This window comes from Zeus faber (genome assembly GCF_960531495.2).
Source record: "Zeus faber genome assembly, chromosome: 8".
Taxonomy (NCBI): Eukaryota; Metazoa; Chordata; class Actinopteri; order Zeiformes; family Zeidae; genus Zeus; species Zeus faber.
The window spans coordinates 9,197,931-9,270,019 of NC_137195.1; the positions used below are offsets into that span (position 1 = coordinate 9,197,931).

At 47.3% G+C, this 72,089-nt stretch overlaps 2 protein-coding genes across 2 annotated transcripts; both read right to left on the reverse strand.

Moving 5' to 3' along the window:
* Positions 1-14,765: 14,765 nt before the first annotated feature.
* Positions 14,766-29,576, reverse strand: hivep3b (HIVEP zinc finger 3b; the record flags this gene model as incomplete). The annotated part of the gene is made up of 8 exons (XM_080005932.1): positions 14,766-16,220; positions 17,676-18,340; positions 19,050-19,151; positions 19,974-20,149; positions 23,580-23,737; positions 23,946-26,009; positions 26,173-26,486; positions 27,596-29,576. 8 exons carry the CDS (start codon positions 29,574-29,576, stop codon positions 15,549-15,551), a joined length of 6,132 nt encoding a protein of 2,043 aa, XP_079862058.1. The 3' UTR covers positions 14,766-15,548.
* Positions 29,577-61,168: 31,592 nt separating this feature from the next.
* Positions 61,169-67,129, reverse strand: serinc2l (serine incorporator 2, like). The gene is made up of 10 exons (XM_080005933.1): positions 67,003-67,129; positions 65,865-66,026; positions 65,564-65,751; positions 65,236-65,315; positions 64,929-65,066; positions 64,665-64,834; positions 64,327-64,417; positions 63,396-63,546; positions 63,080-63,289; positions 61,169-62,759 (listed from the first exon to the last, which is right to left on the reverse strand). The coding sequence occupies exons 1-10, from the start codon at positions 67,039-67,041 to the stop codon at positions 62,621-62,623; spliced, it is 1,368 nt and encodes a 455-aa protein (XP_079862059.1). The 5' UTR covers positions 67,042-67,129; the 3' UTR covers positions 61,169-62,620.
* Between the last annotated feature and the right edge of the window lie 4,960 nt (positions 67,130-72,089).

A 72,089-nucleotide genomic window follows, 5' to 3' on the forward strand; every position in this document is an offset into this window, starting at 1 on the left:
GTGAAACATAATTTCTTCCTGATTTCTTGATATAGTTAGTAACTCCACTATTACTGTACAACCGTTGTCAAAAACAAATAACCACCTTGCTATTTATGAAGAGAAAACTAGTTTTGATGAGCAAAGATGTTTGCATAGCATTGGGTTATATGTTATTTAACTCTAGTAACAAACTAGTAACACCCGTTCAGTAAGTTAAGCCTTGCTTAGTTAGTCCACCATATCGGCTGTGACACCAGTTAAATGGTTGGTTGTGGCATTTTTGCTGTTTCCAGCACCATGGACAGAGATATATTCCATTTAAAACTTGAGTTAATTTTTTTTGGTTTATTATCAACTGCACGTGCCTACGCAAAACTTTTCGACAGAAACACGAGATGAAACTACACAGACATGTTTTTGTAAAGAGTGCAATCAATTTAAATGCGTTTTATATGAGCCTCTGTTGTACCAGACCTAGGGCTGCTGTCAGATTTATTTAATTTCACTGCATATACTGTATGTATGGAAGTATGTATATGCATGTGACAAATCCGCTGTGTGCCTGGATCCTGGACTTCCTCACAGCCCGGCCCCAGGTGGTCAAGGTGGGGAAGTACATGTCCAGCTCCCTCACCCTGAATACAGGATCCCCCCAGGGCTGCATCCTCAGCCCCCTACTGTACTCCTTGTACACACATGACTGTCTGGCCAGGTCCAGCTCCAACACCATCATCAAGTTTGCTGACGACACCGTGGTCGTGGGCCTGATCACCGACTGCGATGAGAAGGCCTACCGCGAGGAGGTGGCTGACCTGTCACTCTGGTGCCAGGACAACAGCCTCCACCTGAACGTCAGCAAAACCAAGGAGCTGATTGTGGACTTTAGGCGTGGATCACAATCGAGGACGCACGCGCCCTTGTGGATTAATGGGACTTCTGTCGATAGGGTGAGCAGCTTCAGATATCTGGGAGTCCACATCACAGAGGACTTAACATGGACTGTTCACACAGACACTCTGGTGAGAAAGGCGAGGCAGCGTCTCTACCACCTCAGGCAGCTGAGGAAATTCCGGGTCTCGGTGAGGATCCTCAAGTCCTTCTACTCTGGAGCAGTGGAGAGCATCCTGACAGGCAACATCACTGCCTGGTTTGGGAACTGTACTGCCCAGGACAGGCGGGCCCTGCAGAGGGTGGTGCGTTCAGCTGAACGTACCACTGGAACTACCCTCCCCCCCTTGCAGGAGTTATACACCAGGAGGTGTAGTAACAGAGCCCGTAGGATCATGAAGGATCCTCATCACCCCAACAACGGACTGTTTCAGCTGCTGCGGTCAGGCAAGCGCCTCCACAGTCACGCAGCGAGAACAGAGAGACTGAGACGGAGTTTCTTCCCTCAAGCCATCAGAACTGTCAACGCTGACCTCACCAGGGGTCCTAACTGAGCCATGCACTAGGCTCCACTACCTACTGTACTGTATGTAGCATACTGTACCGCATACTGTGTCACTGTTCAGGGTTGTTCGTGATGCCGTATTGCTGCGCCGTGCTGTTGTATACTGTGCTGTATTATCCCAAACACTACCTCACACTATTCACATTCACATGCCACTTTAATTCACATGCCACTTTAAATGCACATATCTGTATATACATAGGCATATTCCTTCAACCTATTCCATTTTATTTCAATTTATTTTTTATTGTATTTTATTCTATATATTTTTTATCTTATTCTATAAGTATTCCACTTACTGTATTACGTTTTAGGAGTCAGTTAGTCGGTCTATTAGAAAGGAATTTTCTACTTTTTATTTTATTTTATTTTTGTACTTTTTCCTAGGACTTATTGTGTGCTATCACCGGGTGCGTTGCATTACATTTCACTGCATATATGTATGGAAGTATGTATATGTATGTGACAAATTAAAATCTTGAATCTTGAATCTTGAATCTTGAAATAAACCTCTTGAATCTTGGATTTACTTATTGATCAAGACAAACAACAAACATACATGTAATACGTAGAAGTAATGCAATACAGTACAAACAATGTCCCAATGACCAATTTCAGCAGTTCCAGTTGTTGCCCACGTTTCTATTATATTCAAAGTAATTTATGGTAGAAAAAAACCCCATTTTTTAATTTACTTTTTTAACCGGATCACTGCAAGACTTGGTTTATCTTAAAGTGTCTGCAGAGTTGGAGATCATAGGTCACACTGTGAGACAGCCTCAACGAGATCAACATGTTGTTAATGTCATTTTTCAATAAGGAATAAGCATAAATCACAAAGATTTCTCTTTTTCCAAACAATAGCTGAGGAAAGCATTGGCGGTATTTCCGACATAAAACTAAATATCAAACTGTCTGTAAAAAAGTATTTCAATCACCGTTGTTTTCAATATTCCTGGCCTCTAGGACAACATTGACACAACGATAGGTTGATAAGTAAGAAGAAAAACCTGTGGTGCAGTTCCAGCGTCTCATTGATCGCTGGAGTTATCTTCTAATTATCTCTTGTTAAATATTAAGGAATACAGCCTGCTGACTATCCAGGTTATCGTTTTTCCGACAAAGTTAGTCACCATGATTTACGGCGTAATAATGTTTGTATTTGTTGCGTGTATTACTTTGGGAGCCGGCATTAAAATATCTTCAGATTGACGTTGACTAATTACCTCATTATTGAGCGGACACCGCCCTCACATCGGCCGTGGCCTCGTGTCATTTCCACAGAACCCCTGCCGTCGCTGGCCGAGCAGGAGTGAGGGGACCGTATTTTATGTGTCTCTGTGTTACACCGTTGACCATTAGAGCCCAGAAGGATCGATATCAGTGAAATAAGTTTGAAGAGAAGAGTGAGCTGTGTCTGGTCGCATCGCACGGGGTGCATGGACAGCGTGGTCCTGCGATCCAAAAGGGAAAAACAAAAAGTAGAATTGTACGAGGTACGAAGGAAATTTGTACCTTGGCAGGACCGCGGGACTCCCCACATCATTCCACGTCCGCAAACACCGCATTCCTTCCCGTGCACCAAAGAGAATCAATCACCGTTGCTTTTCAATAGCGGCTAAATGCATCATTCATATTAGCGCTCGAATTCCTGAGCAATCTGTCTCCCTCGGGCCTGTGCTTGAACCCAGAGGAGTGTTTGCTTTAGGTGAAAAGATAGCTCTTCTAGGTATGTATCAACAACAAGTCGAAAGCTACAGAAGGAATCCCAAAAGCAGCGACAAACATCAAGTCTACTATTATGATCCGAGCGGGATGTTCAGGTCAATGCGTCGATAATTTACTTATTTACTTGGCATACAGCACAGGGTATTTGTATGCTATTGCATCAAGGACAGAGTTAGTCTGCAAGTGGAGTTCAACTTCTCAACCTGCAATGCAACTCTTTATTCATTCTTAAATCATCAAGAACTGCTGCAATAACTGTGTCCCTGTGGACGACCTGTAGGATGACAAGAGCACAGTTTTTGGTTACACAGAACCACCACCAATCCCCCCTTTGGAGAACTATTTATCATGTTTGGGTCTATAAACAACTGATCACTACTCCAAGAGGGGGAGAATCACCATGGGTGAAACAATTAAACATAGAACCAAACAGACGAAAACATAAACATCGGACAACAACATGTATTGAAAAACAATTAATTAGGTCCAGGAAAACTGGAACAGCAACGTGGCCTCTTCCTGTCATAGTTATGACAGTCACTGAGGGAGGAAAGGAGAGGAATGTAACCAGGAGGGTTCTGGGGTGCACTCGAAGCAGGTGTGATGGTGTGTGCGCGCGCGTGTGTGTGTGTGTGTGTGTGTGTGTGTGTGTGTGTGTGTGTGTGTGTGTGTGTTTTTCCATCGGTAAGTGTACAGGACTTTTTCCAATTGGTTCTGGTGTATAAGGTCGGTATTATGTCGTGGGGCCGCCAAGCAGCGGAAAGGGCCCCGAAGCTCTGCAGCTGCATTGACACCCTATGGCTGTAGGAAAGCCCCGAGCACCCCGCCCCGCAGTCACAGAAGCCCCCAGAGAAGCCCGCGGAGCAACCCCCACGCCCGGCCCTGCGGAGCATAACCCAGTCCCAGGGAGCAAGAGGAGAGCCCGCACCCCAGGGACGCACACATACATCCCACCCCCAGGTGCAGGCACAAGATGCAGCCGCAGGCACAGCACCCGGGCCACGGACCGCAGGCCCGGAGCCAGGACCCGCAGCTATAGACCGACACCCCGCCCGAACGGGCGGGACCCCCATGCTTACCCACGGCTCGCACAAGGGCGAGGCCCGCCCCACCGCAGCCAACCAGACGCCCCACCTGGCCGCGAGCCCCGAGCGATTATCCACGTAGCAGAGTGCGCTCAGCGTGGGGCACCAGGATGTAGATATATGGGCATGGCATGGTATGTTAATATTCAACCTGGGTCCCTACATTAGCACGCATTACACACACACACACACACACACACACACACACACACACACACAGGCTCTCCAAACCACGCACAGCGGGACATAGATATTCTAAAGAAGAAGGAGAAGAAGTGAGAATCATTCTGCACGTTCCCCCTATAATAGCCTAATAACATGCTTGGATAAGTGTTTGGATACATGTACATACACATGGATACATACACAGTGCCTGATAACTTCGAATGCCCTTGTCACAATACATCACAACGGCAATCACTCGACATTTCAAATGTTTATTAGTTAAACACATTTCAATTCCACACTCTTCACACGATAAAACTTGTATTTGAAATATTCACATATTTTTATCCATTACAATTTATTTTTACTATTACTCATAGCATTTAGCTCTAACCCCAAAACCAAAAGCCCCACAAGTTTATATAATAACATTTGTGTTCTAAAATAAAATACACAACCATATATACTGCAGGCTCTTCGGCTCTTTAAAATAAATAGAAATGTCCAGTAATTGGAAAGGAATGAGTAAAACTCCGTCGTGCTACCTCTGTTGAACCCTTGAGGTGTGGCCCTTGAGCTCGTCCTCAGTCCTTTATTCCACCGGTGGTCGTGTTCACGTGCCACGCCGCTCTTCCAAGCGGTCCCGTGGCCAATCCAGGACGTGCTGTTTTTCCAAGGGCGCTTTCCTACCCAAACGCCGTGGCCTATCCCAGGCCGTGTCTACGTGCACGAACGTGCGCGCGCGGCACTGCGGCCTCCTTTCGCAGGATGTACATTTCAGCGGCCCTTTGTTTTCTTTCTCTCTGGCAAAGGGAGTGTCATTTGTTCAGGTGCTCGCAATCCTCTCCCTCGCGCTCTCTCTCTATCTCTCTCTCTCTCTCTCTCGTTAAATCTGCACTCTCAGGTGTGGGTTGTTCCCCCGGGCGTTGAAAGCCTTCTCAGATTTGCTTCTCGGGACTCTGTCGGGAGAAAAAAACAAACAAAAAAAAAACATGCTCAGAAGTGAGGTGAAAATGATGCACTGCGACCTGAGCAGCTTGGTTTGGGGCCCTTTTCACAGCGCTCTTTGAATTTTGAAGCCACTGATGCAAACCACTTTGGAACAAACGACCCTTTGCAAATGAGCTTAGAACATTTAGCTTAATCACCACTGCACCCGAGAAGATTGTGTCACAGAAATCATTGTGGTTTTGTTTTAATCTAAATTGGCATTGTCGTATCTCAACGTGAACGCTTGGCATTCCACCGTATCGCTGTGATTAAAAACATTTTGTTGTGCAGAAAAACTTTTTTTTATTGTATTTATTATTTATTTTTTTACCTTTCGTGTTTAAACAGGGGTGTCTATGGAGTGATGTAATTTGTTTCCGTGTCATCTCGATGAACCATTAATCCCTGACTTGGCCCCTTTGGTGCTTTTCAACTCCTACACACTTCATTCCTCCGTCTCCTCGGCCAATCAAAGCCACCATCTCTGAACTTTGGGCACCAATACGGGATCACGTACTCCCTCAGGGCTGCAGCTGGTGATTATGGCTCCCGGCAATAACAACGCATTCGGCTAATATTACATTTGCAGAGAAATTAGCTCTTTGTTCAGCCTCAACCCAGTCAAGCCTAAACTCATCCCTTCAAGTTTTTCCATACGCACCGGACCTCCAAAAACTCACCTGTAGAAGCAGAAGAGGGAACAGCTGTGATCTTGAGGACTGGCACAGGTACAGCGACCGATGGATCTGCGGCGCCGGGCCAGAGGATTGCCCAGGCCATAAATCGTTGTTTTGCTGCAGAGGGAGAGATAGAGGGGAGCGCCAGATCAGTGTCCACCACCTAAAAGATAGGCAACATATGTCTATCACCAAAGTTGCCCTTATCGCTCCACATCATAACTGGCAATCATTACAATCTTCGGATAATTAACCGTCCGAGGGAGCGGCGGTTCTGGTGTGTGTGTGTGTGTGTATGTGTGTGTATGTGTGTGTGTGTGTGTGTGTGTGTGTGTGTGTGTGTGTGCGTGTGTGTGTGTGTGTGTGTGTGTGTGTGTGTTTTGCCTACTGTTGATTCCCCGGCCATGTGCTCTCCTTTGTTTGGTTTTACAAGTCTACATCGATGCCAATGCACCAGAGGTTAACATGTGTGTTTTTGAGTTTGCATATTTAGTGTGTTAAAGTGTTCAGCCTCGACAGCACAAGACCAGTGTTCTCGTATTCAGATCAGTATGCCCCCATGTTTCTTTTTTATTATCTTTTCACTTATGTGTTGGAGTTTGAGTGACCTTACAGTTACCGCCAATGCCACGAGGAAAAATGAAACCTGTTGTCTGGAGCCACTGCCTCATGCCTCCTCCGTCCTGATAGACAGCCCCATGCATGCAGGAACGCCCCGACCAGCATCCTTCCTGGTATTACATCCTTTTTTTGTGTGTTTTTGTTTGTGTGTCCATGCAGGACCCACCTCGGCGAGTTAACCCAGATGATGTCCAGGTGGCAGAAGTAGTGGCACTCCGTGTCCAGCTGGTTGCTGCAGGAACATCGCTTGGTCCTCAACCTCTGAGGTTCGTCCACGTCCTGAGTCTCCGTTTCCAGCTGGTTTATCAAAGATAGACTTAGACCTGCGGATGGACCAAGCATCACTCAGCTGCAACACTTTTTAATGTTGGTTTGCTATGTTGGTTCTCAAGACCTCACTTTACTACTGAGAAACGTACCACTCTGCTGCATTTTCTCACTGTGTTAAAATGCAGCCAAATGGGGAAGGTGTAAGTAGGTAAACTCAATGTAGTCAAATTGTCTTGGTGTATGTTTTCATGTTTTCTGTTAACAGAAATGTCACTTTTTTTTTTTACTAGTTTTTGCAACTGCCATAGTGCATCCAAGCATATTGACTACAGCACATACAGAAGGTTGCCAGAAGAACTATCTCTTTCCAGTCTCTTAGGTTAGTGCAAGTGAACTGATTTGCGGGAAAAACAAAAGAGTCAATACAACTCTAAAAAACAAGAAAATGAACGGTTTGTAACATATAAATACTTTATGTGAGCTTCCCGTTTTCAAAAGGGAGATTTAATATGTTCTTTTAATTGAAAATGTTGCCCCACTGGGCTGCAATTTAGCATAGTGTAGAGCATAGAAGTTGCAGCAGAGTGGTGAGTTTCTCAATAGTAACATGTTCAGCGAGGTTATGAACAGCTATACATTGTGAGAACAAACCCTTTTCACGATTGGAAAAAAAGAGAAATTGAGAAATGTAAAATATATATCATAAGAAACAAAAAAAATGATGAGGTCAATATTATTCATGACATTTATCTGTTGGGACAAAACTATGAGGCAACAAGCAATGAATATCACGCAAATCGTGATTACTTTAAACACTCCGTAATGCAGAATCACAGATTGAATGGATTTAATTTATTTTCATTAACTCACCATCATGCATGGAGACCCACATAGTGAGGATGAGGAGGAGGCTGGTGTGAGACGACATATCAGAAGCCAGCTTGATGGTTTTTATCGGAGAGTTATGGGAGAGGATTTTCCACACCGCTCTGGAGGGTACGACAGGTAATGTGCAGCTGGTGTGTTTGACTGCAGGTGTCTGAGTAGAGCTGTACTGTACATCCCTGCTCCCACAGCCGTGATGTCACACCCGAAGGGCCGCCCCCGGCCGCTCGCAATGGAGTTACACAACAACATAACAGGGGATTTAAAGCCCAAAAACATTCAAGGAAACTCTGCTGCTTCATAGTATCTCCAACAACCGCCCTCCACTTCTGCCACTTTCCCTGTCTATAGCGTCTGTTTGGACAAAGTTGAAGCTCTGTTGTCTGCCCCAAACCCCTGGGCATTTCATGTCCGTCTGGGATATATTCAAACTTTTTGTATGCGGTCCTATCCTCTCTCCCATATGAAGTGAAGACAGGGAAGTCCACCTGTCTCAAATGTCCTCAAACATCCTGCATACATTCCTGCCTGAAATACAGTTTGATCTATCAAATGATTTTTTTTGGGGGGATGTGAGGGCTGCAGCTTGGAGGGCAGCCGTCAGGATGGAGGGGGGCACACAGAGTTTTGGTGGCTGACCCCCATAACGAAAGGGAGGATACATGGGCTGTCAAATACTGGATTTATGTGGTGTGCTGCTGCAAACCGATTCACAATGAAGGGTAATGAGACATGCTGGTACGGTCCAAAATATTAACACAGCAAATAATGAAAATATTTCAATAGAACACTGTTACAATCAATGGTTCATCAAAACTGCATTTCTCAATTCACAATGTATTGGATGTACCTTAGTGGAATGATTTTTAAATTCAAGCCACGGCTGCCTTGGTGGAAAAGGGTCGAGAAATGTAGTAGAAAATTGGTTGTAGAAATGTGAGTAGAAAAATGGAAAAACAAATTCCTTCACTTATCTCCATATCACCCAGATGACCTCCCTGTATAACAATAGCTTGGTCATCATGGCTGGCACCGCTATAAAAGCGGAAATACTGAAAAGCGCTTTGAATAATGTCAACAGTGCCGTTGGGATTTACCCCATTGCGGTTCTTAGTGATGTGTGATCAATTCTTGGTGATAACCAAATAATCTCACTTACTTATGTAAATTCGATGACAAATTTATCTCCCTCAATATTATCTATATCAGTGTGGGTGGTATTGCCCTCGTAAAGTGGACTGCCTTCCTTGTCATTCAGTCAAAGTTTACAGGTGAATTAACTGATAGGGAATTTGGCAAATCATCACGGAAATGCAGAGGAGGTCAGGCTGAAACTATTTTTTTGAACATCTTGGATGATTTGTGTTGTGGGAGACAGATGCCGTGGGATATTGTGTGTTTGTAGAAATGTTAATTACTTATAATTAATAATTATAATTACACTTGGCTACGGTGCAACTTGGGAGTCATTAGAGGATCCAAAGTACTATTTTTTAAGTCTGTCTGTAAATTGTCTATAATGAATAGATATATCAAATATATGATGTTCAATACTTTTAATAGTATGCAATAGCTATAAATATTCTTATTTTAATTGTATGCTGCAAGGACATCGGAGCCAACCTGTGATTATCTGGCCATTTGTGCGCCTGCTGCCTTCCTGGGATGTGGTAGCCATTTCTCAGGCTCGCTCTCCGGAAACAAACTGCGATTCCCCGTTACCCAGGGTCACCATGGTTGGCACAAGGGGTACCATTGAAAGTTGATAGGGCAGCAGTGTTTCTCAAACGGAGCATTCGTACCACTAGGGATACTGCAGGGTGTACTCAGAAAAAAAAAATATATATATATTTTTTAATATTGGTTATATAGTATAAAAAAATAAAACACATACAATGCACATACAGTACATCATTTATGTTTGTTTTCTTTTTTTCCCACCTAATGCTGGTGAAGGGGGTACTCAGCTGATAAAAGATCTTAGAGGGGGGTACACTATCCCTAGTTTCCCCTGGTTTCTCTTTGCGCACATGGGGATGTGTGGAATGCCTGCCTTGGTGGTGGGGCTGCCACGCCACGGCACAGTAGCGCGGATCCCTCGGAACATTCCTGCACCTGAGGTCACGCCACGCCTTCACCAGGGGCAGCAGCCGGGCCTCCCCATAGCAGGATCCCGGCAGGCGGGTCAGGCACGGAGGAGGGGACGGCAAGGGAAGGGGGCAGCTCAGTGTCTAGGGCCGGCCTCCATCACGCTGCTCCGTCCTCGAGGTGACGGTGGGTGTTTGTTTTTAATCATGGCGACGCTGCCTCCCCCGTGGGCCGTCGCCGCTCTTCAAACACGCTCTTTCTTCCTTTCTATTCCGGTGCCACTCTCCTTGTCAGCAAACAGGGCTGGGGGTGGAGCAGGGTCGTGCACTTCAGACCATTTGAGTTTTGTGATGTTTGCTGAATGTCAAGTCGCAGCGAGGACCCTTTTCTAGAGCCTCCCGTTGCTCCTTGTCAACAGAGCGTGCTTTACATAATCAGGACCCTGCTGCGTCTTCCCCCAGTCGAGAGGAAGCCAGTTCCAATGTTAAAGGACCAGTGTGTAAGATATGGTGGCAACTAGCGGGACGGATTTGGCAGAAATGGAACGTAATTTTCACAAATATGTTATAATTATGTTTTAATAAGTGCATAATCTCGTGAAAATGAGAATCCTTGTGTTTTTCTGTTGCCTTAGAACCGGGGTCGGGAACCTTTTTGGCTGGGAGAGCCTTAATAGCCAAATATTTCGAAATGTATTTCCTTGCGAGCCATATAATATAATTAATAAAATAAAATTGAATGCAACTTAATGCGTGCATTTTTTAAGGCATACATTTTTTACATATAACACATCTCTGAGTACTTAAAAAAGCGCTATTGTAATAAATGTCTATTTATTCTTCTTAATAATATTGTTGTTGTACTGTAGCTGACCAATAATAAATGAAATACTTTTTACCATTAATGCGACTTGTGGTACTGCATGGTTTTGCTGATGGCCATGTAGTCTGCTTCATACGTAGTGAGGTTAAGCTTCATGCAGGCGTTGAGGCTTCCACCAGTTCAACGTGAGTGTAGGTTGCTCTTAATGTTTCTCAGATGCCAGAAAGACTGCTCACATGCGTATGCAAAGCTTAACTTGGTCAATACGGCAATACTCACACGCTGCATTGTGTGCTATGTGACGTGAAGCTCCTTCCAAGTGTTAAGAATCAGCTGGTCTTCAGGTTTAAATTCAAGTTCAAGTTCAAGAGATTATTTGTCACATACATATTGAAGTTTCTTCCATTTCTGTCCACTTGTGTTCAGCTGATCGGTCCAACTTGGGACAGGGAGTTTTGTTAATGTTTGTCTGTCTTACAGAGGGGATCGGCGCATGGGCTCGTAAGCAGCCCAGCAGTGGAACGCCATTCCTGTATATATATATATATAGATATAGATATATATATATATATATATATATATATAATTAAATAAAATAAAATAAAATTAAATGGAATAGATAAAGGGAATAGGCTTACATATATGTATATTGGATAGGCAATTATGTAAATACACATATGTGCATTAAAGTGGCATGTGAATAAAGTGAGGTAGTGTTTGTGGGATAATACAGCACAGTAAACAACAGTACGGCGCAGCAATACGGTAACACCGAACAACCCAGAACAGTGACACAGTATGCGATACAGTGTGCTACATACAGTACAGTAAGGAAGTGGAGCCTATGTGTGTGGCTCAGTGAGGACCCCTGGTGAGGTCAGCACTGACAGTTTTTATGGCTTGCGGGAAAAAACTCTGTCTAAGTCTCTCTGTTCTCGCTGTGTGACTGCGGAGGCGCTTTCCTGACCGCAGCAGCTGGAACAGTCCGTTGTTGGGGTGATGAGGATCCTTCATGATCCTGCAGGCTCTGCTACTACCTCCTGGTGTATAAGTCCTGCAGGGAGGGGAGGGTAGTTCCAGCGGTACGTTCAGCTGAACGCACCACCCTCTGCAGGGCCCGCCTGTCCTGAGCAGTACAGCTCCCAAAGCAGGCAGTGATGTTGCCTGTCAGGATGCTCTCCACCGCTCCACAGTAGAACGACTTGAGGAAATTACTTAAGTGTCTTACTTTAGTGTCTACTTTAGTGTCTAATTACATATGTGTCTACTTAAGTGTAAGTCACCAGAGTGACAGGTCAGCCACCTCCTCGCAGTAGGCCTTCTCGTCACCATCAGTGATCAGGCCCACAACAACGGTGTTGTCAGCAAACTTGATGGTGGTGTTGAAGCTGGACCTGGGTGAAAGTCATGTGTGTGCAGGGAGTTCAGTAGGGGGGTGAGGACGCAACCCTGGGGGGATCCTGTATTCGGGGTGAGGGAGCTGGACATGTGCTTCCCCACCCTAACCACCTGGGGCCGGGCTGTGAGGAAGTCCAGGATCCAGGCACACAGCGGAGTATTCAGTCCGAGCTCCTTCAGCTTGGCAGGCAGTCTGGTGGGGACTATGGTGTTGAAAGCTGAACTGTTATCGATGAACAGCATTCTCACATAGGCCCCCTTCCGGCGTGGGGTGCAGTACCTGCCAGTACGCAAACTGCAATGGGGAGGGAGGTGCAGATATAATCCTTAATCAGCCTCTCGAAACACTTCATGACCACCGAAGTGAGGGCCACCGGACGGTTGTCATTCAGGCAGGCAGGAGAGGCGATCTTCGGGGCAGGAACGACGGTGGACCTCTTGAAGCAGGATGGGACCACTGATTCAGCCAGGGAGATGTTGAAAATTGTAGTGAACACCGGAGCTAACTGGTTGGCACAGGTTTTCAGTACTCGCCCAGATATGCCGTCTGGGCCCGCAGCTTTCCTGGTGTTCACCCGCCTCAAAGCGTTCCTGACGTCATGCACGTCCACTGAAAGTGTGTGCTTATTCCCAGCGGTGTAACGCTGGGGATGAGCACGCACTCAGTGTCCGTAATTGTGGAGTATCATATAATTGTGGCCTGCGTGCCACATATTGAAATGAACAATAAAACTCTGGCCATGTCGGTGCACCACGGCCAGAAAGACTCCGTCTCCCTCCCTCAACCCTTACCTGTGGCAGAGACTCCCACAAGTTGCACCAGAGCAGAGACCTGGGAGGGGCAGGGCCCCAAGTGAAAGATGCACCGGAGTCTTTCTGTGGTCCGCAGCCGGTGCTTGACTACGCCCCTCTGACCTGTTTTACTTTAAAATGACACAGAATAATTATTTATTACTTGTTAATTGTGATGAAAATGTCTAGCTCAAGTTAGTCTGTGAGCCATATACTGTCATCGAAAGAGCCATAATTGGCTCTCGAGCCATAGGTTCCCGACCCCTGCCTTAGAATGAACAGTTTTTATCTCCATAGGGAGCGGGTACGCTCCCATGGGGGCTTTCACCGCCATGTTTCTACAGCAGCCTAGAACAGAATAACCAACCACTGGCTCTTCCTCTTCCTCCCCCTCTAACCTCCATAAGGTTGCAGGGTGTCTATCCACTCCTTGACTGCAAACGGATAATAAATTATGTATCCTGCTAATGCTGTACGCCTAGAATACAATAGCTTTTTAGATTAGAGGCACACACACACGCTTCAATGGTGGCCAGCGAAACTTATTCTCTGCTTTTAACCCATCCTGGCTTGCCCTTCCTCCAGGGGGGCAGCATACAGCAATGCCCGGGGACCAATTTCAAATGTCCATGTCTGGTCATATGGTGTTCCACATCTTTTTGGTGGGGGGTCCTTACATGGAGGAAACCCCATGTGAGCACAGGGAAAACATGCAAACTCCACACAAAAGGCCCCTTATCGGGAACCATCCCGCCGGAGTGCGGTGCCAACAGGTCCTGCTTGCTGTGACGCAGCAGTGCAATGCACTGGCCACCGTAGTTTTGCCTACATTGTTGGAAAGGGTGCGGTGGGTTAGGGTTAGGACTGAATTCTACACACCACTCCTTTAAGATGTGATGACAGCTTCATGTACGTAAATATGGTTTTATGCCCAGGTTTAGTGCTATGGACACTATGATATTGTTAATGTTTACAGAATATAAAATCTCTTGAAAGGAGCTGATGCATGTTTGTATAATAAAAGTGGGTGTTGGTGGAATCAAGGTGAGGATAGAGGAGCAGGACGCTTGACCCACATAGATGAGCGGAGCAATCAGAATTTATTGTTGTGTTGTTGAAGAGCATAGTCATAGTGAAAAGATGGAACCAAGCGATAGAAGCTAGAGAGTAGCTCAGAGCTGTTCTGAGAATATATATATGTACAGTATATATATATATATATATATTCTATACTATACAGTATGCATATTTTGTGATTGTATAGACCATAGAATCATAAAATATATATATTGTTATATATATTTGTTATAATATTAATGATTTAAAAAAAATTAATATTGTTATAAATTGTATATTCATTGCAAAAATTCAGATAAGCTCTTAAGCTAATGTAAAAATTATCCTAAAGGAAAAAACCTCTAAGTTACCGTGAAAGGAAAATGTAATCCGAGTATTTCCTGTGAAATGCACACAGTATTTTACTTTCACAACTTCCAGGGTCTCTTCACTCGGGCCTTTCACTTATATATTCCAACTTACTACTCTAAAACTAAAACTATTCCTATTTATATGAATAGGCAACGATGCTTGTAAATGATCATACGATCAATATTATGATAATATTATAATATATGAAGCAGCTTTTAAACAACACATTCACACAAAAAAGGCACAGGCTCAAGGGAGTCTAGCATACATTTTATTCGTCCAAGGACTAGAAAATTTGCTGTGTGTGAAATCTGCAGGGCACTTCATCTTACTGTACCAGAAAAGCTCCCTCTCTCCTCCCCGCCACCAATTCAAGTCACATTAACATTGTGAAAAAGACACACAAACAGAACTGAAGAACAGAGGCATGGTCTTTCTATTTTTCCAATAATAAAAAGATAAAAAAAAAAAAAACAACAACCTTAAAGCAATTATCAATGTCATCAAACATCATCAAATAATAAATAAGGAGCACTCTTCTCTGTACAGAGATATGTTCTAAGCTAAAACTTTTGTCATAAAAATATATAACTTCAGTGCATTTTCTTTGATTGGTTCATTGCTGCTCCTTTCGATCCTCCTCGCCACACTCCCAGTAACCCTGGCATTAAAGCATTGGCCTTTAGAAATAGAAATAACATGAACACCAAATATCAATCCCCTCCGTCAACACAACAGAACAATAAAGTTTCACAGCCTTCTGCTTGTGTACCTGCGCTGTACATAACCAAACCTGGACAGAAAAGGCACAAGTAACTACAGTTTGAGTAATACTGGACAAAGGGACGAACAGAAGTTAGTTTTTCCTTTAAGATTTTGGTCATTTACAAATTTATTCATAGTCCTTTTACATATATTTAAACAGATATTAAGATAGCAATATCAATAGAGATACAGATGGAATATTTATATAGATTTACAGAAACATCTTCACAAAGAAAAAAAGTGCATTTCATAACAAACCTGAATATTGCCAAAGTACAGACAGTTAAGTTAACAATGGTATTGAAAACTGTATAAAAAACAAAGCAATAAAAAACAAAAAACAAAGTGTAGCAAACAATAAAGCGTAAATGAGACGCGTAAAGCATCGAGACGTGGAGACTAGTAAGTGCTCTGGTCTGTTCTGGCTGGGTCTCCCTTAGCTCCTTGCGCCAGCAGGTCATGGCCACCAGGGGACGCCTGCCCCTCTGAGAGCTGTCCAACAGTGTGCGAGGCCGAGGGAACTGCTTGACCGTGAGGCGGTCTCGGGCGACCGCCTCCCGTGCAAAGGTCTGCGGTCTCCGCAGCAGACCCCTGCGTGCGGGTGGAGCTAGGCGAGCTGCCGTATTGCTTTGAGCCTGTGGTCTCTGTGGTCTGCGACTCCGTTGTGGAACAATCTAACGCTGCACGGACGCCGGGTAGGCCCGACTGGCTGGTTCCCGCCTCCTGGTTCTCTGACCAACGGCCCCCAGGAGTTCTAAGCCCTTGGGTTCTGGGGGTCCCGCCCCAGCACTCAAACCTAGCCAGTGATGGACGGTCAGTGGGGGGAGAGGTTGGGGAGGACTGGGTGGTCGTAGGGTGGGAACAATGCCTGGCCTGCACCATTTGGATCCCTCCAATAGGGATCATCATGTAGGGGACCTTGGCCTGCTGGGAGTGAAGGGGAAGATGGCTTAAGACGTGGTCCGCCGCCTGGCTGCTCGGATAGGCCTCACCAAAGGACAGTCGGAAAGCTGGGGGGAACAGGGTTGCCTCTGGTGACATGAGGCCTTCGCCTGACGTACCACTTTTCTCCTGCAGGGGGAGGAAGGACATCATAAATACAATCACTGAAAAACTTAGTCCAGCTCTTGGTTGTTTTGCTGGGATGATCACGTCATAAACACCGGTTTTGTATCAGTTTAATGGCCAAGACATGGCTCAGCGTTAACTACGCCTGTATTCCCTCTGCGGTGTCTGCGGCGGTGGTGAGCTCTTGATAGTTCTGTGCATGACTGCAGATGCCGCCCGCTATTATTACTATTGCACATCTTATTACAATCATTGCACTTATTGTTTTACCCCAATTGCGCTGTGCTACTCATCCCAGTTCTCTAGCACGTGTGTAATATTTATATTACACACGTAATATATTATTACTGAAGGTGTGAAAATGACCTCCGCAAAGTATATATAGTTTCTGACTGAGCACTTTCTTCCGTGGTACAAAAAGAAGAACCGTGCCTTCCGTAGCAAAATCATCTTCATGCATGACAATGCACCATCTCATGCTGCAAAGAATGGCCATAGCAGCCATTGTCATTGGCTGCTATGGGCATAAAAGGAGAGAAACTCAAGGTGAGGCCCCCATCCTCCCCTGACCTCAACCCTATTGAGAACCTTTGAAGCATCCTCAAGCAAAAGATCTATGAGGGTGGAGGCAGCTGGTATCAAAACAGCAGCTCTGGGACGCTGTTCTGACGTCCTGCAAAGAAATTCAAGCAGAAACTCTCCAAAAACTCACAAGTTCATTGGATGCAAGAATTGTGAAGGTGATATCAAAGAAGGGGTCCTATGTTAACATGTTACTTGGCCTGTTGAGATGTTTTTGATTAAAATAGCTTTTGATTTCAGTAAATATGACCTCCTAATGCTGCAAATTCAACAAATGACCATTTTCAGTTCTTAACAACCTATAAAATGTTTTGAAACTCTGTTGTGCATAATAATTTGGAACAGTGCATTTTGAGTTTTTTATTTTTGAAAAAAATACTGTTATCATTGGGAGGTTTGTTCAATAACATTCGCATTATACCCTTCACGGTTGATGACTTGAAAATTATACTGACTCTCATTTGCATCGACTATTTAGGAAAATCAGAGAAAAATATCATTTGCATAATAATTTGGAACACGGTGTAAATCACATTCTGTGATGTCCAACCCAATGTTCCGCGATATTTCCCACCATGAGTTCTCCATCTTGGTATTTTTAATTCTAATGTAAAATATGTTATATTGTTTACATTGCTTGGTATTTTTGCGACCAAGTCGAATGTACGGGGCCCAAAGCGAGCGGGCCAAACACAGCGCTTGCGATGCTGCGTCGCCCTACGCGTAGTTCGATTTGGAAAGGGCAAACGATAGCTCGGGCGGTGGTCTCTACGTCCTGCGCCACGACCGGAAGTAGCTCCTGCGTAGCTCCGGCGGTGTTTTGACGTGCAACCACAAATCCTCCTTTAGCATCAGTTGATCAATAAAGCAACCTACCAGTTTGGCGTTGCTACCCTTTGGAGCAGGGTTCTCCCAGGGCAGGTACGCAGGGGGCCTGCATTGCAGTCCCAGCGGCGAGGACGGTGCCCGGCCTTGTGTTGTCCGGTAGCAGCTGGACGAGAGAGGACGGCGAGGGGAAAGGGCTCGGACGGGGGACAGTCCTCTGTCCGGGGAAGGGGAGAAGTGCTGGGCGGGCGAGGGCAGTTCTGTCCTCGGGGAGAGGCAGCGGACTGGGGGGGACGGGTCCAGTCGAGGCGAGAGGCTACGGCTGGGGGAGCAGCTCTCGCTTCTCGGGGAGAAGGCCCTGGGCGAGGCGTTCCAACCCCGACGGGAGAACAGCGCTCTGCGGCCTCCGGGGGAGGAGGCTCTGCCGCCGCCGGGCCACAGCCTCCTGGGGGAGGGCTCCTGGCTGGGGTTGGGACTGCTGCCCATGGGCTCCGGGTCAGGAGTGCCCTGCTGGGACGGCCGACTGCAGCTGGAACGCGGCCCCGTGGACGGACGGGTTTCGGAAGAACATGAGGACGGCGGGTCGTCATGGGAGGAGGACTCATCTTCCTCGTCGTCGTCATCGGAGTCGTCGTCATCCTCCTCGGACTCTTCCACGTCGGAGAAGCGATGTTCCTCCTGCTCCTCTGAACCGTAGGGTCGCTCTTCGCTCCCTCCTGTTGATGCATGATGCACGGACAAACATTTAATATTTCAAAACCGAAAAACTGCTGCAATTATTTATCCTCATTCTTTCACTGTCGCAAACAGCCATAACATATAGATGGCCTATTCATAAAAGCGCTATTATCACAAAACCCATTTTGGGAACAAGCTCAAAGCATAGGAAAGCTAGACGTCATCCGCCGACCCCCGATAAAAAACAATCTCAAAAATAGCTTGAGGATGGAGCGACAAAACAGATGAGTGAATAGCGTCCTGTCTCTTTTGACAAACTCTCCTCGCGGCACCTGAATGGAGAGTCAGTCTGAACAGCCCGACCTCGGCTGCGATGACAGGAGAGAGGGCGAGGCTGCACGCGTTAGGGAAGGCATCACGACACGGGGCGGTGTGAACGGGTGGATGGCGGTGCGTGGGAGGTTCGGACCCGAGCGTTCAGGACAACTCGCCTGGAAGGGGGGGGGGCGGTGCAGCGGCTCCACCGGGACCCGATGGGCCGGGCCCCGCGTCCTTTATTTATTTATCCCATACTTTTTTTTTTTCCCCCCACGTTTCTGTCGCGAGGCCAAAGCGAGCGGAATAGAACATGGGGTTGGGTAAGCTGTCACCGCCGAGCAGCTCAAACTCCTCACGAGGCTCAACCCCGTCCAGCCGTGCACCTAGACGGATTCTTCCGGGTGCGGCCGGGGAGGCTTTCCGAAATACCTGCTTCCTCGCTCTCCGGCTCGTCCAGGGACGACTCGGACACTCCCATCGCCTGGCACTTCTTCCCATGAGCCTTGGATTTCATGTGTTTAGTAAGGTTCCCTGCGAGGCAGACGGGAGCCAAACTTCAACAATGTGGGTGGAGCTGGTTGTGAACAGGTTACACACTGCACATCCAGCAGTGATGTCAGCTGTTACAACTGCAGATGTGGTAACTTCCGGTAATAACCCTAATCATGTGAGCAACAGCTATCGAAACAATTACGTAATTATTATGTTAATGGAGAAGTATTACATTAACAGCAGGTTTACATTTTAATTTACAAATAATGTTATAACTTATTGATAACGTAATAATAATCAGTTGAGTCAGTGCTGAGGTGAATATCCACAGAAAATTGGTTGTTGGTGCTGATTTTGAATAATAGTTCATGCACCAAATGTGTAAATGGCTGACATTTATGAATTTAATTTAGATTTGGTTACATTTATTATATTATATTTATTATGATATAATAAAAAAAAAAAAAAAAAAAATATATATATATATATATATATATATATATATATATATTCACACACACACATTCAGTTAGATATTACATTATTGGTAAATTAAGCCAATGCAACAATTTCTCACTTACGTATTTAATGATATCATTAACAGGAAAATATACTTATTTTCTTTTATTATATTACTGGGAAATGTATTGGCAGGATTATTACAACATGAGAAATAAATGATCAACGGTTTATTAATATTATGGTTTAATGCGTTAACGGTAAATGATTACGTCAGCAGTTGTTAACAGTATGCTCTTCAAAAGTGATGAGGCAAAAAAATATTTAAAAAAATAAAATAAAAATAAAAAAGGCCAGACAAATACATCGCACATTGGACTGGCCCAAAGCGTGTCCACTCACCTTTGGTTTTGAAGGCAAAATTGCAGTGTTTGCAGACATACGGACGGACGTCTGTGTGCGAGCGGATGTGCTTCCTCAGCATGCTCGGCTTCTTACATCGGATGCCGCACTCGCCACAGACATACTTTCCCCTGCCGCGACCCCGCACATAAACATACTCCTCGTTGGATTTATACCTGGTCCGGGGGAGATGGAGAGAGAGACACAGAAACAGAGATGGAAGAGGGCGAGAGAAAATAAGGGCCGGACACAAAGGCAGACTGTGGCAGGGTACGCCAGGGGCCCCACGTCCATAAAAAAAAAAAGACGAAACACTCCGGTCTAAGTACAGGAGCCGAGCAAACATAGCACCTTCACTGCGCGTAGGGTCATTTTGATTCAATTAACTCAAACTAGCAATTAACTTCATTAACCAAAAATAAACTACATTTAACTGCATATATTTAAACACACAGCCGAGCAACAATGACACAGGCCTTTTTAACATTCTCAATACAGAGTCCTCTTTATTGCATTGAAGGTGGTGGCAGCAAGTCCCCTGGCAACTCCGTTGATTTGCACTCCACCGCAGAGTGCCGAGAGAATGCCTGCCTATCTGTTACGGTGGGCAACCCTGCCAACAACAACAACAGCGAAAGAGAGGGAAGGGAAGCCTGGCTACAGAGAACAGCCCAAAATAGACAGGATAGACCGGACACACACACACACACACACACACACACACACACACACACACACACACACACACACACACACACACACACACACACACACACACACACACACACACACATATATATATACATTTAAATGAATCAACACATTTAAACCAAGTCTATAAAAACGTTTATGCACAATCTCTGTGTTTACCAAAAAGCTATTTGTAGTGACTCAGTGGAACCACAGGCCTTTCACATCCCAAAACGAACCGCCCCGTCGGCCCGCATGTCTGCCTCACGCCGCCCGCGTTGAACTGCAGGCGACACAGCGCATAAATATGAGCGCACGGCGGGGACGTCGCGGACGCTCAGCGTTGTATAACAAAACCGGGGAACGGCGAGTCAAAGCAAAGCTGTTACACAACTGTGAAACGGCCTCAAGAGTGACGTTCTGCTGCGTCTGTTCGGCAGCCGGCTACCGCTCCCCCGGCACATATTTCCCGTCCCGGCTATGAATACCCGCTCGCCGTCCGAAGCTGCACGCCACGCGTCAACCCCTCCGTTCCATCACGCTGTCAGAGTGCAAAGTATACAAAACTGAATATAAAAAAATAAAAAATAAACTCCCCGATACCACGGCCATGTGACGGAGAAGCCAGACAGGTGCAGAGAACGCCGCCCCTGCCACCGTGAAAATATCATCCTGGGAGTCCCCCCGGAGCGGCGGGAGATTAAAGTCCAAAGATTACGCCATGTGACTCGGCGGTGGTTTCCATCCCAGGGGAGGAGGGGGGGTAGGAATGTGTTGGAGGGGATACTGCTGATCCCTTTAAGGACGTTCCGCAGACTGTGAGGACATGGGAAGTTGCCTCCGTCCGTCGCGTTCCGAGCTCTCAAGACCACGCAAATCGATCCGCGAGCCGACGCTTTGACCCCGGCGCCCGCCAAGAAGGATTGGGCTCCCTGATTGCAGAGGCGAGCGCCGTGAGGCGGGAGCGACGCTGAGGCCGTTTGGACACCTTGGCCCTTCCTTCCCTCCTTCTCTCCTTCCTTCCCTCCTTCCTTCCTTCCCTCCACCTAGAGAGACGTCTGTATTTGGAACGGAATGAAAGCCCATGGACGGGACGCAAACGAGAGGGCGCGAGTGTGCTTCCGGTCCTCGCGACGAACTGAGCGGCGCACACGGTCGCACTGTGAGAGGGAGCGTCGATGAGAGGGCGAGAGGGATAATGAGTGTGAACGGAAAAGGAAAAAAAAGAAAAGGAAAAAAGGAAAACACTGAGTGGAAAACATCCTGCCAGATTTAAGAGAGCGCCTCGCAGTGTGCATGTCTGGTTAAAAGAAAAAAAATTTAAATTAAAAAAGCTTCGGCGCAGCAGCACATCAAGGGATGCGGGGGGAGAGAGAGAGAGAGAGAGAGAGAGAGAGAGAGAGAGAGAGAGAGAGAGAGAGAGAGAGAGAGAGAGAGAGAGAGGAAGCAGAGGAAGTTAAAAGATATCAGAGAGGAGAGGAACGGGAGAACGGTGCACTCAGGTTAGTTTGACTCCGGCAGTGCCGGAGAGGGCGAGAAACAGGGAGTGTGAGCAGAGAGAGCGAGACGTGTGAGGGAGAGAGAGAAAGGAAAGAGGGTGGGGAGAGAGAGAGAGGGAGAGGGAAAGGGAGAAGGGGAGCTGCAGGGTATTACTGCCGCGGCACAGACCTGTGCTAGTGTGTGTGTGCAGACTGTCTGAGGCGCATGGTGCCAGTGATAGACGCTGGTAATTAACGCCTTATCTACTGTCAAGCAGACAACTTTGTTGCAATCAAGCTGCCACACATAAACACAAGCCCTGGCTGTAAACACACACACACACACACACACACACACACACACACACACACACACACACACACACACACACACACACACGGGGACGACGACGACATATTATTCTAAAATATTTAACAGAAAACACCCCCCCATCATCAGAAGTGAAACCCGTTGCTTCTAAGTGAGAAATTACCTCCACATTGCTCCATCTTATTTTATTTATCTATTATTATCTTTGAGTTCATCTTTCAATCCCTCAATCACATATTTATAATTGATACCCTATATGCCCACATATTGTATATTTGTAATAATTTTATTGGGATTTTTTTTATTAATATATATTTAACCATTTTAATTTGAATTTGAATTTAAATTTCACTTTTTATGGAATTATATTATGATTTTTATGACTGTTAAGCTTTTTTTTTTTTTTTTTTTTATGTTAACTGTCTTAACCTCACCATGACAAATTCCATAAATGTACCTGCATGGTGGAATAAGCTGACTGCGATTCTGATCCTGATCAGTCTATTTTATCCCCATCCATCGCTGTTCTTCCTGTATCTCAGTCTCCTCCTTCACTCCAAACAAATTTGACTGAAGCCGCTGCCGGGGTCAGACAGCTTTGGACTCTGCTCTAAATCGAGAGAACCGGCGAGATCCGCAGAATCAGAAAAAAAAAAAAGATATTCACTCCCAGACAGTGAGTAGAAAGGGCACCTATACCAACGCACACACACACACACACACACACACACACACACACACACACACACACACACACACACACACACACACACACACACACACTATCTGTCTGAATCAAACTTCAACTACCAGTGAAAAACAGGCAAGATTTGCCAGCAGTGAGAGGAAGAGGCTTGGCTGCAGGTACAAATGAAGTCTCCGAGGGCTTCATTGCTTCCCATCTGTTATTTCTCGGTGCACTCTTTTCAGCGATATTTCACCGTTATAAGTTTTCTCCCTTAAGTCATTGTTTGAGCGAGTGGTGAATGATAAACACGTTATTTGCAACCAGTACACCACACTCCCCAAAAAATAAATAAATTATTTACAATAACATAAATACAAATTAAAATAAAAATGTAGATAACGTTCCCGATCTGGTCTTACCCGCCTTCAAAGATCCGGACGCGAGGGGGCTCGTTCTGTTTTGAGGTAGAGGGTCCTTCCTCTTCTCTCCGTCCTTTTTTCTTTTCCCTCTTCTCCTCCTTCTCCTGCTTTGGCAGATCCTTCACTTCGACAGGGGTGCTGGATGGGGTAGCATGTACCTACACTCAAAACAGACACAGGAAAATTCACCAACTCTGGAGATGAAAAAATAAAAAAATAAAGTGCTGCGCAGGCTAATTTCTGGATTCTATCGCATTTTAGGAGCCAGATACAAAATTGCGATATAAAAGTCAGCAGAAAAATGATGGCAGAGAAGGTGAGGGAATATCATGCTGCTGAAATGGTAAATATTGCTGGTATATTTACCTCTGAGACACGTGGTGTCCTGCTACTAGAAAGAGGCAGCTTGCCTTTGGCTGGTGTCGGGGCCATGGCCATGGTGTACGTCTCTGAGCTGTACTTCTGTTTGGAGCACAGCAGGGACAGCGACACCTTGGTGCTAAGGCCGGGCAGGTTGGGGTTGTGAGCGCTGACACTCCAGGTGGAATAGACCGAAGTCCGGGGATCCCTATGGACAGATGGGTTGGGCTTGGTGTAGTTCAGGTAGCACCAGTTGACGGAGGTGCCCGTGTGGAGGCTCGGGAAGGAAGGGGCACTGGGTCTTCCCGGGCTCTGCAGCCGAGAATCGCCGGTTCCCCATCCCTCTTCCACCACTGGCCCCTCGTCCTTTTTTGCCTTTTCCTCCTTTGTTTCCTCTACCTCGGCTTTGTTTTGTGTCCTTGGTACCGACTCTTCCTCCCCCTCTACCTTCACCGTTACTACCTCTACCCTCTTTGGCTCTTTGGCTCCTTCTTCCAGGCTACTGCTGGTGGCTTTAACTTCTTCCTGTCTTAACTCTTCGTCTCCCACCTTGTGTTCTACATCTTCCTCCTCCTCCTCTCCTTTTTTTCCCTCTGCCTCCTTTTCTTCCTTTACCCTTTTTTGGTGACGCTGTGCTTCTGTGCTGAGCTCCAGACTAGCAGCAGGAGAGAGCATGCGTTTGCTTCCTCCAGCCCCTAGTGGACCGTAGCTTTCCCCAGATTCCGATCCAGAGGCCAGCTCCACGGGCATTGACAGGGACAGGGCGCTCTTAAAGTCTGGGGTGGGGACCTTCAAGTAGGAGCGCCGCAGCTTCTCCTGCTCCAGCTGGCCCATGATGACCATAGCTGTGCAACAAATGGGCTCCTGCGATTGGGCAGAGGCCAGGATCTGAGACAGGGTTGTATACATAGCACTGGCGTAGGTGGAAATGTGGGTCTGGAGGCGCACTGGAACTACAAGGGACACAACTGGCGTCAGCTGTGCTAGACAAGTAGCAATGACTGGCCGTGAATGATGGTAGGAAATGGGAACCAGAGACTGATTAGCAAGGCCAGGTGGTGTGGTGGAGGTGGAGGATCTCATCTCTCTTGGGGCAGGAGTCGGGGCCTCTAAAGTGAGTACCGGGGGAACAGGCAGGTACACATCTTGACTGACTCTTGGCCTGGAAGACAACTGAAGAGGAAGCAGAGTAGGAAGCTGATGGAGCGGTATACCCAAGCGCTCAGCCATGTGGATCTGTGTCGGGTGGACCTGAATAGGAGAAGGGGCTGTGCGTGATTGTAAAAAGCCTCTATGGATTATTTGAGTGGACAGGACCTCTGGGATGGCTGTGGTCCCTGGGAGCAACTGGTCTAGCGGCCCAGGGGGCTGGAACATTTCCTGCCCCCTGGGCTGCAATGGGAGTGGATCCTGAGGGAGGGTTTGGGGCTGGAATAGCTGCAGGGTCTTTCCTACGGATTCTAAGCTGATCTGAGAGCTGACCTCGGCAGAATAGCGAACAGGATGGCTAGAGTGAGATGGTCCAGGCTTTGGACTCTCTGCTCTGGGAAACTGAGCAATGGCAGACCCTTCCTCCTGATCTGGTTCCCCTAAAGTGGCATGTTTCACTAGGAGGCACTTCCTCCTTTCTCTCCAAGCTGATGTAGACTGCTGAGTGGACAGGGATCCATAGTCAAAGGACTTGCTCCTGTTCTCTGAGACCTGGTCAGTGTGCGTGGGGCTGGCTGGGGTCTGTTCGGAAGCTGAGCGCCTCATCTCCCTGTGGGTTTGGTAATATTGGTGTGAAGTGGAAGGCACCATAAGCATCTGGGAACTGCTTGAGACCCAGACAGCAGGCTCAGACCTTCCTGTGTCCTCACAAGAGGCAGAGAGGCTTGAAGTGTGGGAGATGTTGCTCTCCTGACTGGGGCTGCGAGGCAGGGATGCAGTCTCAAAGCTGGATTCTCCAGATGACTGGGCCATCTCTGCCAGACGCAATCTCTTCTTCTTTGGCGGCAACTTCTCTGCAGGAAGCTGGGCCAGAGTCTGGCTGCGCTGAGGCCACTGGAACTCTTCAACTTTCTCTGGCTCCTGGGAAAATAAATAAACTGTAAATTCTAAATTCTGGTTGTACAAAATGGGAAACAACGGTGACATTAACAAGTAGGCAGTTGAAGCAATAAAATGAATTCTTTCCATGAAACTATCAACAGACATTGCCTAAACATACAGAACCAAACAGACCATAACCTACCTTGGACAAGGATGCTGTCACTGGTGGTGAGACAGATGGCATGTCAGCATCAGGCTCCACAGTAACAAGGATCTCTGGCACTTGGATATTGGGTTGGCGGATGAGCCGGGATGAGGAAGGTGATGGTTTTGGCTCTGGTTGCTGCGTTGGCTGCCTCTTTCTGTGGTCCGGTTCCTGGCCCTCCATGGAGACACACTCTTGCTTCTCAAACGAGCTGGTGTGCTGAATAACGGACACACCTTTTCTATCCTGCTGCTGCTGCTGCTGCTGCTGCTGCTGCTGCTGCTGAGTTGGCTCAGACTGGGAGGAAACACCTTCAAGATAACAAAAACAAAATCAATAAACTTAGAATTGTGATGTGGTTTTGATGCTGATTCCGCTCACATTATACATTGCGACATCCAACTGCATTTTAACCTGAGGTTTCAATATCTTGTATAGTTGTCTTATCTGTTTCTGTATTTATTTTTCATGATTTGCATTAACACGGAAGCCGTTTATAATTTAAGATTAGGAGTGGGAGGGTTATCAATATAACTTCATATCTTGATAAAAAGCAGTGACAGTTATTACACCGTCATATGTTTATATTATCGCAAAACAGCCTTCATTACGATAACTGGTCCTGGTGATTTTCTTGAACTGCGTGTGATTATTATAGTTACAGATAGTTATAGTTTTGTTTTAAAACAGGCCAAGAGGTTTACGCTTATGCAACAATTGTGTAAATAACTTTTTTAACTAAACTTTTTTTCAGTTATCGCAGTGACTTGAACAGATTTGTATATGTATATGACAAAAAAACTGATTTTGAGAGATTTTCTTTTTCATTACTGCTTTTTAATATAATTGAAGTATGTTTTCATTGTATTTGAATATTTAATATATATAGAAATAGTTTCACATAGCTGTTTAGGCTGTCCGTTGGCCCAGTGAATTTATATCAAGTTTAGGTGAGTAAAGCATGTGCGGTTGCCTATTGGGGTTCTTTCAACAGTGGAACCTGAACAGCTCATAACAGGAAGCTTCTTTAACACTAAATGGAATGTAAAAAATGGCTTAAAAAACAGCAGAATCGAATGTGCTGAAAGCAGCTCCCATGATGCTGTTTCAAAATTGTATCAAAGAAAGTGTGGATGTGGCCATAAAATGGTACAGCAAGAACAGTCAGTTACAACTAAAACTGGTTTCAACTGGTGTAATAGGTTTTCTATGGACAGGCTGTGTCTACTCTATTTAAAGATCAGTCCCCTAAACTAAGCATACCTCAATCCTATGTGTGCAAAGTTGATTAAATAATTTAAATGCTTCAACTATTTCCCAAGACAACGCCATCGCAAAAAACTTTCAATTACGATAGGGACAAAGAGGAAGATCTGTTAGGATCATGATCTCTTTCTACTAAAGGGATAGGTTGACACACCTGAGATGGCCTGTCGGTGCTCAGGTCTGCTCGGCACTGGAGTGTCAGCTGACGAACTGCCAGGCATGGTGGTTGGCCCGGGGCTAGGAGGATCCTCCTCCAGGCTCTCCTCTTTCCTCCTCTTCCTCACTGCCATGGCCAGTGCTCTGAACTTGTAGTGCATTATCTGCGGGCGATCCTCTCTGCATGATCCACTTGCATCCTCGTCCTCTGTCCCCAGTGTTTGCTGTCCTGGACATATGCCCCTGTGAGCTGTGTAGCCCTCTCGCTGTTGGCACTTGGTCATGCATGCATCACGGTCATGCAGGCTTGGCTTCTGTTGCTGTTGTTGCAGCTGCCCAGCAGGGTCAGTCCCTCTTGTTGAGGAGGTGGGATCTGTCTCCTCTGTGATAAGCTCAGCTCCCAGGGGAACCTCTATGGCAGGCTGGCGCCTCAGCATACGCTGGGCATGGCCTACCCTCATTTCTGCTACCACGGCCTGCTGTTCATCAAAGGAGTGGCTGAGACGTACGCCTCTGGGACACATGATACTCGTGGTTGATGGTTCCCCCTGGCTGGCAGATGAGGGCATAGAGTGACTTCTAAGCAGAGGTACAGTGGACAGTTCCTGATTAGCTGCTGGATCTTTAGAAGCGTGAAGGTGACTTACACTGCTAAGGCCAGAAACCTCCCCTTTAGGTTCAAAAGCATAGGGATCTTTAGAAGTAGCGACTTTGGGTGACTCCATACTGCTTTTTCTTGACAAAGAAGAGCGTCGGGGCTTGACACTATCAATCTCACTTGTATCTACCACTGCCTCATTGATAGTGATGAGTTTTGTAATATGATCAATTACTTGGGTTTTGGGAACAGTGAAAGGCAGACTTTTATCCTCTTGTCCAGAGGATGAGGTGAGTGATGAATGGGCTTGCTGCTGATGGGGGTTGCGCTGCTGCCCCCCCAGTCTCCCATATTTTCCCAGGATAATTTCTGCGTAGGTTTTGGCACTTGCACTGGGAGGGCTAACTTGCGACAGCTCAGTGCTGCCTGATCCAGAGAAGTAGCCAGACTCTGTGCTGCCTTTACTGCCAGGGCCCAGCGAAGAGGAGGAAGTGGAGAGGGAGGAGGGAGGGTCATCTGGAGAAGCCATGGGGCCACGTTTCCTCTCACTTAGCCTCATTGCCAGCCTCTGTTTGACAGCTTGGGAGTCCTCAGGCCTCTGGCCTTCCTCTGAGATCCCTGGCAATTCCTTAGCGCCTTTCCTCTGTTGGGTAAGCATCTCTTTAGAGGAGGAATGCCTGTGCTGGCCTGTTTCCTCTTCAGAGTCTGTGCTCTCCCCTTCTGTTGGTTCCCCTGCGTCCTCCCCAAGGCCACCAGTCTCCGGTCCACTCAAACTTGGTTCATCGCGGCTGGAGGCTAGGCCTGCCTTGATGCGGTGGGCATGGGATTTACGGTGTTTGTAAAGGTTACTCTTGGTCTTGAAGGAGAAGCCACAGGGTGCACACGGGTAGGGTCTTTCTCCTGTGTGGGAGCGAATGTGTTTCTGAAGTACACTGGGCTTGGCACATGGACGTCCACAATATGTGCACACATACTTGCCTGGTTTTTGGGGTTTCTTCTCCCCTCGCCTCGATGGACCCGCCCCTTCTGAGGCATCCTGACTTTGTTGTGGTTGGACCCCCTGGCCTTGTTCGGCTCTTGTGGAGGAGGTGGAGGGAAGGGGTAGAGTGGAGGAAGCTGTCGTTGACAAGAAGCTGCCTCCTGAGGGACCTGGGGAATCTGACTGATGCCATGCTATAGCCTGCTGCTGCTGTAGCCTGAGCAACAGATTGCTTCGTTGGGGTTGTCGGTTTTGGAGGCGGCCCAGGGCTCTGTGCACAGGCCGAGGGTTGGCAGGCTGTTGAGCTGGATGGGGCCCCAATGGGGGCTCAGTAGGAACAGGCTGCTGCTCTTGCCTTTCTGAGCGCTCCCCATCGGCCGGACGGCTGGACTCAGCCTCCATAGAGTGGGGAGATGACCTCAGGGACACAAAAGGAAGGGCTCTGAGAGCCTCATGGAGTTAGCCACATGGCCACAGAGTGGTCAGGGACAGGTATACATTGGCAGAGTGAGTCATTAATCATAAATTCAGACTTTTTGATGTGGGCCAAAAGTAATTCAAGAGTACCAAAGGCATCATTAAAAGCTGCTCTGGAGAGGAATGGATGCCAGTAAACATGGACCATTTTGTTTTCTTGTATGGTTATGCTCCTTTTCAGTCTGAGCCATTCTAACAGCTCTCCCAAGATTCCTTCTGCTGTGTAAGGTGGTTTCCAACTCAGATTAACATTCAGCTCCAAGCTGCATCTGTAGAAACAAAGAAGCAGAAAAAAGGAAAGTTCTGAGAGACTAGCAGAAAAATGACATCTATGCCACCCTCTTTTCCATCCCACATGTAATTTAATTATTTAACATTGTTTATTATAATTATAATCATAATAATTATTAGGATTATGATTATTATTATTATTAGTAGGAGCAGTAGTAGCAGTAGCAGTAGCAGTAGTAGTAGTAATAATAGTAGTTTAAGAAGGATGCTATGGTATCTTTCAATTACCTCTGATTGAATAGAATGTTATATGATTATTATTGTAAGCTGAAGAAGTAATAGGAGGAGGGGAAGCAATTATTATCATCATCTTTGCACAAACAGGAAAAATACATCAAATTCAAAATTAATGATGATTTAAAGTGTTGTAGAAATGAACAGATGTTCTGAATCCCGCCATGGCAGTAGTGATACTGGACACTTTGTAAAATTCTCTCTTGGGGAAATGAATAACCAAGAAGTGTGACCAAATAGCAGAACAAACCTTTCATGAAAAATAGTTGGTTGAGGATGGCGGAGAAGTAAGGGCAAAGTCATTAGTTTTCTATCAAGAAACTCTATACAAAAAATTGCCCCCACATATCATACGCTGACAAATAGGGTTAAATTTCCTGGCTTAATGTTGAGTGGGGTGAGTGTTGTAATGACATTCGCGAGGTAATTGCATCAGCAACATGTTATTGCTCTCATCTGTCCTGGCCTCATCTGTAACGAGCCCCCTGTCAAATTCTGTGCCGTGAAAAAGAACACGGCTATCACGGTGCAATGCAATTCATCGTAACTCATGGAACTCAAAGTACACCTGCTGTAGGCCTATTCTGCATAGTTATGTCTAGATGTTGTCTTATTTTAACACTTGCATACCAAAATGCATACCGAAAAAGAATTAAGAGTCAATAAGATTTGCGTTAAACACAAGATATAAAAACTATTAATACAGGATTCTAATGCAGGTTAACTGTTCTGTGACCCCACGACGGGTCAGTTCATGGCTCATGCACAATATTCAGGGAGGGGACACTAACAGTGATTAACGTAGTCAGGTAAGTTTTGGAAGTAAAGTATATTTAGTGTACTTATCTGATTTGACACTCAAGCTGAAAGGGATAAACGCAGGGGGCAGTCAGCTAGTGAATAAAAGGACTTGACAGCAACTGGCCTCCAGCCTGTGACCCATACTATGCACTGTTATATACAGCCACTTGGACGCAGCGTTTATGAGGGCCAAGCGCTCAATACAAAGTCTACTGTGCAGGCATGACCGGGGAAGCCCTCCCTCACAAGACATACTGAACTGTAATAATTTCCAATCACACCCTACCAGGAAGCAAGGCCTGTGAAGGGCCATGTTTATCTCATCATGACAGGCTATCGGAGGATGATATGAAGGGATCACAACCTTTATGAAGATGTATGTATCATACCACTCCGCACTTCAGACAAAATCCTTTAGCCTCAGCTCTGGATACGGGATTCTCCTATTGCGGCCAATCCAAACAAAATCCTGGAAGCACACAGGGCCAATAGTAATATTTTCACTGAGTGTCAGTGAGCAGCCATTGATAACACAGGCCAGCTAGAGCAGCCACAGCACCACTTATCATCAGAGACGTCCCTGCTCCTTGCCCTCATCATCCCTCACACACACACACACACACACACACACACACACACACACACACACACACACACACACACACACACACACACACACACACACACACACACACACACACACACACACACACACACACACACACCTCTGTCGGGGGTTTTGGAGAGGAGTGCTTGGAGGGGAGAGCTCCAGTTCGGTGTGAAACTCCCAGTGCCAGATATTCATCCAGATATTTGGTTGATATTTGGCACGGGGAGGCACGCAGCATATGGATATTCAATAAGGGGGAAAATCGAGTGATTCAGGATCAAGACGCCGTTTCAGACGGGGGGAGGGGGGTGGAAGAGCAAAAACAGAGGGTATGAGAGAATGAATTTATGTTCCAGTGGCTGAATAAACAGGCATTAGCAGTCGAGGTGACAGCCGTGGCAAGCCGGTAGTGACAGTCTTTTTTTTTTTTTTAATGAGCAGCGCTTTTTCTCTCCCCATATGTCTTAAAAAAAAAAAAAAAAAAAAAAAGGAAAACACAGCACAGTCAGCCTTCATTAAAGCCACATTTCAGTGGAAAATGGAAGAGGCACCCTTCCTCCTCTTGGCAACGCCGTGACAGATTCTCGGCTCCGTTTCTTTGTTCCCCCACATCTGCCACACGCTGATCGACTTTGTGAATGTCTCCGAGCGGACCGGGGCTTTGATTACAGCAGCCGTTTACCACCAACACTGGGCAATTACACAGAATAACAAACCAAATCAACGCCGTTAGAATTAACTCGTCCCTCTTCGTCTGCCTCGCGAATGGACGGGAAAGGCAGATTTTTTATTTTTATTTTTTTTACTTATTTCAACCCCGTCCCGGCTTGTTGGCTCCTCTTTCTGCCCCGAGTTGCTGGGCTGCGGGGGTGAAGCGGCGGCCTTGGCAACCAGATCAGCTGGATCAGGAGGAAGCGGAACTCACAAAAGGGTTGTGCGTCAATTGAAAGTGACAATGCAATGGAAGAACTGTGTGAGGAGGAGGAGGAGGAGGAGGAGGAGGAGGAGAAGAGAGTGTGAGGGAGGGAGGAAGAGAAAAAGGGATTTTGGGATAAGTACAGCAAAGGCAGCAAGCGGACAGGTGAGAAAGGTAAAGAGCGAAAGAAAGAGAAAGGGGCAAAGATTGAAAGAGGAACGAAAAATAGGGCTGGACAATATATTAATATAATATCGAGATAAGAGACTAGATATCGTTTGGGATAGAATATCTTTTATTGTCATTATACGAGTACAACAAAATGAATCCTCTGCATTTGACCCATCCTATACCTATGAGCAGCTTGTCTGCCAGTGTCTTGCTCATGGTCACTGACAGGAGTATTAACCCCTATACATATACTGTATGTATCTTGATGGTGGGAGGAAACCGGAGCACCCGGAAGAGCACAACATGCAGACTCCACACAGTGCTAAACCACTGAGCCACAGTGCTGTCTATTTATGGTGAAGTCAAATGTTTTCTTTTTAAATTAAGGCCATTTTCTGAGCTTCATAGACTCCATTCCAAACAACTCCTCTTCCTTCTTGGTCGTAATATCCACATTACTAAACAGTCCTCGTGTGCGGAATATCTTATGAAAGCGCCAAAAGTCATCCCCAGAATATCGTCAAATCACCAACATCAAACATTGTGATGTTTGATTTTGTCCAGCGGAGGTTTTGACGTAGGCAGTGACAGAATGAGGGAGGGAAACGGGCAGAGTCCAGAGAGAGAGCGAGAGAGAGAGAGAGAGACAGGGAGTTAGAAGGAGGGATCTCCCCGCGCTCGCCGCGGTTGATATGGGACCACATGGAGTTGGCCGTCGCTGTACACGCTAAATGCTCTCTGCCGGGGCTGTTGATGCCGCTCTTAAACAGAGCGACGAGAAGATTTTAAGGTCGGGGAACGCACGGCCTACATTATTCATGGAGGTCTAGACTGCCAGCTCCGGGCTGGGAGACCCAGCGTCTCTCGTCTTTCCTGGCAAGGCCAGGAAAGACGAGAGGAAGCAACACCAGAGTCTGGTACGGGCCAACACATGTGCTGGGAAACGTGCACACACACACACACACACACACACACACACACACACACACACACACACACACACACACACACACACACACACACACACACACACACACACACACACACACACACACACACACACACAATCTATTCTGACATATCCTACCAATAATTCACAGTATGGAAGCCCTTAAGGGCAAAAACCCCCCCCCAAAAAAACAGGGATTTTTTCTGTCGTAAAGTGTTTGTAAAATTGTTTTAAAGCTGATGTGGTTTGAATAACATTCTCACCTGAGCGAAAAGCAAGTCGTTCAAATGTGATAGTATCAAATGCTATCTTGTTTGCATCTGGCTCTCCAGTCCCAAAAAGGACTTGGCCAAAAGCCGTTTCTCGGCCTCAAATATTCTAAACAACTGAGAGAGAATTTCCACTCATCATCCAAAGCAGGTGCAAGTAGTTATTCACCTAATCTGCGAAACAGGGCTTGACTCTCTATTTTATTATACTATTAGGAGCTCGAACTGGACTTCCAATGCAGGAATGCATGTTTCATATGAGTGAACCAACAAAGACTGAATTATATGACCATGTGCAAAATTACTCTGAATTTTCTATACACCAAAAGTATTAGTATCAGAGTTTTCCAAGAAATGTAAAAAAAAAAAAAAAAGTCTGGTTTGGAAAACACAACTCTATGGAGACGTGTGTCCACATAGCTTTCGAAGCAGCCATGAAGCAGCTCATTAATTCCAGGTAAACTACACATGGTATCACTGAAAATCTTTGTATTTTAATGCTTTCGAGTTGATGGAGCGGACGGGACTCAAACAGAATTAGAATTTTCACTCATGCACATCGTGCCAACGATACCTAAATATTCTTTCCTCACGCTGGATGAAAGAAGTGGAGGATGTCGCAACGGTATGACTTACGATCACATTTCAGAATAATAAGTCACTCAAGTACCATGGATTCAGACAAATTTCCGGATCCGTCTGAACCCGTCCTTCAGGGCTTCCCCATGACAGGCGGAGTGACTCCGCTCACCGTGTCCCACTTGCTCTTTCCAAAGGTGAGTTTCCTCTACATCACCACATCACCTGAGGCTCTTCAGGTGGAAACAGGCGCAAACATCTGCTCACAGGTACTGTAATCGCACATATCTGACGTCGTGAGCGCCTCTGGCCCGGGTTGCGTGGTTTGGTGACTTCATCGAAGGTAGTGTGAGGGCGGGGCAGCGCTAATCTCCGCTGTGTTTCTATTCATAGTTTATAGGTAGTCAGAGATGCAGATGTTCTGGGGTCGACTGACTGAACCGAAACTGTCGGATATGACGCAAAAAGCAAGAATCCTAGGAGGAACTTCCCAAATATTATTTAGCCAACATACAGTATAATGTTTGTGATTGCTGTTGTCTGTGGAACTCCTGGCCCCGTCTCTGGTGTCACTAAATGAATTGTACGTCATTATGATCGGTCTTCTGACTGAAGACTCGTGTCTGAGTAGATACTGTATGATTCATGTGTGTGGAGAAATGCCGTATGTCTGTTTTATACGTGTAGGTTTCCTGTCTAGTCAGCGCCAACTGGCTTGGCTATCCAAGAGATTACACACACACACACACACACACACACACACACACACACACACACACACACACACACACACACACACACACACACACACACACACACACACACACACACACACTCTTTCTACTGTGTCCATTCCAAATCTGCTAGTTGCACTTTAGCACCCGTTAGTTTGATTCCCGCTCATTAATTGGCACCGTGCAGGAAGTGCACTGTGCAGCGGCGGAGAACTTTAAAGTTCATTAAAGTGCACCGGAGAGTAGCGTAAGCAGAGTTTCTGTTGATTTCCTCATCAGCACCCATCCCTCTTCCTGCAGCTGCTAATGATGGATGCAAATATGGGCTGAGCATTAAATTACCTTGCACCCTAGGAGGAGGTAAACCCTAAGTGTTTTCTTTTTTTTAAGAAATCTGCTGTCTTACACCCCCCCCCAGTCTTACTGGCAGTAGCCCGGCCCGGGTTCCCATGGAAACCAGCCTACTCTCAGCAACGGCAGATGGAGAGGGAGCTGGAGGTCTAAATTTATCTCCCAGCATCCTCTCTGAGTACAGACGCACATTGGCAGCAGGAAGTATGGGGGGGGCGGGGGGGGGGGGGGGTGTAAGACAGCACAATCAGGCGTGACCCCTGACCCCAAGAACTCCTCGACGGTGGCAGCGGCAAAGCCCAACTTGGATGAACTACGGATGTGAGGTGAACAGGACATATACATACATACATATACATATACCGCCGGAGCCTGGGGCGCTGTTGGCACCCTGCTCCGGCGGGTTATCTCCCAAATAGGAGCCTTTCTGTGTGGAGTTTGCATGTTCTCCCCGTGCTCACATGGGGTTTCCTCCACCTAACGTCAGTAAGGACCCCCACCAAAAACATGCACCCATCATTGTCTGACCAGCAATGGACATTTATCACCTGGTCCCCGGGCGCGTCCACGTATGCTGCCCACTGCTCCTGGCTGTGCCCCCGGAGGAAGGACAACCCAGGATGGGTCAGAGCAGAGAATCCATTTCACCGGCCACCATCAAAGCATGTGCATGTGTGTGTGTGTGCAAGCATGTGTTGTAGTGTGGTGTGTTGCGTGATGAATAAAGACTTCTTCTTCTTCTACAGCACCTGCCCATAACAACAACTCCCAACCATTTGCTCAATCAATACGGTTATCAGCTGCAGCTATTTAGAGCAGCTTGAATAAGCTCTGCACTACATTATGTAAAGCAGTAAAGTTTTTGGGTTCGGTCATAACAGACAATAAAAAAAAATAATAATAAAAAGCTGTAGGACAGAACCAGATGGCCGCGAATACGTCAAACCTTGGAACCCCGAACTCAGAACTCAGCCAAGGGGGTTTTTATCTGCCATGAGCAGGAGCCGTTCGCTCTTTCTCCTCGTGCCTTCCTCCCTCCCACTCTCTCTCTCCCTCTCTCTCCCTCTCTCTCTCTCTCTTTTCGATCCTGGATGCGTCGGGATCCCCTGTCCGTCTTGAGTGTGAACGGGGGGGGGGATTTACCCGGGGCTTTGATCCGACAGGCGGCGGGAGCCGTTGCGGCGCTTGCTTTGATTAAACACGAGTCGGCGAGCCGCAGGTCAAGACGGGCCTCGGAATCAAACGACGGCGGGGGGATTCGAGGGATGGACACCTTGGCGGCAGGTGGCGGGGAGGGCGGTGAGGGTCCAGAGAATCTGCCCCTTGGTAATACAATAAACCGTACAATGGGTTCCGGAGGAGGATCATTCTCGAGGCCTAATCCACAAAACTGGCTTGATTACAAAACTTTTCACCCAGTTCACCCAACCAGGAGTGGAGAACTCCTGGTTCAGATAGTTAGTAATAGTAATAGTAATAGTAAGTCGATTCAGATCGTACACTTACTATTCCTCTTGTAATAAAAACGCAGTCCTTGAGTTGCTTAACCCTGCAACACAGCACACCCAGTGAAAGGCAGCAAATACCGACTGGGACGAACCTTAGTCCAACACAACGGATCTGACGGCACGGCCCAAACACCAAACTGAGCCGGAGCACTACCTCCAAAAAGTAAAGAAAGAGCGAGCGCTGATATTGACATGGAGAGGCAGACCGAGCTGGGGGGCAGAAATATGGAGTAAGAGCGGAGGGTAGAAAGAAGAGAGCGCCCGGATAATAAGAGAAGGAGAGGGAGAGAGGGAGAGAGCGAGCGAGCGAGCACACAGATTACCTGGCAGAGCATGAGCGGTCTGGCTTCCCCCCTCGGAGGAGCTTCGCGGGCGCTGTGCTAGACAGGCGGTGATGGCGACAGAGTGAGAGAGCGGATATGACTGTTTGAGTGGGTGTGCTGCCGAGTGGGAGGGTGGGTAAGGCACGGGGAGAGATTGATGGAGAGAAACAAAGACAACGTGAATGAATGGTTTTCCCCACACGCACGCACACACACACACGCACGCGCACGCACACACACACACAGGGTGAACGTGCGGACGGGAATGAAAAGGCGGCGAGAGGGAAGTTAAGGGAGACCCCCCGATGATGTACCTGCGGCACTGTAAGAAAACCGGTAAATAACCGAGGCCCAACGTCCGCCGGAGCAGCGACGCCATTCACGCGGGACAAAGGAGACAGTTTGCCGCTGTTTCTTTAACTCACACGTCAGGTCGCGGGGGCAGCGTGCCGACCGATAGGATTACAAACAGGTCTTACACGGGGCTTTCCCCGCCGGGCAGGATTCTGGAGGCGATTCCGGCAATTACCGCCTCCCTATTGCCGGAGTCGGCCAATCGCTGCGCCCGACTGAGAACATCCTTGGCACACGAGTGACACGCACACACACAGGCACATGCACACACACACAGGCACACACACACACCCACACACACACACACACACACACACACACACACACACAGGCACACAGGCATGGGTCGTCTCGGTGGAATGCAAAAATAGGAACTCGTGCTCGGTGCCGGCCGAGCGGCATGTGTAGGAGAACAAACCCTTGAGTCACTTCCATTCAAGCCTCCGCGTTAAGCAGTCTTTTTCAGCTTTCTGTAGCGCAAGCGAGTCCGTGTGTGTGTGTCTATGTGTGTGTGTGTGCGTGTGTGCATGCGCGCGCGAGAGAGAGAGAGAGAAAGAGAGAGAGAGAGAGAGAGGGAGAGAGAGAGAGAGACAGAGAGAGAGAGAGAGAGAGAGAGAATTGAGAATGAGAGGAGGAGGTCCTGCTGTTCCATAGAGCTGAGCACAGGAAGTGTGAGTCACGCTCTAGAATAAACACCCTCACACGGCGCCGAGCAGGCACGGCGAGCGGGTGGAGGATGCTCCGCCGCCGGACGGAAGGCGAAGATGTTGCTCCTCTGCACTGGGCCAGAAGCGCAGCGTGACTTGGTGCCGCCGGCGGCAGAGCGGAGGGATGAGTCAAAGGAAGGGATGGCCACTCCCTCCTATCTATCCATCTATTCATTCGATGGTTCTTCTTCAGGGTTGCCATTCCAACGTGCCATTCATTGCCTCTCACTACCCCATTTAGAAAGAAGTAACACTCCGACTGAGGCGCTATTTGGGTTTGAGTCCCAACGACCACAATGGGCGCTCGGGCATTCAGGTCTGGCCACGTTTAAGTACGTAGGCCAGTTTTTAATTCTGGTATCTGTTTTCACCTTTTTATTTTCACACTTTAAATTTTCTTTGCCTATATATTATCTCTTATACCGATGTAAAGCCCTTTGAATTTTGCCCTTGTGTGTAAAATGTGCTGCACAAACGAACTTCTGCCTTCTCCCGTCTTCTTCCGTCCCCGTCGCGTTCTCACTTTCCCTCATTTTGAGAAGACGGGAGAGCCGTCGGGCCCCCTGGGTGATCGGCCCTTGGCTCGAAGGCTGCAGGGGACCGCGCCGCTCCGATGGCGTCTTTGGCAGATTGGGGCGCGGCCCGGGGGGAAGCTGCCCGGCGTCTGTATTGTGTCCGTCTGAATGTGCTCATTGTCGCACCTCCTATACTGTACTTCGCTGTGAGGGACCTTCAACCATCCGTCATTCCTTTGTCCTCTGTTCCTCAGACTCGGGGGGGCTCTGACGGGGGAGGGAGGGAGGGAGGCGAAAGGGACAAAACTTTCTCTGTGGGGATGATTGACAGGGAGGCCCCTCCGCGCGCAGCCATCGTGATAAGCCCGGACCGCGGGGCCGCCCTCTGCAGCTCCCTGCTTAAGAACGGAGCCGCCGGACGTTAGGCCCGGCAGGTCGCGGCAGTGACAAAACCGGGGATCCTGTTTTTTTGGAGCCCCCCGGGGATATCTCATCTCATCACCGGCCGCGAACGCGTCCAGCTTGCTCGACTCGATGAGGAAACGTTATCTCAAGTCGACAGGAAAACAAAACCTCCCCCACCGGCAGAGGCCCACGCAGCTGTTTCACACATATATGATTTATGCAAATAAACAGAAGGGGCGAGCAAACGAGCAACACCTAAAGCACCCAAGCGCGCTTTACTGGAAAAAAACCTCATGCCGTTTTGGAACAATCAAAGACTATAATTTGGACGAAATGAGTGGTCTGTGAATTTACAGACTGGCATATAGATGGCGTATTTTTGGACTTTCATGCCCGTAAACTGCAGGCGCTGGCTGTAAAAAGGGCAAATAGCGGAGTATTCTGACAGGGATCTCTCCGTGCTGAGGTCGGAGAGAGATGTTTATTTCAGATGTGTGGTCTTCCCTTAAACCTGCCCCCCCCGTGCATATAACTGTGGTATTATGATTGAAACGAGATCTATTTTAAAATGGAGCCCACCTAGTATACAAAGGCCAGTGTGGCTCACAATTTCCACTCGTGTCATTTTTTTAAGCCACATTATTAGTGAGCAACACAGTGAGCATGAGGATTTAGGGCACGTCCAATAAGGAGGAAATACCTAAAGGACAGTTTAACCTGCAGGCCTGTCAATACATAAACACGCAAGAAGCTCCAGCGCACACGCACACACACACACACACACACACACACACACACACACACACACACACACACACACACACACACACACACACACTCCAGTGCATCTATAGGAGGGACCTGGGCTCGGGCAGCCGACCAGGGGGCTAATGGAGTCTTGCATGGCAGTCTTTTGTAAATGTGGATCGATTTTTATCCTCAGCAGATCTGACATCTGATCCTGTAAAACACTCACCGGCTGACCACTGCCTCTCACTCCACTTCTCTCGTCTCTTTTCCTTTCCCCCCTTTCACGACGAGTCCATCCCCGTTTCTTTCGAGTCGGACTTCACTCGACGCTCGGCCCGCGTCGTGGTCATCTTCGTCATCATCATCCCACCGTGATTAAATCTTAATTTTACAGCAAACCAACCCCAACGACGATCACCTCCACATACCCTTATAACGACGTTCGTGGCCAGAAAACCAGCGTCCACCGCGTTGTCGTACAAATGGGTTATTGAGATCGAAACTCGAAATCGAAACCGAAACCGAAGAAGGTGCGTTATTCCCTCATTCACCGCAGACACAGCGGGGCTGCGCTCCGACGGGAGGCCGGCCGCACCCGCGGCAGCGGCGAGCAAGCAGCCTCGGCGGCTTCCTCGACAGCTCGTGTGACAGAAGCCGAGCAGATAGGGCCTGTCAAAGTGACTTATAACGCCTTTAGAGAGCTCGGCATCACAGGCAGACGCTGACACGGCCGCGAGAGTGAGGGGAGGGAAAAAAAAAAAAAAAAAAAAAAAGGCGCATAAAAGAAAAAGTGACAAAGCATGTGGGAAAGGCAGCGAGAATAAATATAGAAAGAGGAAGTGACATTTTCAAAAGCTGTCCTTCCTACGCCCACGGGCTTCAGCGATGTTGGGTGGGCGTCAGAAAAGCGCAGAACTGCAAATCACCACGCTGCTTACGGTGACTTCCCGGCACAAAGCGCCGCTTTATGCTCGCCCGCTACAGGCCACATTCGGCGAGGGGGAACTTGTGAAGATATGACCTCATAGAGCCAGGTCAGCAACAACAGTGACGAAGAGAAGTACTTGTACAACACTAGACGGTGGATTTATGAGCCGTACTGTACAGTCGGAATGCCAGTGAACTCCTCCGCATTCCAACGAAGCAGAACACGACTAATCGCAAATCTAATCGTAATTACCCTCGGCCTTTTCTTTTTGAACGGTGGTAGAACAGTGTTTTGCTTTATCCCTCAGGGGGGATCGAACCGTCGATAAAAGACATCTGGGTACAACTTCACAGCGGGAGCTTCCCATCCAATTTATCGCCGTCGTTCAGGTTTGTCACACGATCCGTCAAGGGGTCCCACTGTGCTGGGTGGAGTTTGCCGGCCCAGTCCTGTAGCACCTTGTGTGACCCGGCGCTGTTCCTTAATCCGTCCATCTCAGGAAGCCGCCGCTGTGTCAATTGGGGCTGTTGATTTTGAGCCACCGGTGCTTTTAGCGCAGCCCGCGCAAACACGGCGCTCGGGGGAGAGTCAACAGGTAGGAGCTCTGTCTGAGTGTGTTCAAACATCACCACCAGGCCGCCAAATGTATAAACACAGCCCCCGCACCAGCCGCCCGCCACCCGCCGGCTCCCCGCCCGCCCGCCCGCCTGCCCGCCCGCCTGCCCGCCAGAAGAGGGACACCCTGTGGAACGAGAAGTTAATCAGGCCCGGGGCCTCGGTAATTGCTGCCCACAGCGACAAACGGCTCCTTTCAGACACGCCCGCTCGCGGTTTACATTCCGACCCACTCTACGTGCCCAAGGCCATCCATCCTGGACCAGGACGCTGCCGCTCTGTCACACTGCATTTATAGCCTGTCAACAGAAAGCCACCTGAGCCATCACAGCAAGGCAAACACTCACCTGCAATAGACAGGCAGGCAGGCAGGATTTTTTGTTTCGTTCAATTGACATCGGAAAATTAAATAAAATGAATGAACCAAATACATCTACAATAAAAAAAATACTATTTTATATTGTTTTTTTTGGGGTTCTTTTTTTTTTATATCGCAGAGCAATGCAACTCGACCGGGCGGACTGAGGACGAGAAGGTTCCTCTTGTGGCTGTAAGTCCCTGCAGCACCAGCAGGAGCTAAAGAAGCTTCTCAAAACTGAGTTCTAAGAACTACGAACTTACCGATTCCGTGCAGACACAAACATAAGGGACAGTTCTTCAAGAGGTTCTAAGAACTATGAAAAAGTTCCTGCAGTGCAAAAAAAAAAAGATATATAGACAGACAGACAGACAGACAGACAGATAGATAGACAGATGAAGATATGAGAATAAAAATAAAGAATAAAACATACAATAAAAATAACATTTTACAAAAAAAGTAACAAGTGCGTTGCGTGCGTGCGTGCGTGCGTGCGTGTGCATACTGTGACTTTCAATGCTGCATATACAAATGTCAGATGTCCATCATCAAGGTAATTCATCTTGCTTATAGACATTGGGAGTGAGAGAGGTGTATTCTGAAAGATGATCTGTTATGGACTAAACATGTTTTTTTATAAAAATCAACAAATTATTAATCATAAAATCAACTTATATTGCACATACATTACACATACTGTATATTGAAACATGTTATTCGACAATAATGGCGGAAAGGATGAAAAAAGAATCATGTCGCATCGCCTGATTGCAAATATTTGAGATAATCCCAATCATTTTAGTAAAATCCTCCAAATTTCCATCCAAATTTCATGGGAATCTCGACGCAATGTCAACGTATTTATCAGTTGGGTTGAGGCTAAATAACCGTCGACCCAATTTGTTATGTTGCAATACTCACGGTTTTCATTCTGAGGTTGATTATGAAAAATTGACATAAAACACAATTGATTGGTCACTCAAAATTATTTGCATGACAATCAACCACCAATAAAAAAAAAATCATGAATCGTGACTGCCCTAGAGTGTGGTAACCCTTAAGAGTACAGATTATTGGTACTTGTTGAATAATCAACAAAAGGCCAAAATCTGTGTTAAAAGACAGAAAAATTGTGACTAACCCAAGAAAAAAAGCTTAAAAAACAAAAAACAACAAACAACAACATAAAGAGCCTCATTGGAAAGACAACCATATTCGGAGAGAGCACTGATAACCTGCCTGTGTCCGTGCAGCTGCCCGCTCTCCCTGGCCTACTTTACTTTCCTTCACTTTGAGCCGAGCAGACAGACAGAAATGTGTCACTGGCTAAAATCCGGCACTCGCTGGGAGGCGCAGACTTGTTTCGGAGGCCACACACAGCCTCACCGCCGTCTGGACCCACTGGTGTACAGTAACGAAACCTACACTTCCATGAATGCATGGAGTGACGCACACACACACACACACACACACACACACACACACACACACACACACACACACACACACACACACACACACACACACACACACACACACACACACACACACACTGGTAACCGAGCCCTCTGGCCACGTGAGGCGAGGTGCGTCTGGGGAATCGGCGGAGTGTATTCCTCCAGCTGTCATCACATCATCAAATCCCGGTTAGAAGAAATGTGATTCTGGAGACCCCACTCTCCACCCCACTCTCCCAAACCCATCTGTCAACCCACTATCACCACCTACCTGGCACCCACCCACAGAAAAAAACCAAAAAAAAACAACTAAAATCCTACCGTCCGTAGGCCCGATCGCTGCCTCTGATACAACGGGGACGGAAAATTGATTCTGGGTTTTATGTTGTGTTTTTTCGAACGCGGCGATTGGCTGAGATAAAGCATCGAAAGGACGGCGGCTGAAGGACAGAAAGAAGCACTGGGGGAGGCCGACGGGGAGGTGGGAAGACAGACAGCACGCGGGCAGACGGTGAGACAGTATCGATGTAGGGGAGGCGGTTTGCGTCCATTGATTTCCTGTAAGCTGTTGTCTAGTTACATACTGCCGATCAGTCACCCAATACACACTGAACCGCCGACTCCCAACACGCCCCCGGGCCATGGGTTGACACACTCCGGGCGACGTTGCTCACACTTTACTCACACTCCCACTAACTGCGCATCTTAAACCGGCGCCCCAGCGTCGAAACTGTCGATGTCGAGTCATCGTCTGGAAAACCGGTGTTTTTCAAGCTCGGTGAGAGAGGAAATCTTTCGAATTCCACCAAAAGAGAAACTATCAGGTAAATTTTTTTTTTCATGACTCTACAGTTTTGGGCTCGTGGAGAAGATGGTTGGAAATGTAATTTGACATCTGGGCCGGTGATGTCACGAAAGGGAGCGGTCGTCTCTCTGCCACAGCACAGCAGCAGGGTGCGGGTCAGTCAGTGAGTTTCACAGCTGTTTAGGATGGTGAAGTACTGTGTTTCGGATTTAATACTTAGAAGTAAATAGACCAGATATACCAAAAATAAAAATCCAGTTTTTACAAAATAAAAGTCCCATACCCGGACCGGAGAGGTTCCAGCGGCTCAAGTAGTCATGTTCACGTTTTTTGTTTCGTACAAGTAGTAAACTGGGAAATAAATATTATATATAATATTTATATATATAGAATTTTATATAAAATATAAAAACACACTCTGAGCATCCGTCGCCAAGTTGCCTGTGGCGTCACGTTAAATTTCGCGTCAGATTTGGCTAACTGCATTGGAAAAATTTGTCCAGCTGTAATTCCAAGTTTAAAAAAATGAAAACAATTCTTAAATTTCGACATCATTTCCCTGCACATTAACCCCCCGGGGAGGTCAACCTGCAAGTTGCTCTTTAAAAACAAATAAATAATAGAAATGACCTTTTGAGTGTCGCAAGATCAAATTTTCAAGGCTGCACTAATACACCTAATTCATCAGTTCCCGCCGGAACAGAAGCAGATCATCAGTTCATCGGAACAAGCTCAGGTCCAAAGGTTTGAAAAAAAGTGTTTTTGAGATTCGGTTCTCGACGAGTCACTCTGTAAAAAGAGTTCGATTTAGTTCGATTTTCCGATTCTTCCTTGTTTTGATTGAGCTGCGGTAACGCACAGTGAGCGAGGGGGGACTGCCTGTGAACCATGAACGAGAATATGTCAGCGTGCCAGGGAAGAAAAGAGGCTGGGAAACAAAAAGTAAAAAAATAAAATTGTGGCTAATGACGGTAGAATATCTGGCGAGCAAACGGGTTACCAGCACGTTACAAATGAGGAGGGGGAGCTGGAAAAACCGGGCGAGTGAGGTGATTTGGGGCGAGAGGTGTAAGAGCAACCATCTGGTGCATGCCGCAGCGTTCTGAAATGTGTCCAATCATTCAATGGAATACGCTGGAAAGAAAAAATCGAATCAAATTAACCCTTGAATGGAACGTGAATTCAGATTTTCAGTGTCGGGGATCATGACACCTGCACGTCAGCGGGAATTATCAGTTTAAAAAAACTGGGATTGAAGGTCATCTCTGTGTAGGCCGTGATGTCATTCACGGAATTTGGATTCATTGGAATATCCACCGGTTTATTCATGTAAATTGCAGGAATTTGACAGTGTCATCTAAAGGAGTACATCATGCATCATCGAGGCCATACACCAAACGCACACGTGTGTCTCAGTTATATTCTTTCAACAAATGGAATCATTTCAAATCTGGCCAAATTCAGTGTGAAAAACAACACACTGCACTGACTTACTGTACAATTACATTGACTCCAATAAGCCAGATGCTTCCAATAGCCCATAAGTCAACTAATATTCATTGGAATATCTCTGACATAATGAACTGACTGCTTCAGAAGATGAAGATGGAGGGCGCGTGTAAAGAGTGAGCTTCCAAGAGGAGAGTGTGCAGATGAGGAAGAGAGAAGGAAGTACAGTCAAACAGCTGATTCAGACCCACTGAGCACACTGCCTGAGTTTCACGGTCAGGTGGAAGCACACACGCACACACACACACACACACACACACACACACACACACACACACACACACACACACAAACACACACACACACACACACACACACACACACACACACACACACAATATATTTCAATGTCCATAGAGCAGACTTAATGGCTCATTGAACCTATTTAACCCTAGAACGCATGTCAGGTCAAAAAGGAACCAGCTTAATATTATTTACCAGCTTCATATTATTGCATCGTACATTATTAAATAAATTAATATTTAATTAAACTACCTGAGAAACTATGAGTTCACATCATCCAAAAAACCATCAATAAGGAATTCCTGGAAGATTCGATGAATTGAAAAAATAAAGCTAGAAAACCATCATCGGGGTCATTTCTTGGGTTGTGTTTAAGGCAACACAAACAAGTGACGGAAGGGATTTAAACAGAAATAAAAAGACAATGTGTACATGAGGCTAACCTGATGGATTACCTACCCGGTTCTCCGACTGATCCAGCACTCTGCTAAAAAAATAAATAAAATCCCTGCATCAGCGCATCACACAGAACATGAAACACGAGCTGCGGGAACTCTACGTGACTGACAGCGGCCGAGGAAAGAAAAACAACAACATTTCTTCTCCTTCACAAGCGACCAATCGAAAGCCGCCGAGACGTTCACCTGGTAACAAACCAACAGAGATAAATAAACAGCGCCCCGGCCCGTCGGATTTCCCTCTCAGGGTGGCAACAGCGTGACTAACCGTGGAAGAGACGGAAAACTATGACAATAACCATAACAATAACAAATGAGCGTCGCAGGCTACTCAGAGGAAGGCGAGGCCCCGGCTTAACAACAGCTGCTCTTCAAAGAGAACCAAAACATCCACCTTGCAAAAAAATTTAAAAAAAAGATGGTTAGTGCTCCTGCGGCCAAATGTATGTACACTGATCAGCCACAACATTAAGGCCACCGCTTTTAACCACTAATACTGTGTATCTCCCCCTCGTGCCGCCAAAACAGCTGTGACCCGTGGAGGCATGGACTCCACAAGATCCTCTGAAGGTGTCCTGTGGTATCTGGCACCAAGACGTTAGCAGCAGATCCTTTAAGTCCTGGAAGTGGTGAGGTGGGGCCCCCATGGATCGGGCTTGTTCTTCTAGCACATCCCAAAGATGCTCAAAACCATTGGACCCTAACCCCGCCCATCCACATGATGTAGAAGAAAACGTGATTCATCAGACCAGGCCACCTTCTTCCATTGCTCCATGGTCCAGTTCTGATGCCCATATGTCCATTGTAGCTGCTTTCAGTGGTGGACAGGGGTCAGCATGGACACTTTGACCGGTCTGCAGCTACACAGCCCCGTACACATCAAGCTGTGATGCACTGTGGGTTCTAACACTTTTCTATCATAGCAGCATTAACCTTTTCACCAATTTATTCTACAGTAGTTCTTCTGTGGGATCGAACCAGACGGGCTACACTACGCTCCCCACGTGCATCAATGAGCCTTGGGCGCCCATGACCCTGTCACCGGTTCACCAGTTGTCCTTCCTTGGAGCACTTTTGGTAGGTACTAACCACTGCATACTGGGAACACCCCACAAGACCTGTCGTTTTGGAGATGTTCTGACCCAGTCGTCTAGCATCACAATGTGCTCCTTGTCAAAGTGGCTCCGATCCTTACGCTTGACCATTTTTCCTGCTTCCAACACAACTGACTGTTCACTTGCTGCCTCATATATCCCACCCCTTGACAGGTGCCACTGGAACCAGATGATCAATGTTATTCACTTCACCTGTCAGTGGTTTTAATGTTGTGGCTGATCGGTGTGCGTGTGTATATCATCCATGATTTTGCAGATCTTGACATATTTTTTCAGATTTCCTCATATATTTTGAACTTAATCTCATCGTATTCAACTCACACTCAAGTCTTTCTGTCAGTGAGTTTCTGTCCGTTATAGCTTTTGATATAGGCTTATTACATTGCAAATTGTGGATTCCTTTTACACATTTACAGGGTTTTGTTTCCATAGGTGTACTTGTGTCTTTGTTGTCTGTGTCCCTCTCCCCAATTTTATCAAAAAGGCAAATATTCCTTCTTCTTTTTTGACGCAGTAAGCTGCTGGGACATCACAGTTCCCCTACTGGGATAAATAATCCAATCTATCTACCCATCTACCTATATACTCGCTCGTTCAATACAACCCTTTCCCTCCTCTCCTCCGCTCGGCTCTGACGGGGGCTCCTCCTGGCACTCTGTAATTCGGGCACTCCCACTGTAATGGACACCCAATTCCAAGGCAGCCGGAGGAGACCCGGTGCCACTGTTACCGCCACACTCCAGGAATCTCAATAAGCCTCTGAGCTCCAGCACCACTCAGGACACGTCTGCAGCCGGAAAGGTATCGCCCCGGAGAAAAGCCCCCGCTGTGGCGGAGAGAGGGGAGGCCGAACGGGGGGGGCGGAGGATGAGGAGGACGAGTCAGGGGAGCTGAACCGGCTCCGCGGTCCGTCACGGCACCAGCAGACATGCAGCTTCCGGTCTCCCCACGGGGCAAGCGTGTCAAGAGTGAAGTATGGCCGCTCGCCTTCAGCCGAAGCCGGGCCAGGAGGACCAGGCTATTCCCTGGACGCCCCCACCCCCCCAAAACACAAGCTGCCAATCCGCTGCCAGTGGAACGTCAGAGTCCTTCAAGGAGGAGAGCGCTGCCATTAAGCATATTAAAGTGGAGGAGCGTGGATGAGAAATCAAAGTGTGCAGTGACTAAGACGGGGGTTGCTCTCAGACAAAAAGTGCTGACGGAGCGGAGCCGGAGCCACCGAGGAGGCTGTGGCGGAGGGAGCGCTCGCCGCTGGAGGTAGTCAGGGACAGCGGGATTACATAACAAGGAAAGTATCACACCTCGCAGCGACGAACACCACCCCCCCCCCTCGGAGAAACCATCGCGCCCCCACCCGCAAACATACAGTATATCTCACGATCAAAACCTCGGGCATGGGCTTAGCGATGACGGCGACATGATGGTTATCATGTTCACTTCCCTTTTATTGCCACACTCATGAATTCTCCCTTTGCCCGGGCGTTGGAAGGCTAATCCTAAAACAGGCAGCTAGTAAATCACACCTTACTGCGTGGACATGATCGTATCAGAAGCCAGCTCCGCCTGAACCTGAGCCTCAGCTGGAGTCTTTTCCCCTGGTCCTGCGCCATCCCACCGCCTCGCTCCCGCTCCCCCTCCCCCTCCCGAGGTGGTAAAAGCCGCGGTTTCAACGTCCCGGCGCGCACGGAAAACACGCAGCCTTCTGCCGAGTGGCATAATTTTTTTCCATTAGCTGTTTATTTGTTCAATTACGGCAGCTTAGTCTGCGTCAGCAGCTCTGGGGTTCGGCACCGGGTGAGGGAAGGTTGGCGTGGAGAGGCTGGGAGTGTGTGTGTGTGTGTGTGTGGTGGGGGGGGGGTCCTCCCATGGGCCATAGAAATGTCCACACGGAGGCTCCCGCAGCATCACAAAGTGAAGGCTGTTCAATACACAGACTGTCCTGTGTGTGTGTGTGTGTGTGTGTGTGTGTGTGTGTGTGTGTGTGTAACTGTGCACCGTCTTAGAGTGTAGGAGAGAGATGGAAAAAGTAGATTTGGAACATAATAGAAGAGAGGGACCTGCCTTTTCCGTCTTTATCTTCCATTTTCCGTTTCCGTTTCCATTGCCGACATAAAGTCCTGACTTTAAGTATCAGGTTGGTACAGAGTACTGATCCCAACCATAGCATAGACTTAGAGCTTCACTTCTGGGCCATTAGAATATAATTGCTGACATACAACCGTTTCTAATACAATAAAGGCATCTAACGTACTTCAATGTGTCCAAAAAAGACAAATCATTGCATCGGCCAATATATATATATGCTTGTCGTTGGATGTCATTGGCATCAGTGCATCCTCACATCCTTAAATGCACCCTTGGGATTTTGCAGATGTCCAACTATTGGTCTAAATGCAGAGACCAACTGCTTTATTGCCCTGACATTTCTTAGATGTTACTTAGTCTGGCACGGTGGCGCAGTGCATTGCACTGCTGCCTCACAGCAAGAAGGTCCTGGGTTCGATTCCCGCCTGGGGCGCTGTTGGCACCGTGCTCCGGTGGGTTATCTTCCAAAAACAGGAGCCTTTCGGTGTGGAGTTTGCATGTTCTCCCCGTGTTCACATGGGGTTTCCTCCACCTCACGTCAGTAAGGACCCCCACCAAAAACATGCACCCACCATCGTCTGACCAGCGATGGACACTTATCACCTGGTCCCCGGGCGCGTCCACGTATGCTGCCCACTGCTCCTGGCTGTGCCCCCGGAGGAAGGACAAGCCAGGATGGGTCAAATGCAGAGGAGCCATTTCACCGGCCACCATCAAGCATGTGCATGTGTGTGTGTGTGCAAGCATGTGTTGTGGAGTGTCGTGTGACAATTAAAGACTGTTTCTTCTTCTTTTATTTTTTTCAGAATTATAGCTAATGGCCTGACATTTAATACTGAGTCGTCAAGTTCTTCAGGCTCCGAAGCAGAATCCCCTTGATACGTGCAGTTTAACAGGCATGGGAAAACCTTCGCCTTTTCCGTGGAAAAGTCGTTTTAGAGGGTATCAAATGCATGCAATTTTCTGTCCCAGACACAATTTAATGGGGAACGGTCTTAGATTTATCCCGTTCTCAATGTTTGTGATGTCGACCCAAAGTCACACACATCCCTAATCCACCATCACTACCTGGTTGAGTGAGACAAGCACTTAGAATCGTCGTACACTGCCGGCCTGTGTTCGGTCCGGACTGGGCTGGAGCAAAGCTGTCTATAGGAATGCACGTGCAAATATTGACCTTCAATTAGGTGAAACAGGCACCGCTGCATGGGGCTGCAATGCGAAGGAATCAGCAGAACACACAACACACCTAAACACGCACAGATATATATACATGTGTACAGACACAAATACAAACACGGACTGTGGAAACATACTGTACCATGAAACAATCCCTTGTGAGCATTCTGCCACGAGTCCGAATGGAAATGGGCGAGGTGGATTCTCAGCTCTCACATCTCGCAGCTTCAGCCTCAAACAGGATGATCGGCACAGAATCACCGGCAGTGAACCGCACCGTCCCCGACCCCCTTCGAACACACATTCCCAAAAACGAACAATGACAAAAGCCTGTAAAGTTTTGGGCTTTGTAATGCTTTTGAGAAACGGATGACCTTCTGCAGTGACGGTGGCGGTCCATGACAACTCGTGCATAATTAACACCATCTAAAATAAGGCGTTCTCTTCATGACCTTACCTGACAATGACAGGACACGGCCCCGGCACAGCCCCGCCGACCGAGACTCTCCGGTAAATAACAAAACCCATGGTGCTTGAATTCGAAAACACACAGACTGGAATGGAAGACTCACAAATAATAACGCAACCTTTTATAACACCAGCCTCATTCTCTGGATGGCAGACTAGAAAATGAGTGTGGAGGGGGCAGGGAGCGCCGCGTGTAAAATCCATGTGACTCACCACGGCATAGAGAACCAACTCCAGCAGCCTGGCAGCTGATGCACACACAAGGTGAGATGGTGCTCCCCCAGGCTGAACAATCCACACTTTAGACAGACAGCGGCACGAGGTAGAGGGGATAACGCCTCTGGATTCCACTCAAGGCTGTTGGAGGGATTTAACAGCCCTCTTGTTAAAGACCGCAGATAGGGGAAGGCGATCGGGGGAAAGTTCAGGCGCTCTGTTGGAGCGCTGCCCACCGCCACCACTGCCGGCTCGTCAACCCCGCCCCTGCCCCCGGCAGGGAGAGGGAGGATGATTCACCCCCTTCACCGAGGCCCTCTCACCCTCCCACAGAGCAGAAATCCCCCAGTCAATGTTCCAGCCCCAACTACCGCAGGGACACCTCACACCCTGGCAGGGAGCGACTCCATAGGGGGAAGCTCGCTCCCCGACGGACACAGACACAGGAGAGGAGGTGGGTGGGAGGTGGGGGGCCGGAGGTGGGGGTGGGGAAGACGGAGGAGAGGAGGGGAGCTGTGGAGGCGCCGTCTACCTAAACACAGCTTTTGTCTCCCTTTCCATCAGGCTGTCGCACGCACACGCACACGCGCACACACACACACACACACACACACACACACACAGACACACACACACACACACACACACACACACACACACACACACACACACACACACACACACACACACACACACACACACACACACACACACACACACAGATATCGCTCCCTTTCCAACGTCATTTGGCCACTCTGAAGCTGTGTACAGTATTAGGATTAGATCGTCAGTGGGTAGCAGCGAAAAGAAAGAGGGAGAAACCACACGGACAAAAGGAGAGACGCTGGTGATGAACGGAAACCGGATCATTTTCGCAAGAACAAAGAGCGAACGGTGAACATGTTTGCAAGCTCTCCGGTCAACACACAGCTCTGCGAGGTGGAGAGACACTGGGGAGTCTCACCACCAAATGTGCTGAGGGGTGTGTGTGTGTGTGTGTGTGTGTGTGTGTGTGGAGAGAGATCCTCCCAAGAAACGCAATACCTCGTCCGAAACACAAATCAATGAACATGCCCGGCATGCGGCTAGGGCTTATCTTATGGTGGGGGGGGGGGTTAACGAACAAAAAAAGTACTGAAGAAGTTATGCGCTGGGCTCTGCTTTATCCACTCAGTCCTTGTGTGGGTCCGGACATTGCCACAGCGGGTCTTTGTGCATTTTTGGGTTTTATCAGACAGTCATCAGCCTCTCCCTAGCATAACACCACCCCGACCAATGAGATGTTGGCCAAGCCCTCACCGCTGACATACCTGTGGTGTGGAGTACAGTAGCTCGCACTAACCTACACAGAATACACACACACACACACACACACACACACACACACACACACACACACACACACACACACACACACACACACACACACACACACACACACACACACACACACACACACACACACACCCCTTCAAACAGAATGACACACTCTTTCTGTGCAGTGTTATGGTGTCATTGTGCAATGTTGTGCTTCTAACCTATTTTAAGAAGCGAACAGACATTGCAAACAGAAAATCCTTTGACATTCCAGCCGGCTGCCAACCGGCAGTGGGAGGTAATGATTAACTAATATTAAAAACAGTGTGAGAATGAGTAAGCTATTGAAAGTGTTCTCTGCGCTTCCTGCAAAACCTGCACTGCCTGCCTGCCTGGCTGTGTGTGTGTGTGTGTGTGTGTGTGTGTGTGTGTGTGTGTGTGTGTGTGTGTGTGTGTGTGTGTGTGTGTGTGTGTGTGTGTGTGTGGTGTGGGTGTGTGTGTGTGTGTGTGTGTGTGGGGGGGGGGGGGGGGGGGGGGAGTTAGCATTACGTAACCTGGGCTGCCACGCATGGCCACTAGGCAGCCAGCCACACTAAATACACACATCCAGAATCTGCTCAAAGAAATCGAGAGCGTACGCAAGGAAATCCTCTCCTGCATTGTAGCCTTAGACAGCACACTGCGGTGGAACAGCGGCTGGATCTGGGGAAGACCACGTTGGACCATAAGACCAGCTGTGTGTGTGTGTGTGTGTGTGTGTGTGTGTGTGTGTGCGTGCGTGCGTGCGTGCGTGCGTGCGTGCGTGCGTGCGTGCGTGCGTGCGTGCGCCTCCAGCACAACAGCACTCTTTTATTCCCCCGTGTTTCACAGACAGGGATTCAAGACTTACATCATACAGTATACATCTACGGAATTTGATATTGAAAAAAACAAATTTGCTATGCACACTGTTTATAAAAATAAAACCCCATCACAATGGAGTAATTGTACATATATATTGGGCAATCCAAATTGGTTGTTTGTTTGTTGTATTGTCAACATCACCTGTCAACAGTAACTCTACAATAATTATCATACTGTAAAACTCTTGTTATATATATATATATTTTTTTTTTTTATATTATTATATAGATTTATTAGGAACAATATAAACATCTGACAATATGAATTAAAATATATAATGGTATAATATAAAATAAGACAGTACAGAAAATACCTAATTTTGGCACTTGTATATTCCCAACAACCTCAAGCAGAAAAATGCTACCAATTCTAACCACAGCCCCAGTTACATGCTCCCTCACACTGAAATCAATATCACAATCCCTTCTTGAACTCTTGTTACAGTTTCCTTGGGGTTCTCAAACCTTGTTATCAGCCGGACGCCGATCTGGACGCTCAGAGGCTGGAAGTGCAGCAGTGCCAACTGTACAATGTCCTCCTGATACTGCTGGCATTTCATGCATCTAAATCAGCATGGTGCCACCTGCTAGGCTGACTCAGTGTGCGCAGAAAGGAAGAAGGGAGATGTATGACAGATGTGTGGTCGGGGTGTGTGTGTGTGTGTGTGTGTGTGTGTGTGTGTGTGTGTGTATGTGCTTCAGAAAAATGGATATGTACTGTAAGGTGTTGAGTTGTTCTGTGTTAATTGGCAGGAAATTGCCCTTTCCCATCTGCAGTGCTCATTGTGCCAGGGAGGGCTGCAAGACACACACACACACACACACACACACACACACACACACACACACACACACACACACACACACACACACACAGTCAAATTCTGACTGACCCTCTGACTGTGTTACCGTTGCTGTTCCCAAACAAACGCTGAGGTGATATTCTGAAAACCGATCGGTCCGGTGAGGCCGATGGCAATATGAAGACAGAAATTAAGACTCCACAGTTAACAACACTCTCACGTTTGGCGAATCGTTCCTTCCAAGAAGCTAATATTTCCTAAACATATTTGCCAAGTTACAATGGTATAAAATGATCAAAGGGAGCCAAACTATCTGCTATTTTAACCATGTTCAGCAGTGAACCCCAGAGGTGAGAGGTGCGTGTGCTATGGTCAAATACCTGCACAAACAATTGCCAAACAATTGAAAAAAAAAAAAGGGGGGAAGTAAAGAAATGCATCAGCAGCCCAACTCTGTGAATCGGTGCTGAGCTGGTGCCTCTGCTCAGAGCCAGCACCACAAGTGGTCTTGATCCGGGCCGGACCGAGCGCTCTAAGACTGCCACTTTGTGCTGATTCGATAAGAAATAATTGCATATTGGCTTCTCGCCACTCAACTCCCTTTGCCGCTCAGGTCTGACACCAAGCCGCTCCGGATTTCCAAGCTGTACTTTAGAGTACGAGGACACTGCAGCACGTCCCCTCTGCTCGGCCACAAACATTATCGCTTTTGTCTTTGATGGGAGGCTGCACATAGTAGGCCATTAGACCTCGACTGGTGTCATAACAGGAGAATGTCTCAGTTAGTGAGCTTGACAGCTACAGCATGACAGTGTCTCTCAATGATGTCAAGTAGATAGATAGACAGATAGACAGATAGATAGATAGATAGATAAATAGACAGATAAATAGATAGACAAACAGACAGATAGACAGACAGATAGACGGATAGACATTGCACTTCTTTATTCCCAGTTGTATCATTCATCATCAACAGGTCGGTTGAGCGCCAAGCAGCTTTATTTTGACCGTTTTTCCATATGTAAGCCACTAACTCACAATCTTAACTATGACTCATAAAAAAATAAATAATAAATAACCAGTACGTTGTGATAATCAACTTGTTGTATGTGTGTGTTTGTCTGCAGAGCTTTTAAATAAACAAGTCACGCAGAATCTTACAAATGTAAATACCGTTTCCTGTATGGCTGCCAAGACAAACTATATCGGGTAACTTACTCTACCTCCACCATATCACAGTGCATCAAACTGAATACAAAGGCATGATGTCATTCCCTAAAAATCTGTGTGTAGGTGTTGCCCGTTGCAAATGTGACAAATGCAGATCACATGTTCTGCATGCAATGCTCTTATCTGCTGTGAAGAAGATAAGATCATTGGTCACTGTACTGGTTGCCGACACTGGGGTAAGTAAATATAGTGGAAATGTTCATGCAGTGTCACACATCTGTCCCATATCGAAAGGATTCAGACCATCTATATTATCCATGTTATTTAGTACAATTCTACAATGAAAACAGGTTAAAACGACTATAAGGACAAATCACCACCACCACCACCCAAGAGCCACCCCTGCCCCAAATAACAATACATCATTATATGGAGAATAACTTAGAGATGCCACATTCCAGCCACTCTCCTTATATTATTATTATTATTGTATCCGTCATATCATTTCCAGTATCATCCGAACAGCCTCAGAGAGACCGGTCCACAGCAGATCGGACCATGTCCCCAACTCCACACCAGGTGTCAGTCCCACCGATGCCCACGGACGCTGCAGACCACCGGCGTCAGCCCGTCTTTAACACTCACCAGCTCGCGACGAGGCGGCCGCTGCAGCCATTTATCCCGTCGAGAAAGGGCCAAAAAGTCCGCATTTCCTGGAGTGTGCGGCGGGGGGAAGGAGCAGGGCAGCGGGCAGGGAGGCGAGGGAGCTTCCCGCTGCTCGGTCACGCTGGACGGCGGCGCCACGTTCAGCTGATCGGCGCAGCAAAACAACATCTCGCCCCACGCACACGGCGCGCGTCTCCGGTGCAGGCGGTGTCTGAGGTCCGGCGCCACGCCCCCTTCCCCCCCCGCCCGCCCGCCAGGCCTATGGCCACGCCCCCTCTTCCCGCTCCCGCCCCGCCCCTTTCCTGCGACGCCCCGCCCCTTTCCTGTTATGCCCCGCGCCCTTCCTGCACTGCCACTGACCCCGCCCCCTTTCACACCGCCATTGGAAGGTGGCGTCAGGTTTACGATGTAAATATGATGCCGCCTTCCAGTGGCGGATAATGTGGTCAAAAGGTAGAAATTTTATTTGGAGAAATTAAGAAATTAATTAATCACTCGCAATCATGCAAGTATGGTGCAGTGAAATGCTGAAGGGGCAAGCTGCAAGGGCTGTGCGAAATTTTAAAAGAAAGTATAAAGACAAAATATAAGAAAAAAAGACATATATACTCGGCAAGAAGACGAAACTATAAGCAAAAAAATATAAGCAAAACAAACAGTGTACATAGGGCATATGGGTGTGTATGCACAGTGTTCAACAGGCAAAAGCACGTACAGTTGGAAGGGGTGTTGTTCACAGATGATCAAATAATGTGCAGTGATGCAAGACAGTCAGTATTTGCATTATGTATGTGCTACGTGACATTTTCATTGCCGGGGGCGGAAGTGAATTTGACAAACCAGCGTGGCTTGTTGGGGTCAGCAAGCCGTTGACGTGGATGAACGTTCACAAAAAAAAAAAGAACAGCACCGCGGGATGGAAAAAACATACCCACCAACAAGCACATAAAATGGGAACACGATGACCACATGCAGTCCTACGACGGGACAGGATGGACTGTGGTATGACACAGTGCATCACAGGAGAGTGTGACTCCAGCATGAGAGGATCTCTCATACGTGGGAGCTCGGCAGATGCTCACAGTGCAGAGCCGCTATAACAGGGGTCAAGACCTTGGGGTCGCAAATCAATGAGCCTGACGGGTGGTCTTTGAACGGTCGGAGGGATCATCTTTCCGACCTTCCCGTGCAAATGTCCAGCTTTCTCCATTGCCACGCAAAGAGTTTTCCTCGTCTCACCACAGAACCGTGGGTCCGGTGTGACGAGAGGCCGAGCCACAGCGCAGGCCTGTTGAAAGGCGGGCTTCTCTCGCTTCCCCCCGGAGATCAAAGGTCACTGTTAAAGGCCACTGGATCCGAGGGCCCGCTGGTGACAAGTGATTCACAGCTGCAGGAGAGCCTTCCCTCGCACTGTGCTCACGTTATTGCCATGGTGACACCCCAGTGGAGGGCGGTTCTCTTGGACACCGCGGAGAGCGCCGGATCGACGCGGGCGGCGCCGTCAATGCCATTGACCGTCACTCGGCCCTGCGTCGCGCGAGTCGCGGCGTCGAGATAACGTGGGCGACCTGGCGGCAATGGAAGTGTTCCTCTCCGCTCCCACGCTCTTTGTTTTCCCCATAATATCTGAGATGCGTGCATTCCTGGGTGAAGAACAGTGCAACAGTGAAGCAAAAACAACAAAAAAAAAAAGGGAGGAATTAAAAAAAAAAAAAAAAAGAGTGGGTGGGAGGGAGGGAGGGAGGGAGGGTGGGGTGGAGGAGGAGAGAAGGGACTGAAAGAAGGAGAGTGGGAGGAAGTGTGAGACGGAGCAGGAGAGGGCGGAAGGAGCGCAGGGACACGCTGTGGTTTCGAGCGCTCCGCGCCGCTACAATACGACTGTGCCGGGCTTATGTAAGCGGCCCGGCCTGGCACTGCTCACAGCAGCCGCTGCACTTGCCTGTTATATAACTGCATTAGCCCGAGCCGGGGCGGGCGCATGCGCAGGGGAAGCCCGGCGCGCACGCACGCGCGCACACAGACAGACAGACAGACAGACAAAGACACACACACACACACACACACACACTAGCTGTCAGACAGTTTAGGAGTTTAGTGCGGAGTGCGTTGCGCCGCTGCCAAAACAGACCGAATGTGAGGATCTACAGATCAGACAAAGATGGAAATTCTTGTGTTTCTGTTTTGTTTTGTTTTGTGGGAATTTACGACCGCCCATATTTCTTCAGGCAGGTATTTAGGTGAAGGGCTTCCTCGCCACCCGGTACGACCTCTTCCTACCACTTAATAACAAGTTCCCCATCTGTAAAGCCTAATGAGGCCTTAATGTTGGGTAAATGTTTCCAGTGTACATATACCAGCAGGGCCAAAACTCAATTAGCTCCCCTGCATGCAGAACATAATTTAATGTCCCCGGATCCCACACTTAAAAAATGCAATTAAACCACAGAGAGGCATTTCCAGATATTCCACAAATAGAGGTGGGCAAGGATGCAAGGATGTAAAATGCACCCGCGACGCAATGCCTATGTACTGTGTATCCAAATCAGTGGCTCTATTTTTACAGCAGATCTGTTCAAGGGAGGACAGTAGTAGTTTAAATCTATTTCAGCACGGATAGACACTGTGATTTTAACATTGAATGAACAGGAATAGGGAGCTCAATGATGAAAAGTGTGGAAGCTTACTAAAAGCTAGTGAAGGTAAACCGGGCAAAAGATTGACCCGGGACAGCGATGTCATTCCTAAAATGCCAAAGTAGTTCAGCGAAACCTTTGTTCTGTTATTACTGCGGACTACAAATTGCATGCGGAGCAAATGGTGGTGGAATTTATCAAACAAGGAATGGCCCTACAAGGAGTGTCTAGAAACCACCTGGTGGGGGGGGGGCGATCGCCGCGCTTTTACACTCGATAAAACAGGAAATAAAGGAGGGGTTCATGACCCTCGAATGTGCGCCTCGGACGCCGTTCCGCTCGAGAGCCGTTCGGTTTTGGAAGACGTGATGGCCGACGCGGCGGCGGCAGAAAATAAGGACGGAGAAGGGGCTTCACTCTCGCGCAAGCGGCGACGGCCACGGGGGGTGTGGGGGGGGGGCGAGAAATAGACGTGTAGCATGTGAGTCGACGGCACTCGATGGGTTGTGGTCGTCTCGTCAAGATACCAAAGGGCCAAAGGGTGGTGTTTGTGCGGCGTGTCCGGTCGAAGCCGAGAATGCGTTCCACAGCGGCAACGCCGCAGCCAGACGGCGATGTCATTCGAAAATTTTCCCATGACATAGACACCTCATGTCACCTGCTTGTGTTTTCAAGTTTTCATGTTCTGGCATTTGCATCGCTGTACTTTCCCTCCTCGCAGCCGGTCTCTGGGGAAATTCGTTGGTAAATTATCGCAAAGTTTTCTCTTTGCATGGTGCATTGATTAAATAATGAATAAACAACAAGCGAGCAACACTAACTCTTAACAACGCGGAGGGAAAGCCCGCCACAGAACCCGACTTAATGAAAGAAAACCTCATGCAAACAAAAAAATATAAAAGTTAATTCACGCATCTGTGACCACAAAACCTCCGTCTGTGTTCCCCAAAATGAAGTGATGCGCTTCTGAACAACACAACAACTCACTCACAAGCGGTAGTGCAATCCTGCAGCCATGCATTTCCACTGATAGGCCAGGAGCTGGGCGGTGTTCGAGCAGGCTGGTTCAAGAGCAGGGTTGTGCATGAGGAGGATGGTGTTAGAGCAGGGTAGTGTTTCAAGGAGCATGGTGTTAGAGCAGGGTGTCTGAGCAGTGTGGTGTTTCAAGGAGGATGGTGTTAAGCAAGGTGGTGTTAGACCAGGAAGGTGTCAGAGCAGGGTGGTGTAAGGGCAGGATGATGATAGAGGAGGGTGGTGTTAGAGCAGGGTGGTGTTTCAAGGAGGATGATGTTAGAGCATGGTGGTGTAAGAGCAGGATGGTGCTTCAAGGAGGATGATGTTAGAGCATGGTGGTGTTGGAGCAGGATGGTGCTTCAAGGAGGGTGGTGGTAGAGCAGGGTGGTGTTTCAAGGAGGATGATGTTAGAGCATGGTGGTGTTGGAGCAGGATGGTGCTCCAAGGAGGGTGGTGGTAGAGCAGGGTGGTGTAAACAGAGCGGGACACCCCAGATCCAGTGACCTCAGCAGCTGAAGACAACAAGCCCAGTCTGCTGGAGCCTTCTGTGCCTGTGAGGAGCAGCCCACACAGGTCCACTGTGCTCTGGGTTCAGGATCAGGGTCAGGGGTCAGGGATAGGGAATGTACCACCGAGCATGAGGGCGGGGGCCCGGGCAGAGCCCACAAAGGGCCTGAGAGTTGCTTCATAATTTTGTTTCGACGACTCATTTTGTGCCTTTAGTGACTGGCGTTTCTCACTAACTGCTGTGAATGACACCAGCGGTGATCCCACTGTTCCTGTGACTTGGTGGATGTGTGCTGAGGATGTTTGAAACAAAACAGAATTGACAATATCCAGGTGAAAGCCTCGTCCACATTCTGCTGCATGTACCCACACCCACATTGTTTACCAACGATTCTCAAAATCCCTTTTAGTACAATCAGTTGTCATTACTCTGCTTGTCATACTTTGTGTATTCACTTGCATCCCGTTCAGGATCCATTGGGAAAATGCACACGCCTGAAATGACTTTTAGTTCCACCTGGTGGGCAACGTTGGAAAAGTCCTTGGAAATAAAGCACAATCACCTTGAAGAAAAATAGACCAAAACCAAAAGGTTTGCCAAGAGACATTTATTAGAAAGGGTGTTTGCATGACCACATGAGCTGGGCCTCATGGTGCGTAACGGCTGCGTCTCCACCACTTGAAAAGGCAGAATGAGCTCAGATCAGAACCAGTTACCCTTCTGCTTCGAAATGCACGACCATAAAAAGGCACTTGTAGTTGTACTGACAATACTCATGTTTCAGCAATTCAGCTTGTACCATTTAGCTTTTATAACTTGCAACATTTAAATAACATTTAAAAAAGGGCAGAAATGTGAAGTGCAACATATTTGATCATTCCGATAAATCTTCCCTTTAAAAAGTCCTTTTTACAGCGCTCGCTTAAACAAAAGCAGCCGGATACACAAAGTCCCTGGAAACCGTGAAAAAAAACCCCCAAAAACAAAACAAATAAAAACATTTTAACACACATTTTTTCAGTCTGAGCTGGAAAAAAAAAAGACAAAATATTCTAATCATTGCAATTAATTGCATTAATATTCAACGAGGAAAATGTATTCTGCATAAAGTTACTGTACCCACAACTGACATACAGTTAGATCATTACTACTAAACACCAACACGTCTGTTTAGTGCCTTGTTAATGCTGTTACATTGCAACACTTTTCTCTTCACTTATCTAGACATTACATCACACAGTCATTGTGCGTTTTCCAGAGAACAGCGGTGTGAATTTCTGGTCGTCATCATCAACACAGTGTGTAATGTTAACTGCGACGGACCCAAACACACCCCTGCATCGCAGCATATCGCTATACGTGGCGGTAGGAGGAAAGCCCCGGTGAGCCGGGGAGAGGCAGAGCACCAAATGTCATCCTGCTCAGGTGGTAGAAGCCGGCTACGCCACCAGGAAATGCCTCGGACATCTAATGAGCAACATGCCTGGTACAGCCTGGTAGCAAAAGAGGAGCCCTGTGGGGGGGGAGGGGTGTGTCGAGCCTTATCTACCGCTCACACTCCAGCCTCTTTGGGGCTCGGGGGGGGGGGGGGGGGGGGGTTAACCCTTCTCAGCCCCCCGCGCTACGCCGACCCAGCCAGCCAGTAAAGATGCCACATCTGGCCCGTCAGACGAGTCTTCAGACCAGTCTTCAGCCTCGCTGGCGGTGAAAAGGAAGTCCCGGCCGAGACATGAGGTATCAAGTATGCGCCTGATTGCAGCGTGTTGCTATAGCTCCGGTATCTATGAATTACTGGCACCGTCGTAAAATAATGGGATACTTAGCATGCAGGTTAAAATTAATTCACCATGCATAAAATCTGTAGGACAGTAGCATGTGACATCTGCAGAATAATAACCACGATAAAACCTTTTTTTTTTTTTCCTCAACCGTAATACCACACAAACCAGCAGTGATCATTACATCCAATGTTGTGTTCGATTATCCTTCACATACAGCATCTAAAAAAGAGAGGGGAAAGCCCAGCGCCCGGCGATGAACGGACGCCGAGCGCTTATGTGAAGTCCCTGTCGGGGAAGACGAGGGGGGCGACGAGGGTCCAGAGGTAGATGCCCAGGCCCAGCCAGCTGGAGCTCATCTTCACCCACACGGCGGGCATTCGGCTCTGCATGGCCTGAGTGCTGGTGTCTGGCCTGGGGGAGACGGGATGGAGGAGCTTGAGAGGGGGCCATGGTCAACACGGGGCGAGCGAATATTTAATGGCTACACCGGCACTAGAAAAGGGCGGAGACTTGGCGCCAATAGGGCGTGCGCTCCTTCCTTTCGCAACTGACATTGCTCAAAGGAGTCTGCGTTCACATGAACGTGTGGGCACGCAGTTCGTTTGACGGAAACGACCAAATCCACATTCTAGGTGTCAGGACATTTCGATGGAAACTTGTGGACGTGGAGTCAAACCATTTCACAGAACAACTGCGGGCGATGATGTCATACGTGTGGGGGCTCTACTCACTGGTACCAGTTGGTGAGGGTCATCATGATGTACAGGGAGGCCAGGACGAGGTGGAAGTGGAAGACGGAGTAGCTGTAGGTGACCTTCTCCTCCTCGTTGTCCACGGCGCGGCGGAGGCCGTCCTCTCCCACCACGCCCTCGCCGCCCAGGCCTCCGCCCTCCTCCGTCTGCATCAACTTGTTCACCTGGGTGTTGCTGGACGAGCGGATACTGGGGAGAGACGGCGAGAGCGATGAGGTTACCTTAAAATTAAAATAACAAAATAAAACACGCCGAAAACATCCAAAAGGAAGCAGGGGAAGCCTCCGACCCCGACCTGGCGTAGAGCGTGCAGAAGAGGAAGATGATCAGCCCCACGACGCCCTGCGCGTCCCACCACTGGACGTGGGCCGCTGTGCCATCGGGGTTGGTCTCCGAGACGCTGATGTTGGACACCAGGCTCAGGAGGCTCGGGTTACACCTACGATCTGAGACACGGACGGGCGTCGCACACGCACGTTTGTACGGCCGAGTTTGGCAGAAAGTAAAAAAAATAAAAGAGAGAAAGCACACACTGTTTACACCCGGCTTGAATATGCGTCTACGATACATTGCTTTTATTGTGAAATTCCTTGATAGGGCCCGGGGGAGGAAGTGAGTTCTATGCAAGTTGAAGTGTCAATGTATTGACCCATTTACCAGGATCCTGTTAATGATATGTTCAGTTTCAAGTTAATTTTGGTCTGTGAATGCTCTTCTAATTGGCTGATTGCCTAATTGTCAAAGGTAAAAAATTCAAAGTTCTCCAGTTAACCTCCATGTATCATGTGACATACTATATAATCTACAGTATTACATATGCATCTAGCAAAGAAAGGATCAATCCATCTTTTGTATAACATGGAAGGATGCATTTTTACTGCAAATAAATACAATTCTGGTCAAGAATTGATACTTGCACTTGCAGTCTATTCCAAGGCATTTTATCGCACTAACCCTACAACCACCACAAGCTTGCAAAGTGTCTTTGAAATGACACTTGATCGGGGGAAACACTGATCACATGACAGAAGTCAGGGATGGTAAAGAAAACTACCCCAATACTCCTGCGGTCAAATCCGGTGCGAGCCTTGAAAACTCACCGGCGCAACCGCACCCGTGCAGCGGCTGTGGAAGTAACTACACGTGTACGTTCAAAACATTTTCAAATCACTTTGATAGAGAATGAGAGCGTTATAACAAAGAAACAGGAAAAGGCAGACACTCACTTGGGTTGTTGGTCATGGCGGACCACGTGACGTACATGGTGTAGAGGGAGATGAGCGAGGCTTGGAGGAGGCCAGAGTGAGGCTGGGCTTCCTGCAGCACAGTGAAATGGACATTGTGGACGGGACTATGGCCTGGATCACCACCGAGATAAAGGATCACGTGTGCACTTCAGAGTTCCTCTTCCCTGGTAGTTACTTTTTCCTCCCCAAATCAGTTAATTAATAGCAGCAATAAAACCGACCAGACGTAATGAACTTTGATTCTCATTAAAATTACCTGAACGTTGCTCAGTCGTTACTCATGAGCAAACAAGTTTTTAATGTGTGGCTGGGCATACCTGAACTTTGGGCAGAATGGAAACAATGGAAACGATGACGCTGAAGATGAGGTTGAGGCTGATGAAGACCTTGTGCTCCGCGCAGTCGTCGGGCTGAGTGTAGTAGACGTAGAAAAGCACCACGGCGGTGAGAGCCAGGGCGTAGTACAGGACGGTGAAGGACAACAGCCCTGGAGATGTGACATGCAGGTGAGGCATTTGACCTTTTTATTCCCGAGATGATTCGTGGCTTTTAGGGAAGCGACGGAAAAACCAATTCAGCACCTGCAAACCAGCATTTGTTGTCACTGTTTTCGGCCCTGTCAACCCACACCTTGTTCCAGGAGTGGGCAAAGTCAACGAGGAGGATGAGTTGGATCAGGATGAAGATGAAGGATCCCACAACTCCAAAGTAAAACCACACTGAGAAGCCAAGAGGAAAGAGACAGAGGAATAAGCATGGACCATCAGATGGTTCTATCTACTAAAAAAAAGCTCTTCCAATGTGAATCAGTGGAAAACGACCAAGCCTCTATAGCAGGCTTATTACCGGCTAAAACCCATTGGTGTAGTTATAAAAGTATGAAATTACCAGTATGAAATGTTCCGTCAGGGATGAAAAAGGCTCCCACTGTGATCCCAACCAGGATCAGGAACTTGAAGAACCAGAAGCTAGTTGAATAAAAATGACATACATTTCACTTTGTAAATAGACAATGTGTGTGTGTGTGTGTGTGTATATATATATATATATATATATATATATATATATATTTTTTTTTTTTTTTTTTTTTTTCCTCCAAATGATGTCCGGATGACGCCATGAGAGGCTGATTGAACAGCCAAGCAGTAGTGCAGATTCATTTCTATCCCGAAAACGGATGTTTTACACGTATCTACATTGAGTTGAGGCCACGTACCCATTCTGGAGAGCAGCACGGGGGTCTTTGCTGCTGCGGACCCGAACCATTATCACGAAAAACAGGAAGAAGAAGCAGGCCATGGCAAAACACATCCGGTACACAGACTTGTAGCCCACGATGACCTCACAGTTGACCTGGTTCTCAATGCCAGGTATGGTACTCGCACCCTTGCAGAACCCTGGGATCTGCAGAGAATCCACGACAAATATCAAAAGCGTGTCATGCGGCCCCGAGGTTTCCAGCGACCGGGGAAACTCTTAAGGGCGGTAAAAACAAAACGGCGGGTTCTGAGTCTTACTTTTCGTAGCTGGTCCTCCATTCCCGGGAGGATCATTATGACTGATACCATGGTCCCCATCAGCAGAAAGAAGGAGAAAACCAAGCGAGTGATGGTGGAGTTGTTGGAGGAAGGACAGCAGCCGCACAGCAGACATGGTGCTGAGCCGCACAGACAGGAGGCCTAGGAAGGAGAGGGAGAGAGAAGGATAATCACAGGGTTCATTCTGAAAGTGATTTTGGGGGAAAAAAAAATAAATCTTGTTTATGTTACGATTTGAATAAGAAAACCAGATGGAGCATCACACGTTTTCCACTAACGCCCCCGCCCAAGGACTTTTCAAGCACTTCAGCACAAAGGGGGCTATTATCAAGGTATTCTGGTTTGAGTACTTCAATTTCAGAGGACAGAATCCGAGCACATAAAACACTTCAAGAACCTTGTTAGAGCCTCGGAATTGGCCGAAAAAGAATGTCGAATTGCGACTGCCGTGTAGTCCATCAGAGTAATATAACCCTGTACCGAAATATTACGCTGTCATAATTCTAGTTTGTGAAACTTGAAGAGTTTTTGTATTTATGTATATGTTTACTTGTTGATGGATTGATCCTTTATTTATCCCAGGGGGGGAAATTGCAGTGTTACGGCACCTGACGCCAAAACAGTACGCAACGAAACGTAATATTGCAATATAACATAAACTTAAAATGAACCAAAACGCAACAACTACAATTAATTACAAAATGAACAAAAAAATAAATAAATAGATAAAATAAAAGGCAATATACAATAAGCACAGAAACGACTTCTGTGTCCACAACGATCAGGTGACGACCGTCACGGCTTTTCAAGAACAGGAAGTACCTGTGCGTCCAAACGGAAGCTAACGGTGTCCTATCGCTGGCCTATCTCCCGTACACTTCCTCAAATCCTTCGCTTATTATTCTACCTCGAGATGAGACATATTTATTAACATTACGGGGTTTTTTAAAAATCATTATTACGTCAGCAACACCCGCTCAGTGTTTTCTTGAAGCACAAACTGGCAACTGCATGATGTTGAGCGACAGCTGATCCGCTACCGTTAGAGGTGGTGCAGTAAGAAGGGGGCGAACAAAAGCCCCGTTAAGAGATGTGTTTGTCAACAGGACATACTTACACAACTGGCAAGGGAACACAGAGCCAGACAGGCGCCCATTTCGCTGCTCAACGGCCGAAAGCAGCCGATTCTAAGCTGTGCGGGGTTGTTGTTGCTGCTGCTGCTGCTCGAACAACAAACAGCTGTGAAACTGTCAGTGGAACCCGATACGAGACGTTAAGTACCCTAATGCATAACTTCCGGTTGGGATTTTCCAAAATAAAGGACGCCCGCTACGCGAATGCCTTTGTGTCGACCGCTAAATACGCAAGCCGGTGGATGGCAGCTCTTATTTTGAAAAAGTACATTTTGAAACGCCGAGTTTGGCGCTGCGTTCCATTGATATTGTAATTTGAAATATCCGACCTTCTGCTCTGCGTGCTTTAAATCGCTGTTTTCGGGGCAGATCGCTCGGGCCCGAGTTTGCCGAGGATAACTGGCCTGACGTCACAACAAAACATGACGTCATACACCGTTACAGGTGAACAAAGTTCTCCAACACACATGTCTGCGTTTGTGGGCGTCGGACAGGGGCAATGGAACCCATCTAGCTCGGAAGTGAAAACTAGGATTAACCGATTTCTGAGTTGCATTCCAATGCAGCATTCATTTTAATATGGAATAAAAACGAATGAAATACATCCGTATTAATGTGGAAATGAATATTAAGAAATCTTTGTAACGATTGGAATGGTTTCATGTAACATTTCAAAATAGATGGTACATTTAATTATCAGTTCATTTAATTGCTCGTTTAGTTTTGAGTGATGCGGTCTTTCATAGTTTTGGATCCTAATTAGTTTGCATCACCTCTGTACACACCAAGGAGGGACCGTAGTGCGGCTGTGTTCTACATCAACAGGCCGGTACACGGGCTGTGTTTCACATCAACAGGCCGGTACGCGGGCTGTGTTCTACATCAACAGGCCGGTACACGGGCTGTGTTTCACATCAACAGGCCGGTACGCGGGCTGTGTTCTACATCAACAGGCCGGTACACGGGCTGTGTTTCACATCAACAGGCCTGTACGCGGGCTGTGTTCTACATCAACAGGCCGGTACACGGGCTGTGTTTCACATCAACAGGCCTGTACGCGGGCTGTGTTCTACATCAACAGGCCGGTACACGGGCTGTGTTTCACATCAACAGGCCGGTACGCGGGCTGTGTTCTACATCAACAGGCCGGTACACGGGCTGTGTTTCACATCAACAGGCCGGTACGCGGGCTGTGTTCTACATCAACAGGTCGGTACACGGGCTGTGTTTCACATCAACAGGCCGGTACGCGGGCTGTGTTCTACATCAACAGGCCGGTACGCGGGCTGTGTTCTACATCAACAGGCCGGTACGCGGGCTGTGTTCTACATCAACAGGCCGGTACGCGGGCTGTGTTCTCCATCAACAGCCTGTGTACCGGTCTGCACGGACTGTGTTCTACATCAACAGACCAGTACACAGGCTGTATTCTACATCAACAGACCGGTACACAGGCTGTATTCTATATCAACAGACCGGTACACAGGCTGTATTCTACATCAACAGACCGGTACACAGATGCACACACTGACACAGAATCAACTATTTTGAATTTTCATAAGCACAAATATCTGCCAGTTAAGAGTTTTAAACTGTAACTAATAAAACATGAACAGCTGACCGCTGAGAAACTGGTGTTTTTACCCCAATGGTAAGTGCGAGTGGGGTGCAGCTGTGTTATATAATTAAAAAAATATTTCGATGAATTCCGTGGTATTGATCATTTCATACATTTTGTGCACTACTGGGTTTTTAATGAATTCCTGGCTTGGGTTGTAAAGCTTATTAAAGTCTGAATACAATGCAATAAAATAAAAACTATCGCACTCTATATTTATATTGATAATGACAAACAAAGACAAAATTAAATTGCTCACAAAAAAATATATTGCATGTTGAACGCTAGATGGCACTGTTTACAATCAAATCTAGACGGCAGCGTATTTGAAAATATAAACTAAGCGTCTTAAAATGCGGAAAATAAATTTAGTTCCAGAATGTCTGCTGGAGCCACACTATTCCCTGCTGTCATACTGTATCTAACAAACACCAAGGAACCCTAATTAATACTGATTTAATGCATTTATGTCGAGACCAAATGTATGTTCATATTGCTGTGTGAACCCACCCCTTAAACAATAGATGAAAATGTTCAAAACTGGAATGATGGAAGATGTCACCCTTAGGCCACATTGTAGGGTTTGTTCATATTTAAACGACAAAACAAAAGACTCAACGCCAATGCCAAACACAACACGAACATTACAAATTTAGAAGCATTTGCTTACATGTTTCACATTATTTATTCTGATGAAAATGATATTCCATCAGGTTATATGATGAGGGATTAAGAATAAGCCGTGGCCACCTCTTGCCCATCCCAGCCTCATGGTCACAGAGGACTTAACATGGACTGTTCACACAGACACTCTGGTGAGAAAGGCGAGGCAGCGTCTCTACCACCTCAGGCAGCTGAGGAAATTCCGGGTCTCGGTGAGGATCCTCAAGTCCTTCTACTCTGGAGCAGTGGAGAGCATCCTGACAGGCAACATCACTGCCTGGTTTGGGAACTGTACTGCCCAGGACAGGCGGGCCCTGCAGAGGGTGGTGCGTTCAGCTGAACGTACCACTGGAACTACCCTCCCCCCCTTGCAGGAGTTATACACCAGGAGGTGTAGTAGCAGAGCCCGCAGGATCATGAAGGATCCTCATCACCCCAACAACGGACTGTTTCAGCTGCTGCGGTCAGGCAAGCGCCTCCGCAGTCACACAGCGAGGACAGAGAGACTGAGACAGAGCTTTTTCCCGCAATCCATCAGAACTGTCAATGCTGACCTCACCAAGGGTCCTCACTGAGCCACACACATAGGCTCCACTACCTACTGTACTGTATGTAGCATACTGTACCGCATACTGTGTCACTGTTCAGGGTTGTTCGTGATGCCGTATTGCTGCGCCGTACTGTTGTATACTGTGCTGTATTATCCCAAACACTACTCCCTCTATTCACATTCACATGCCACTTTAATTCACATGCCACTTTAAATGCACATATCTGTATATACATAGGCATATTCCTTCTATCTATTCCATTTTATTTCAATTTATTTTTATTGTATTTTATTCTTTATATTTTTATCTTATTCTATAAGTATTCCACTTACTGTATTACGTTTTAGGAGTCAGTTAGTCGGTCTATTAGAAAGGAATTTTCTACTTTTTATTTTATTTTATTTTTTATTTTTTCCTAGGACTTATTGTGTGCTATCACCGGGTGCGTTGCATTACATTTCACTGCATATATGTATGAAAGTATGTATATGTATGTGACAAATAAAAAATCTTGAATCTTGAATCTTGAATGGTATTGGTTCAGCAGAGGTGGTGGCTGGGATTTGATGGAATTTAATTACAGTAAGTCATTCAAAAATGCCAACCCATCCGTACAATTTCCAGCTATGCAATGGCTACAACAACCCCCAGTTGAATAGCTCTTCATTACCAAGCTATAAAGTCCACGGTAGCAGAGTGTATAAAAACAGGAAATTTTTGAGGTGACCGGGGGATACGGTACAATCCACACTTTTGCTTGAGTCGTGCATGCTGACACCTTGTGGCAAGCAGAATAATAGCTGCACAAACTCATGAGAATACTCAAGAGTTTATTTCTTAATTTGGCTGTCATATGAAATATTGGATTAAAGCAGCTGTGAGCACCAGGCTCCCAGTGGTTCATGCTGGGGGTTTTTTTGTAAGTTGTATCTCCTACAAGAGCTATAAATGATATCTAAATGGCCTTTTTTACAAGATTATTTTGAACATCTAATGTTGCGTCTGATTTCTCTCAGAGTATAGCTATAAACTATTTTTTCAATAAATTTATGAGCAATGTATATTTAGTGAAAGGACAGCAATTCAGTTCAACAAATGGAATGCTTTGAATCAAAAAGCTGCATTCATTGTACAGAGGAATTGACATTATTCTAAAGTATTGTTGTAATACGACAAGGACGCCAGTTGTACCAGAGGGTAAAACTTAAAATCCATGCTCACCAACGCAAAAATTATGTCAAAGTGGAAGCCGTACAAATCCACACTGGTGACTATATATTTTTTACTATATATATTTAAAAAAAAGTTATTGGGTGAATTTAAAGTATTAATCCATGAGTTCATCTGTGTTGGGTGGATATCAAAAGTCAAAAATGTGTTTTCTTTTCAACATCCATGTCATCCCCATCTTCACTCTACTTTCCTTTCTTGAAAGTATTCCTTTCTTCTGACTGACCGTTTATTTTATTTCACCTTGGTAACTTCAGGGGGTGCATGGGATATTTTGTTTCTTCCGAGGTGTGTGATTATTCTTGGTGAACGTTCATCCGTATCAACAGTTTGCTGACCACAACTGGCTCCAGCGCTTCGTCAAATCCAACCACGGCTGAATGTCAATTCTCGAGTTCCTTTATCATAAATTTGCAAGACATTTGCAATCTCGCCGGGAAAGGCGGACCCCGCCACCAACAACGGTATGGAGGAGCGCGCACATGCATCACGCGAATATGTGAAATGGCGGTTTCTTTAAAAAGATCCAGCAAAACAGAAAAAGTACCTAATATCGGATATTTTTAGCCAAATAATTGTGTGGATTTCCACTTTAACGTTTAATCTCGGATGAATAGCATGTGCGTTGACTGCATCCTGGCGCACCCACTGCACGCATGTGACGAGGCGGTGGAGATGCGGCCAAATGGCCAATGCGGAATGAGCTGCAGGCACAGCCAGTGCAATAAATCCAGACATTAACCACCTCCCCTTATAACACATATGACACATTTATATAGGTGTTATATATATTATTTCCTCTCGTGAAGCCAATAGAATTGACGCTTCGACGTCAGCCAGATGAGCGTTCACAGCTTTCCGCGGAGAACGGGGCGGGCTCGGGTGAAGACTCGCGATTGGTCGGTGACTGTCCGGGGACGCGCGCCGAGGGGCAGCAAGCCGGCGGCTGATTGGCTGCTGCAGCTGCCCGTCAAAACGCCGCCGTATCCCCGCGTTTGCCGACGGTCGG

Coding starts and splice junctions, on each gene's coding strand:
- serinc2l (XM_080005933.1), bottom strand. CDS start 67,041: ATGGGCGCCTGTCTGGCTCTGTGTTCCCTTGCCAGTTGT. Junction 65,316..65,563: donor CGTGCTGCTCTCCAGAATGG/GTACGTGGCCTC, acceptor TTATTCAACTAG/CTTCTGGTTCTTCAAGTTCC. Junction 62,760..63,079: donor ACCCTCACCAACTGGTACCA/GTGAGTAGAGCC, acceptor CGTCTCCCCCAG/GCCAGACACCAGCACTCAGG.